This window comes from Perognathus longimembris, chromosome 22, assembly GCF_023159225.1.
Source record: "Perognathus longimembris pacificus isolate PPM17 chromosome 22, ASM2315922v1, whole genome shotgun sequence".
In the NCBI taxonomy this organism is placed as follows: Eukaryota; Metazoa; Chordata; class Mammalia; order Rodentia; family Heteromyidae; genus Perognathus; species Perognathus longimembris.
The window spans coordinates 25,803,136-25,875,224 of record NC_063182.1 but is presented as its reverse complement, the minus strand read 5'-3'; the positions used below and the strand labels follow the sequence as shown (position 1 = coordinate 25,875,224).

The 72,089-nt window shown below is 38.5% G+C and overlaps 1 protein-coding gene across 1 annotated transcript; it reads left to right on the top strand.

Moving 5' to 3' along the window:
- The first annotated feature begins 28,743 nt into the window (after positions 1-28,743).
- Positions 28,744-69,462, top strand: Pcsk1 (proprotein convertase subtilisin/kexin type 1). The gene is made up of 14 exons (XM_048331470.1): positions 28,744-28,923; positions 32,067-32,171; positions 36,101-36,211; positions 39,133-39,279; positions 40,550-40,626; positions 46,222-46,310; positions 49,389-49,561; positions 51,452-51,664; positions 53,967-54,067; positions 60,409-60,642; positions 61,548-61,705; positions 63,041-63,174; positions 64,532-64,693; positions 66,548-69,462. Exons 1-14 carry the CDS (start codon positions 28,744-28,746, stop codon positions 66,920-66,922), a joined length of 2,259 nt encoding a protein of 752 aa, XP_048187427.1. The 3' UTR covers positions 66,923-69,462.
- The last annotated feature ends 2,627 nt before the right edge of the window (positions 69,463-72,089 follow it).

Sequence of the window (72,089 nt, the reverse complement as noted above, 5' to 3'; positions counted from 1 at the left end):
TGTAAAGGGAATACTTTCATGAGAGCATGGATCACAAAATGGTCCTGGTGGCAGGCATTCTTAAGTCACTCAGTGTTGGGCCCCTAAAAACTGTAAAAGTTTTGATTTGATGCTTCAGAATTCACATAAAAATTAGATTTCTAGCCCCCTACTCCTTCAAGGGGAATGTTGGATGAAGCTAAATATCATTCACTGCTTTCAGGAGCCTTCCGCTGCCCACATTGCATTCACGCGGCCCCCGGCTAGCCTGCAAATGCCAGAAATGAGGGTCATGCTCTTGTGTCATTCTGTACTCAGCCCTTTCCCTCATGCATATTTTCTGTTTGGGAACATGGGGACTTTTGTCCTTGACTATATCTGGAGAAGTGAGCCCTTCGTCCTCCCCTTCCATTCTCTCCCTCTACCACCTGACCTTGCTTCCTAGTCTGGAAACCCAGGGCCATGTTTCTTTTAACTGGCATGTGTTGACCACCCACTATGCCAGAAACTGGAGATGGCTGGTCTCCACGTAGACACAGGGTTTGCCACCAGAGACCTTAAAGTACGAAAGGAGAGAGAGGAGAAAAGCAAGCAAGCAAACACAAATGACTTGAAGTTATTGCAGAAACCATGGGGAATACAATACATAACAAGAGAGACTAATATGGAGGGCAGATGAAATTTAAATAATTTGTTCAGGGAAGACATCTGTGAAGAGATGAATGTTAAACTATGTAGGTTAAAAGTCAAACCCTGTAGGACACTGACGGCTAGGAAAAGAGGTTTTCATTTATTGCTCATACTATGCGACATGTACAAACTAACTGTCATGTAATAATCACCAAAACACCACAACAGCAATGAAAATAATTAAAACTTACCAAGAAACCAGGCAACAGTGGCTTAGGTCTATAATCTTAGCTACTCAAGAGGTTGAGATCTGAGGATTGCCATTCAAAGCTAGCCTGTGCAGGCAAGTGCAAGAGATTGTTGTTTGTAATTATCCAGCAAAAAGCCAAAATTGGAGAGCAGTCCAAGTGGTAGAATGCCAGCGGTGAGCAAAAACACTGAGCAAGATTGTAAAGTCCTGAGTTGCAGCCCTTGTATTGGCCCACGTAGGCATAAAATCTTACGAAGGACTGGAAACACTTCCATGCTAAACTAAACTCACTGGTGAATTAATATGTTACCTTTCTTGGTGGAGGTAGATTTTTCTTTTAAGAGAAGTCAAAGCTTTACGAGATTAAACTTCCTATGCCAAAACGAAATTTGTCAGCAGAATATGTGGAAATTGGAACTTGAAGGCACCAATTATCTTTGAAATAAAATATTTAGTCAGAAGGATCCTACCTTAGAAAATAATTTGGCACAGAATTGAATTCAAACTGAAAAATGAATGGGCTTTAGAAAAGGTTTAGTCTGTATGTATTACTTATCAACACCTGACTGACTCAGAAGTCATTTATCTACAAACCAAGACAATCTGGGTCTTATTTCCAAATGTTATTTATGATTTGCCTGGGATAAAAACCACTTACTGGCTACTTTGTTTATTTGTAATAGCATCTAATTACTGACAACAAGGCTTCGGTGGGGAATTTTTTAGTTCACAATTTCTTTTCTATAGAAAGGAATTTTTCACTTCTGATTCTTCTTCATGGAAGTCAGAGCATTTTTTTTTCTACAATTGAGATAGGGCTGGCTTTTAGTCCAGGAAAGTCTGAGATAGGCTGCCTAACACCTTGCCTGTTCCTTGGTGGTGGTATTCAAGTCATTCATCTCTCTTGGTTAAATTTCTTGCCATGTCCTTATAATATTTTTAATATTATTGGCATATGCCTATATTATTCTCTTAAAAATGTCTATTTTAACTGACTGTTTTGTGCTACATTCATTTAGAAAGGAAAGTATGTATCACATTTACAAATGAAAATGTAGCATCAATTGTTGTAACTAGAGAATACCAATAAAATAAATGTTCTGTGGCTCATTGAAGACTGAGCCAAAGACCTTCTTTCATTTTATTGGCAACAGAGATTAGAAGTTTTTAAAGCATACCGGCTCCAAACAGCCATTATTCTTGATGGTTTTTAGAGGGGCAAAAAAGTCCCTGCCAGTCAATGAACTGCCTAGACTTATTTTAATAGCTACTGCTGAAACACTTAGGAAATATAGTAATCTTAAAATGAAACAATCTCCACTCAATTTAACTTGTCAAGGAAGAATAATGGATCTTCTATGGTTTTTGAGGTCAAATTAGACAGAGTAGCCAGAGGTCAGTGGCTCCTACCTGTCATCTGAGCTACTCAGGAAGTCAAGACCATGGGTTGAAGCCAGCCCAGGCAGGAAAGTCTGTGAGACTCTCATCTCCAATCAACCACCAAAAAGCCAGAAGTACATCTGTGGCTCAAGTGTTAGAGCAACAAACAGCCTTGAACAGAAAAAGCTCGGGGATAGTGTTAAGGCTCTGAGTTCAAATTCCAGGACTGGTACACACACACACACACACACACACACACACACACACACACACACACACACACACACACGCTCAGCAAAAGTCTGGGTGCAGGATTAAATACTCAGTAACTGCCAAAGTCTGTGATCATGACTGTAACCCATCTCTAGAAGACAGTCACAAAATTGCTTCTTTTGGCTTTTAGTATTAGGGTACTATGACAAGTCTGAACTGCTAAAAGATCAAATAATACTTCAAAGACTACTGACAGTCAGGCCAACACTTCTGTTGTGTAACAATTAGGTACAAGCAGTCTTGTAACATTATCTTAAAGGTGCATTAATACTAGATCTTGGTTCAAATCCACACTAAAGAATTTACGCATTTCAGACCTCAAAATATGTAATCTCTCTGCTTTTGGCTTTCTGTGTGAAATATGAATCTGATAATACATTTCCCTTAGGATTACTATCAGTATTAATGAAGTGACATAAATTATATGGCTGTCGTATACTTGGGTCTCAGTTACCTGGGGCTATCTTTGAGGAGAATATGCAAATAAGCTATTAGTTCTAAGGCCTTGTTTTAGAGTTGACATATATGAATATATATATATACATATATTTGATTTTTCATTCATACATATGAATGAGAGAGAAATAAGAAAAAGTTAAAATATCTTTTTTATGCATATATTCTGGAAAGAGCTCTTGAGAAAATTATTTAAATGCTTTTGATAAAATTATTGTTGGTTAGGCTAACCCAAGGCTGATTTCTATGGGGCCTTTTGTTTGTTTGATTGTTTTGTCTGGTTTTGTCTTGAATCATCCTAATGATTTCCTAAATTCTTTTTTAGTGCAATGTGACAATAACTGTAGTAAGAAGGAAAAGGCATGCTACTGTCGTGTAGGTTTCAAAGATGTTCTTCATAATTGCAAGATTATTTTTAGATTTAAGTTTTATACTTGCTGCAAAAGCATATCTTCCCACAGATGAACATATGAACATGTTTCATTAAGTCTACTTTACCTGAAAAAGTCAGTGCATCATATTCCATGCAGACCTTGGAGACAATTATCACATGTAAACTCAACTAAAACTTCCCACTAAGAGGAGCCTGATCGCTGTGGTCTATACGGACACCACTGGCTCTCCTCTGACTGCACTTTATGGTAACAGTGTTTCATGGTGAAGCCCAGTGTATCTCTTGTGACTAGAGTGACAAATGATTGTGATACGCTTAGAACTGCTGTTTTTCTTTTCCAATGTTGTACTTTTGACTTCATGAAAAATGTTTCCCTTAAAATGTATAGTTTTCTTTAATCAAAGTCATCCAAAGTTCTATATTAAATGTTAACACATAGGTAACATAAGTATGTAGACAAAATAACATTAATCTGGAAAATAATTCATACACTAATTATAGATCTTATTTCTTATATGGGTCTTTAAGTAAAAGTAACCGCTTTGACCAAATCAGTGCCAGTAGGATTTAAAACTGGATTTTTGTACCTAGAGCAGTGTGTATTAACTGGAGATAAGTATTCCACTGGATTTTCTTTAGTGCTGGAACTCATATCGAGAGCCATCCGTATGCTAAGCAAGCCCTCTACCACAGGGTTACTCTGAAAGCCTGCAAGTAGCATTTTTGCTTAGTTATTTTTACTCTGCTTTATTTTGTGCTATGAGGTTGAGACGTGTACTGTTGAAGACGGCTTTAATCAAAATCTCAGGTCAAGTTTTTGTTTTTTTATAGAGTCTCTGTAAATGAAATAAGCATGTTTTGGTGTTTGGGTTGGTTGGTTTTTTGCCTCATGAAATGACATCATTAGCTGAAATGAATCATTAGCTGAAATTAGATGTCATGAAATGACATCATTAGTCATTCCTTACCTGGAATTTCTATATCATGGCCCCTTTAAAAAAACACACATAAACGTCCTCACTTATTTCAGTTATTCATTTATTCAAAACTAGATAGATTAGGCATTGAGTTAGACTTTGGAGGCATAATGGAAGTGACAAATGCTATAAAATGTATATGACCAGGTGTCTAGCTTCCATGGGATTCCTTCCTTCCCTCCTTTCCTCCTTTTCTTCTTTTTCTTCTTATTTCCCTCTCTGTCTCTCTGTCTTCTAGGAGATTGAACCTAGCACCCTATGAATTGCTAAGCAAATGCTGTATCACTCAGCCCAACCCAAGAGAATATTCTTAATATAAACTATCATTCAATTTGACCTCATTCATCACTTAATGAGCAGCTATTAAAATTAGATACATGGGAAATATGGATAGGAAATACAAAAATATTTATTTCAATGCAACTCATTTTTTATTTCAATTACTTTCCAATAGAAGAGAGACAAAATAGGAGTATGAAATAATTCCTTTCTGAAAACAAACAGTAACCAAACTTTTCAGATGATGAGGTCCAGCATCCAAAGCACATAGTCTGAGGAGGAGAAAAACAGGAATATGAAGGGTAAATGTTTACCTTTTTTTCTGTTACTATGACAAAATGCCTGTAGCTATGTAATCTAGAAACAAAAAAAGTCTATGTAGCTCATGGTTTTAGAGGGTAAAGAGCAAAAAACTAGCTAACTGGTGAGAACCTCATGGTAGACTGTCATGGCAGGGGTGTATATGAGAGGGAAATCTATGAGAAATAGGAAGCCAGAGAACACGCAGGGTCTAATCTTACTCTTTTCTTTCAGTCTTTGTCAGTTGTGGGGCTTACGCTCAGGATAGTCCTACCAGAAGATTATAATAGACCAATAGCTATGTCTATATGAACACATAAGATAATGCTAAGTGAAATGAACTCCAAGTTATGGAAACAAGTGGTTTATCATTGTTATTTTCAACATAACATGAAATTATGCCCTTTTTCTTTTGTCTTTCTTTCCTACGGTTTTACCCCTGATATCACTGTAACTGATTTTAGTTCCCTGGATATTGTATATTGTGTAATGGAACTAGGGAAGGGAAAGGGAATACCAAAATCGAGACACAAAGGATAAAAAGACAAACCAATGCAACAGCAATACTTATAAAACTATATGGTGTAAAACCATCTGTACAACTCATGGGGGGAGGAGGAAAATGGGGAGGGGGAGGCGGGGGAATTGGGGAGAGGAAAGGCAGGGGAAAATGAGGGAGGAAGTAACAAGTTGGATAAGAAATGCACTCACTGCCTTACATATGAAACTGTAACCACTCTGTCCATCACTTTAACAATAACGAAATGAAAAAAATAACCTAAAAAGAAGAGACAAATGGGTGGGCATTTAGAGATAAACTGTGATGAAGTATATAGAAAACTTGGAAATTAACTGTACAACTTGGGTGGGGGGGTGAGAGGGAGGAAGAATGGGAGAGTGGAAGAAAAATGAGGGAGGGGTAAGAGTATTGGAAAAGGAATGTACTCATTGCCTTATGTATGTAACTATAATCACTCTGTACATCACCTTGATAATAAAATTAAATAAAAAGAAAACTAATAGCAAGAACATCAAAGATTCAATGTAGTAAAGAATATACTAAGAGAAAAGCAATTAGATTATGTAATGTGCCTTAGGGGTCAAGAGGTTTGGTGCAGCCTACACATACAATCACTGATATATGTCTGAAACCAATAGTGATGTAACCATCAAAGGACTGAGTTATTGAGTATGATGAAGAAACAGTAGTGGTGAAGAAGTCAGTTCATTTAGGTTATAGAGTGCCTTGACTACATTGGAGAGGGTAGAAGCACTACTGATTTTCATAATAAGCTACCAGAATTAATTTATCTACCTATGCACATAAACTTTAATTTTTCTGGTCCAGGATCTTGACCCTCAGGGCCTGGGTGCTGTCCTAAGATCCATTTTTCCCCCCTCAAGGCTAGAGCTCTACCACTTGAACCACAGCACCACTTCAGGTTTTTGTTTTTCTGTGATTAATTGGAGATAGGAATTTCACTGATTTTCTTTTTTTTTTAATCCTTATTGTAAAGGTAATGAACAGGGAAGGTTACAGTTACACACGTAAGATAATGAGTACAGTTTTTTTCTTAAACACTGTTATCCCCTCTTTCATTTTCTTCCACTTACCCCTCCCCACTTTCCTATCCCACAAGTTGTGAAGTTCGTTTCCAGCATAGTATCTAGTGAGTATCATTGTCGCATTAGTTCATCCATCGTCCTGCTGTTTCAGATTCCTTTTCTCTTTCACGGATCAGATAAACTCATATATAAGACAAGGGGTATAGAAAACTAAAACAGAAAAAAAAAGAAATAACTGCATGCAGGACATAATAAGAACCTCTTATTTCTAGTTCTTGGAGTTCATTTTGCTATGCTTCATTGTATATGGTCCTATGCATTTAGCAATTGAGCTATTGTCTCCTGAATTTTCCTGCCCAGGTTGGTTTTGAACCACAGTCCTCAGATCTCAACCTCTTGAGTAGCTATGATGACAGGCATGAGCCACCAGTGCCTGGCTAACACCAAACCTTTTTAAGGAATCATTCTCCTTCACAATTTATCTAGAGAGTAAGTTTAGAGAATGGTCATCTTTTAAAATGACATATGATCCAATTAAATGCCAGATAGAAATGTCTTTATGATTTCTGCTTCACACTGCATTTTCTGATCAGCGATATGATTTTTGCAGCTCCATCTGTCAGTCTAGACTCTTCCTCTTGTGAATTTGAACATCCTAGGCAGGATCCAGATATTTAGACTTTCTGCATTGAACTTACTGAAATGAATCAAACCCAGCAAGATCTCCAAGAGTTTAAGCACTGACATAAACACATCTAGACATTCAGTTCTGATCTGAAAGCACACAACTGTAACACCGATTTAGGCTTCTACATAGAGAGCAGTCAACGGAGGTCAGGCAAACTGTTTTCACAGCAACCAACATGATACTCAATATTTGGTAAAAAATAATAATAATAACAAAAATGTATGTAATGACTGAGCAAATGAATGAATGAATGAATGAATAAAGCATAGCAAGTTACTTTTTTGCTAATAATTTGGATAGTTTTCATATGCCAGGGCAAAACATTTATTTACTTGTTTTCCTTTCTCCTTTAAGTGTAGCATTGAAAAAATTAGCATCAGAAGTTCACGGGATGTAAGTAGAGACATTTATGCACAAATTCCCCACTCCATTTGGAGTCACTGTTAAGATTCTACAATTTTTAGTTCCCATACACTGGCGAATACACTTTTCTGTAACATACTCTTCTGCTCACTATTGCAATGGTGGTGCAGCAGCTTCCAAATGCCTTTCTTTGTAAACACTCTTCAATTCCATAAAAATACTCCACATAGATGCCATGAAATTGTTCTAATCACTCATCATTGCTTAGCCAGAATAGTCTTGGTTTGTATCTTTTTAATTTCTTCACGTATGGAAGCTCTATTCAAAATGAAATCCCAACCACTTAAAATTGATGTTGGAAAGAGCTGTTATGGCACAGAAGGTTTTTTTTTTATTTCTTTCTAATATTTTCCAGAGAGAGCAGAAAGGATGTGGATAGCATTTGAAAACAATTAATTAGAATTACAAAGATGGAGCATCTTAGTATGTATACATATATGTACACAGATACACACACACCTGAATATATATGAATAAGTAATATATGTGTATATATATTCTATACTATTTTCTATGATAATTTCTCATTTCCTTATGAATGTAGAAAACCTGAGTAAGTTGTTCCTAATAAGCTCAAATTATTGCTGCTATTTTAGATTCAAGCTTACAGAGTTTTAGGGTTTTTCCTTTCGCTATTTTTTCATCAGGTGACATGCAAATTCTAGAGATAGTTTGTTTGCCTCAGTAAACATTGGTGGGGTGAATAAAGAAATAGAATTTACACACTTATATTCCTTAGCTGCTTTACTTCAAGGTAACTCTGGTCCCTCTAGCCTATGTAACCTTTATCTAATCTAAGATACAGCAGTGTGTGGATTGTCTATAAGTGAATGAATGAATGAATGAATGTGCATGTGTTTGTGTGTGTGTATCCCTTTAGCAGGCATTCTCATTTGTGTACCAGCTTCAGCTGCTATTTAAATTGTCTTGACTATCCTTTGGAAATTAACTCTTATGCCCTGCATTTCTACTGCTGTCTGAAGTCCTACAATTGAATTCAATTCTTTTGGTGACTTATTTTTGAGTTGCAAGTCCTTCAGGATTTCACATTGCCAGCTGTCCCCCTATTACTTGGAAGTCAAAGAGATGCAAAGGGGTGTTTCACACTGTCTCCTACATGCCTAGGCTTATTGGATGGTGCTCTTTTCTTTTCTCTATACCACAAAGCACATGTGAAGGCTGTTATTGTACTGCATCGCCAAATGGGAACCAGGCATTAGGCCCCTCCCCTCCAGATCTGTTACTTTGCTAGCATGCACCACAATGAATTGACTGGGAAGCTCTTCTAATTGGTCAATGCTTGTGATTTTTCTTGTTGTTACATATTTAGAATCTTTCCTCTCTTCCCAAATCTCCTAAAAGACAGGAATCTCAGTTTCCACGATTTCTAGTAGACATTGGTACAATAAGGAAAGAAATGGAAATTACGTACTTATATTCCTTAGCTGTTCTCTTCAAGATAACTCTGGTCCCTCTAGCCTGCATAACCTTTATCTAGTATCTAGGATACAGCAGTCTCGTTCTTCATGTATTCTCTTTCCATTCTTTTGTTTGTGACTCAAACTTTATGCCTGATCTCCTTTGGGGGTTGGCCTCTTGTAGCACAAAAGAAACCGGATCTTGAATACCAATATCATTGACTTTATAGACTACGTGTCTGCAATGAACTTTGAATTTTATTTTTAGAGATTCAAAAGCTGAGCACTGACGTTTGTTTGTTTTTATGTTCCTGGCACAAAACTCTGTATCGGCAGTGAGACAATGCCTGCTGCTGACTGAACCGAAGAAGGGCTTGGGGAGCACTGGCTAATACCTCAAAATTCCATCCCTTCCCATGCATACGAGAGAGGGGTCTATGTAGTTATTCACTTTTTATAAACACAGAAGAAAGGCCAGAAATTACAAAAACACAATTAGCTAAGATAGCCTTCAAAGGTATTTCAACAGTAGAGCATTTTGTAATTAACACAGTTCTGAAGTGACATATTTTGAATCAGAGAATATGGGCTTTTATTTTTTATATATAACTGATGAAAGATTTTGTAGTAAAGGGAAACCTTATAGTTCATTGGCATTCCCTTGGAGATGTAGAAATTCTCCCCAATATATACAAACTTCAACTACCTTCCTCAAGGTCTGCAAATAGCAACAGTACCTAGAGCCTACCTTTGTTCACAACCAACATCAAATAAGGATGTTCAGATCTGGAAATGAAATCCATAATGCAAAGGAATCTTAGAAGGCTAGATCCATTTTGGAACTTAAGGATACCTGTCTGCAATGATATGTTCCCAAAATAGAAGGACAAACGGGACTTGTGAGGGAAGACAGAGGCTAAAAGAAGGATAGGCTATAAGAAAAGAGGGAAAGCAATCGAACTAGAAAAAATTAAAACATCAAAATGGAAAAATGTTAGAAGATCCAAAGGGAACCATTAAATCTCTGGTAATGAGGCCATTTCTCTTCTTTAGACCAAGAAGATAAGTTAGCTACATAAACCCGATATTTTCAATCATCCACCCATCTCATTCTGCATGTTTTCAATTTGCCATCAAAACTCTGTACAGATGCCCAGTCTGGGTACAAGTGACTAATTTGGTTCTGGAAAGGAAAGGAAGGCTGGACACTGGTGGCTTATGCTTGTAATCCTAGCCACACAGGGGCCTGAAATCTGAGAACGGCAGTTCAAAACTAGCCCAGGCAGGAAAATCTATGAGATTCTTATCTCCAGTTGACTATCAGAAAACCAGAAGTGGAGCTGTGGCTCAATGTGATAGTGCCCTAGCTTGAGCAAAATAGCTCAGGGACAGCACCCAGGCCCTGAATTCAAGTCCCACAACCAACACACACACACACACACACACACACACACACACACACAGAGAGAGAGAGACAGAGAGACAGAGAGAGATAAAGCAAAAAGAAGAAAAGTTCATGAGAGATATGTGAAATGTTAAGCTTTTCTATTGTAAATAATGATTTTCTAGGAAACCTCAAAAGAAAATAGTATACTTTGAATCCTAGGAACCCATAGATTTTATAATGAGATAAAATCAAGAGACTTGATTTTTTTTTAGTCTTTAAACATTAAAGATATAATTGTAGCAGTTTATTCCACTGACTCTGGAAAATGTTTTTATCATAGAAATTAGGTATGGAAATATATAATACAGAAAAAGAGAAACTGATAGTAATGTCTAATGCTCTATCACACATATATCTAGGTAGGTAGGGACATATTCCTTAAATGTGCTACAAACTAAGATCCTTTTATTACACAGAAATCAAACTATATACTACAAACTTCAGTTATTAACTGTTAAAATGGACTCTGGCAGGTATTTATGAGGAGGAATTGAATCCACATAGGGGACACTTACAGTCCAAACACAGAAATAAGTGATATGTGTGTCCCTATGAAAATATTCTGGAGAGAACCCAGATGTCAGGATGGCAAGTTCCAGAATCCTCCATTGTGATGGTAAGATAAGTTGTGTCTTTGCAGTGAAACAACCTGAAAATCAGGAGTGAAATAAAGCCTGCCAACTTTTTGTCCTAGGGCTCTCATCCCTTTCAGATATCTCATCTGTTGAAGCTGCTGGCCAGCATCCCATCCAGAGGGACAACCAGAGGCTGAGCTTGGTCAGATGTATTCTTGTCAGTAGTATTGTTATTCATCTTAATGTAAGTTGTGAATAGAATTCCTTGATTCCTATGAATTCTTCTCTTGTCATTTCAAATCCATTGATAGTCTTCCTAAATCTGAGCCAAAGACACCATGTTCAAGCCAAAGACACCATGTCCTTAGGTGAACTGCTTTATCTCTCTAAACCTGTTCTCTCATCAAAACTGTAATAGTAGAAGCTCCCTTGTAGAATACTTTGTGAGATCAATGCTAAGATCTTTAGCAGATTTATGATGGAGTAATTGCTTAGTGTGCAACTCTCACTAATGCCATATACCTGTCACTTTCTACATAATATGTGAATATATTTCTATGTCAATAAATGTTCATTGATATAAGTTTTAATGCCTATATAGTTTTTTATTTTATGGGTTCTATATACATTATTTAGCTGATCAATATCAGAGGTCATTTAGACGTTGTCAATTTCTTTGGATATTAACCCTCCAGATATTTTATTGACTAAGTATATGGAGACTAATTTCACTTACTACTGAAACACTTCAAAAACTACAGTGAAGGAATTTTAACATATAAATTCATGGAATAGGTATAACAGGAATAGAGAAATATCAAAAAAACAATGTATAGAAGCAGAAAGCAAGTAATTTAGCAAAGCTGAAAAAACTAAGTACTAAGCCAGCAGCAGGAAAAGCCAAGAACAGTCCTGTACCTGAGAATTCCCCAAGGTCTGGGAATTGGCAAGCAACAAATAACTGTAAACATTGAGATGCAAAAGAGATGCTGAAACAGAAAGATTACTTGAATGCCTATTTCAAAAGCAATACTGCATCCATGTTTCTTTGGGTCTGGCTCACTTCACTTAGTATGATTTTTTCTGAGTCCTTCCACTTGCTTAGGATTGGGGCAGTATCATTTTTTCTGATAGAGGCATAGAATTCCGTTGTGTATATGTACCACATTTTCTTGATCCACTTGTCTACTGAGGGACATCTGGGTTGGTTCCATATTTTAGCAATGACAAATTGTGCTGCGATGAACTTAGTTGCGCTGGTGGCTTTGGTGAGATCTTGCTTGCAATCTTTTGGGTAGATGCCCCAAAGTGGGGCAGCTGGGTCATAGGGGAGCTCTATGTTTAGCCTTCTGAGGAACATCCATACCGCTTTCCAGAGTGGTTGAACATGTTTACATTCCCAGCAACAATGTAGTAGGGTTCCCTTTTGGCCACAACCCCTCCAGCATTTGCTGTCAGTTTTCCTGATAATGGACATTCTTACTGGGGTGAGGTGGAATCTCAGTGTTGTTTTATTTGCATTTCTTTTATGGCCAGTGATATAGAGCACTTGTTCATGTGTCTGTTGGCCATTCTCATTTCCTCTTCAGAGAAGTCTCTTTTTAGGACTTTAGCCTATATGTTGAGGGGGCAGTTGGTTCTTTGAGGATTTGTTTTAAAGGAATTTAATTCTTTAAGTTCTACACATATTTTAGATATGAGGCCTTTGTCCATTGTATGGCCAGTAAAGATCTTCTCCCAATCTGTGGGCTTTCTGTTTATCTTGCAAGCTATGCCCTTTGCCATGCTGAAGCTCTGCAGTTTGATGAGTCCCATTTGTCCAACCTCTCTTTGATTTGTTGCATTTCTGGGGCTTTTGACACTATGGTTTCCCTCATAGGGAATAATTAGTACATCTCTAGGATAGACATAGCAGAAGATCACAATAACGCAATAGCTATGCCCATAACACATAAGATAATGCTAAGCGAAATGACTCCATGTTATGGAAATTAGTGGTATATCATTGTTGTAGTTAATCTCATCATGCCCTTTGAAACCATACCTTTTTATTCTCTTATATTTCCTTCCTGTGGTTTTACTCCTGCTATTACTATAACTGATCTCAGTACCCTGGATACTGTATAGATGTATTTTGGAACTAGGGAAGGGAAAGGGAATACCAGAATCAAGAGACAAAAGATAAAAAGACAAACCATTCCAAAAGCAATACTAACAAAACTATTTGGTGTAAACCAGCTGTACAACTCATGGGGGAAGAGGCACAGGGGGAGGGGGGAGATAGGGAAATGAGGGAGGAGGTAATAAGTTGGATAAGAAATATACTCAACTGCATTATGGATAAGACTGTAATCCCTCTGTACTTCACTTTGACAATAAAGAAAAAAAAAGGCAATGCTGCTTGGGCCTCCTCATACTCTTCTTTGCTAAAAAAAAAAAAAAAAAAAAAAGCAAAAACACCACTTCCCTTGGCTAAAAAAAGCAAAAACAAAAACAACAAAAAATAACCAAAACAAAAACTCCAACAAAACCAGCCTGTTCTCAGCCCTAGTGGAAGGTGAAAGGTGTCTTCCTTAAAAAAGAAAGGCAGGAATTCTCCAGAAATAGCAGGAGAAGGAGGCTTCCAACTAAGTGGAATTAAATGAGGCATACTGAATGACGAGTTACTCGAGGTTCTCCTCTTTCCCTCTGGCAGCCACTTATTCTCCTTTCAAACAGTAAATTAGGAATCTTCTCTCTAGAATCTGACTGAGCAAAGAGAGAAGCATTAAAAACTATGGTACTGTTGTTAGTATGGATCCTATGAGATTCAGTTCTGGTATTCCGAGCTCATTCACATGGCAAACCCTCTTGACAAAGTTCATACTTGTCAGTACTCATTTAGATGGTCACATCCTTCCTTACCTCATGCTTAAACATGGTTCAACAACTAAGGATCATATGAGGATCAAAGAATGCCTTTACTGTGAGAGATGGAGCCAACCCCAAACAGACCAAAAGTCCATAGACTACATACCGAAGAAAAACTTCAAGATAAACACCAAAAAGCAATCCCCACAAATCTGGCTTTGACAATCTCAACCATAAGAGAAGAAAATGGACAATGGAACAGTCATAAAAAATAATCTCTAGGAAATTAACAGGATAGTAATGAAAATAAAAGGGCTAGAATATAATTTGATAAGCATTTCTCATAAACTATGGCCAAAAAAAAAAAAAAAAGCTAGTGCCAGTGACTCATCCTGTTATCTGAGAATCACAGTTCAAAGCCAGCATTGGCCGGAAAGTCTATGAAACTCCTATTTTCAATTAACCACCAGGAAAAACAAAGCCAGAAATGGAGCTGTGATTCAAGTGGTAGAACACTATCTTTGAACACAAAAGCTCAGGAAAGGTACCTAGCCCCTCCCAGCCCCAGGATGATTGCACGTATGAGCTTGTGCACGTGTGTGCACAGGTGCACGCACACACATGCAATTATAGCAAAAAGAAGAAAAGCACGTTAGAGAAATGCAAAATGTCAAACTTTTCCATAGTAGATAATGATTTGCTAAAAACCTCAAAAGAAAATAGTACATTTTAAATTGTAGGAACCAGTAGATTTTATAATGAAATAAAATCAGAAGACTTGAATTTCTTTAGTCTTTAAACACTAAGCATGAACAATAGCAGCAGTTTATCCCCTGTTCCAGAAACTAAAGGCAGAGAGAATGTTCTAGAACATCATTAGTGATCTTAATAAATTAAACATGTTTTATGCCTAACACCAAATAATGAAAAGTATGCTACACTAAGTTCATCAACAAGTCATGATCCCAACCACCATTTCTCAATAAAAATGGAAAAGGCATAAGTTAGAAACACCAGTAAGATTAATTTTCTCTTAATTTTTGTCTCTCCAGTTAATCTTTATAAGATCTACAAAGGGTAAGGTGTGGTGAATTTCAACTCTTGTGGCTATGTCTATAACAATTCTGATTCAACAAGGGAAATGGCTAAGCAACAACCTTAATTCTTCATTTCACTTAGCTTTCATTTCACATTTATTGAATTCAGACTGATACTTTGATTTCTTATATCATTAAAATTAACTTTGAATAGCTTTGAGTTTTCTATATGTTGTAAGGTACTGAGAATTCTTTGACATGACCACCTACCGTGAAACAGAATTGAGATAATCAAGAGAAAATCACAGATGGATATTTCACTTTCCCTAAAATATGAAAGTCATTGAAGTGTAAGAGTTTTTAAGTTATCTGTTTTATTTTACATCTAGGCTTAGTCTGTGCCTACAGAAGGACATAACAAGCATGTGATGGTTAAATAATTTTGGTTCATGTGTAACAATAAGGTACCCCATGATAACCAGTATGTTCTATATTACCAATAAAATAAAAATTTCAGGGTTTAGGGACATTACATCATTATTTGAATGCTGCTAAATGATTGTCATGAACAACAAGAGCTACTAGCCATTGATACAAGGTAACCAATTATATGTCAGGTTAAAAATACTTTGAAGGGGCTGGGAATGTGGCCTACTGGCAAGAGTGCTTGCCTCCTATACAAGAAGCCCTGGGTTCGATTCCCCAGCACCACATATACAGAAAATGGCCAGAAGTAGCGCTGTGACTCAAGTGGCAGAGTGCTAGCCTTGAGCAAAAAGAAGCCAGGGATAGTGCTCCAGCCCAGAGCCCAAGGTCCAGGACTGGCCAAAAAAAAAAAATAAAATAAAATACTTTGAAGCCTATGGCTTTTGTTGGCTATTTTTACTTTTTTAAGAACTGGTAATTACTTTCTTTGAGACTTTCTAGATAAAGTGTCCAAATTGATAATCACATTTCGTATAAATTATATCCTATATGGCACTTGGTATTTAGCTATAGTAGATTGGGAGAGTAGAAAATGGGATCTACTGACAACCCTTCTGGAAGCTTGCAGTGAAATGTCAATATACATAAGATTTCCATTGGATTATGAGAATCATTATTCTATGTCTGACAAAATAAAAATACACAAGATACACTGATTCTTACTGCACTTGCCCATTAAAAAATTAAAATAGTGTGCTTTAGACTGGTTATACCTTAGTACTTTTCTTTTCCCTTTTCAGTTTTGGGTGGTCACATGATCCAGGGAGGGCCGAACAGATGACAAGTGTCTGAGATGTAGGGTGTGCTTACATTTCCTAGCAGCGGCTGTATGACTGGTCAGCTCGGGCTTTCCTACTAGCAGGCATTTATCCACAGAGGGATAAATAATTAATGATACTTAGTTTTACCTTTGTTTCTCACCTCTATCAAATGAATTCTGAAAATAATTTACTTATTGTTTAAGTGAGAGATTACATTAAAACAGCTGTGAGAAAGCTGGGAAAATAAGCATTCATTGTGGTTAAAAGTGATCTAATATTGATTTCAGGTATAACCAGCAAGAAATCAACCCATGAGACTGAAAAAGTAATCTTTTGACACACAGGATACTATACAGTGAGTGTCATAAACGCAAACATTCATGTAAATGATATTGCTACATTATGGACTTGAATTAACATTTTGAAAATAAGCTTATAATTCAAATATTCTTTTTTGAAGGAACCATTAGAGGAGAGCTGGCCAGAAGGGAGAGTGCAATAAAAGATTATCAAAAGGAGACGAGACAATGGAATTCTATGCTTCTGTCAGAAAGAATGACACTGCCCCATTCGTATGAAAATGGAAAGACTTGGAAAAAAATCATATTAAGTGAAGTGAGCCAGACCCAAAGAAACATAAACTCTATGGCCTCCCTTACTAGTAGTAATTAGTATATGTCTAGGATAGTCCTAGCAGATGATCACAATAGCTCAGTGGCTAGGGACTTATGATCACATAAGATAATGTTAAGAGAAATGATCTTTAAAATATGGAAACAGCTGGCTTATCATTGATGTTGTTATTTTCAGTATACTATGTGAAATTATTTTTTTCTTCTGTTCATATTCACTATGATTTAGCCCCAGTTGTTGATTCTGGTACCCTGGGTAGTTTATATGTCTGTCTGAATTAGGGAGGGGAAGGGGAACATTAAAATGATGAGACAAAGGGTAAAAGGCAAAGCAATGCAACAGCAATACTTGCAAGACAACATGTTGTAAACTGTCAAACTCGGAGGGGATGGAATTGGAGAGGTGGGAAGGTGGGAGAAAAATGAGGGAGGGGTAACAAGCTGGGCAAACTATTTACTCATTACTAATGTATGTAACTGTAACCACTCTGTAGTTCACCTTGAAAATAAAAATAAGAAAAAAATGTAAAAAGGAGGTGAGAAGACATCATCATGAAATCCATTTGTGAAATAAATTTTTTTAAAAATCTGTGTGTGTGTGTGTGTGTGTGTGTGCGTGCGCGCACACGCGCGCATGAGCGCATTGGTCCTGGGGCTCTAGTTCAGTGCCTGGTGCTGTCCCTGAGCTTTTGTGCTCAAGGCTGGTTAATTGGAGATAAGAGTCTCATAGTCTTTCGTGCCCAAGCTAGCTTTGAATTGTGATCCTCAGATATCAGTCTTCTAAGCAGGGAGGATTATAAGCGTGAGCCACCAGTGCCTGGCAAAAATGAGGGATTTTATATGAAATGATTGGGTAGTACACTTCACAAGTTTCAAGGTCAACAACAAGCAAATAAAGATAAAGGAAACATACCAGATTAGAGGAAACATACACCAATGCAATGAGAAGTTCCAGTTGAATAGTGGACTGCACAACACTTGTAAGACTTTGATAAAGATCTGAAGACCTTAAGCTTAGTAAATAGTATTGCAACTATTTTAATGGTCTAGTTCAGAAAATTGTATGTTGTCACATAAATGCACATCTCTAGTAGACCTGAGTGAAAGGTGTAAAAGGGTTTTGTACATTATTTTTGTGACTATTTTAAAATCTGAAAACTATTTCAAACTAAAAAGTTAGGGGCTCATGTATGGAATCTAGACCAAAAACTAATAATAAAACTATTGGAGAGGAGAGGACAGTTGGTAACGAAGTGAAAAAGAGAAAGGAACAAGAAGTGATTACTATAAAAAGTACTATATCAAAATATAAATATAGGGCTGGGGATATAGCCTAGTGGCAAGAGCGCCTGCCTCGGATACACGAGGCCCTAGGTTCGATTCCCCAGCACCACATATACAGAAAACGGCCAGAAGCGGCACTGTGGCTCAAGTGGCAGAGTGCTAGCCTTGAGCGGGAAGAAGCCAGGGACAGTGCTCAGGCCCTGAGTCCAAGGCCCAGGACTGGCCAAAAAAAAAAAAATATATATATATATATAAATATAAAGTGTATATGTATATACACATATATGTGAAATACATATACATATATCGTAATGAAACATTGTGAGAACTGTTAAAAATAGAAAGGAAGAATGGAAAGAGGTTAAGAAAGAATAACTTAGATAAGTGAATTTGATCAAAGTATATTATATACATCTTGTACATATCACAATGACCAAATAATTTAAGCTAATAAAATAAAAAAATAAAAAATTAGGAGAGTAAATTGTATATATTTTATAATCACATCCCAAGTCTACTTCAAATTATCTCAAATGATTTTAATTGATTACGTCTCATATTTATATTATTTTGTCTGAATTAAACCTACATTGATGTTAACTTTTAAGCTGAGATTGATGCCAAAATGCACAAACTGCAGGAGGGATTCACAATGGGAAATTATAGACTGTCAATGTCTACTTGATACTTGCTTTTTTTTCTTAGTGAAGAGAATGGTGATCACAGTTTATAAATCTAAGCACTTTTTGTTCTTTTATTATGGGACTGGCCCTCTACCCCACTCTTCCTTTAGGGAAACTACCCTGCCAGTGTGGTGGGTATGAGTGAGGGTAAAGAATATCTTCCAACTTTCAAACACAAAATTGGTCACGTGGTTTATGCCTCACCAACCAAATGGTAAAATGCCCTAGCTCCAGTGACTGGTCCGAGATGCACATATTGGTCATGACTACTACATACGTTTCTCACCTTTGAAACCATAATATTGAGTGTATCATGAATTGGAAAGCCATGCTTAACAAAATGCCAGTAGTCATGTGCTCCATTCTGTCAAAGTGTCTAAACAATTTGAGAGGAACAAAAGTGTAGACATTGTGAAGGAGAAAAAAGAAAGATAGGGGGAGGAAGGGAGGAGCAAAGAGGGAAAAGAACTTATTAATGTTATTGACATCTGGAACTTCAGCCTCCTTGGTTAGCTCTATATTTCTTTGATCATAACATAATTACCACAGCATAATTACATGAGCAAATACATTCTCCTTCTCCTGCTTAAGTAGTTTTCATTAGGGTTTAGACTTATGCCTTTGGCAATCAAAGCTGTTTTGCCAAGATGATTTTGTTTTGATAAATGAAAATGTTGCATATCAGACAATACTATCTATACTGGTACTTGTACCTCATTCCAAGGGAGGAGGCAAGCAATATGGGTAAATTTTAATGTAAGCATAAATTTATCTAAAAGCCAGAGCAATAAATACTATTAAAAGAAAAAGGATCAGTGCTCAAAGCTAGAGATGGTAAAAGATTTTTATTTCCAAGAACAGAAGGAAGGTAAGTTCCATGAACTAGATCAGTGGATTAACACCAACTTTAGAACAAATTACTTAAAATTTTGGATTGTGCTACTCACAGAGGAAATATTGATGTCTGGTACCTAGTAGAGAGCAAGCCAACTTAACGTCAGCCACAGTCAGTCCTGTTGCCAGTATATATCCAAAGTCTTTATATCATGTGCAGAAATATTTCTGTGATCTGTTAAAGGTAAGTTAGTAACTATTTCAAAAGACTGCTGATTATTAGATCATTTTAACTTGTAGAAGGTGTCCTGGTGGCTCTTTTTTTCTTGTTTATATTATAAATTTTTATTAGTAGCCTGAAAGAAAACACCAATAGATAATTGACATTTATATATAACAACAAAAAAATTACCAGATAACAAAATAAAAAAATCCCTAACATCTGGAGAGGCTGAACTTCAGCAGGGAAAAAAAAGTAACTTCACACAAGTACCTTCTTCTCATATATATGTATCAAAACCACAAAATCTATGCAAGTCAGGATGGAAGTGTGACTTCGTAGCAGCATATGTGAATGCAAATGGAGATTCTAGTGGAGTATTCATTTAAGAAAAAAATTAAAATTGATCCTATTTTAGATATTTGTCACAGAAGAAAAGTTTCTAAGAGAGATAAAATTCCTATTTTCATCAGTATAGGTTTGATAAACTATAAAACTATATTTTTAAAGGTGCTATGCTAAAGAAAGTACATTGAAAATTCCTATTTAGGCATGAGTAACCAGGATACAAAAGAATTAAAAAGATGAATGTTTAACCTAGAATTGAAAGAGTAAGAAATAATAAGAGTCTGTAAAGTATGGAGAGCTACAGTTGTCATGTAGAAAAGAGACTAAGACTTTTACTGTAGAACTATAGGCAAAATTAGCACACTTGATAGGGAGTAGGTAATGAAGGTTTATGCCATTACAGGGTACTTGTGTCAATCTAAACCAAGTAATAGGTTTAGGAGAGCATGAATTACTTAATCATCTGATTAAAAATCACACAGGAGTGCCATATATGTGTGTGTATACACACATACATACACACAGGTGTTAACTAGATCAGTGCTTCTCAAACTTCAATTGCATATGACTCACGAAGGACCCATTAAAATGCAGGGTCTAATTCAGTATTCTTGGGTGGGGAGCGAGAGCCTTCATTTCTTTTTTTTTTTTCCTGTTCTTTATTATCAAAGTGAAGTACAGAGGGGTTACAGTTTCATATGTAAGGCAAGTACATTTCTTATCCAACTTGTTACCTCCTCCCTCATTTTGCTCCGTCTCACCCCTCCTTTGTGTCCTCCCCCCGATGAGTTGTACAATTGGTTTACACCAATTGGTTTTGTAAGGATCATTATTGCAATGGTTTGTCTTTTTGTTCTTTGTCTCTCAGTTTTGGTGTTCCCTTTCCCTTCCTTCCCTAGTTCCAGTGCATGTCTATATAGTATCCAGGGTACTAAGATCAGTTACAGTAATCGCAGGAGTAAAACCACAGGAAGAGAATACCAGAGGGGAGAAAAGGTACGGTTTCACATGGTATGTTGGAATTAATTACAGCAATGATATACTACTCACTTCCATAACATGGAGTTCATTTCGCTTAGCATTATCTTATGTGTTCATACAGGCATAGCTATTGAGCTACTGTGATCTTTTAATATGTCTATCGTGGAGATGTACTAATTATTCTCTATAAGGGAAACCATAGAGTCCATGTTTCTTTGGGTCTGGCTCACTTCACTTAGTATGATTTTTTCCAAGTCCTTCCATTTCCTTACTAATGGGGCAATATCATTCTTTCTGAAAGAGGCATAGAATTCCGTTGTGTATATGTACCACATTTTCTTGATCCACTCATCTACTGAGGGACATCTGGGTTGGTTCCATATTTTAGCAATGACAAATTGTGCTGCGATGAACTTAGTTGCGCTGGTGGCTTTAGGGTAGTCTTGCTACCCCAAAGTGGGGCTGCTGGGCCATAGGAGAGCTCTATGTTTAGCCTTCTGAGGAGCCTCCATACCACTTTCCAGAGTGGCTGAACAAATTTACATTCCCAGCAACAATGTAGTAGGGTTCCCTTTTGGCCACAACCCCTGTAGCATTTGTTATTGTTAGTTTTCCTCATAATGGACATTTTTACTGGGGTGAGGTGGAGTCTCAGTTTTGTTTTGATTTGCATTTCTTTTATGGCCAGTGATGTACAGCACTTGTTGATGTGTCTGTTGGCCATTCTCATTTCCTCTTCAGAGAAGTCTCTTTTTAGGTGTTTGGCCCATTTGTTGAGGGGGCCATTGGTTCTTTGAGGATTTGTTTTGGAGGAATTTAATTTTTTGAGTTCTGCAAATATTCTAGATATGAGGCCTTTGTTTGTTGTATGGCTGGTAAAGATCTACCAATATGTGGGCTTTCTGTTTATCTTGCAAGCTATGTCCTTTGCCGTGCAGAAGCTCTGCAGTTTGATGCAGTCCCATTTGTCCAAAATTTCTTTGATTTGCTGCATTTCTGGGCCCAAGTGTTAGGAGCCTTCATTTCTTTTTTTATTTTTACATTTTTTTATTAATTAAATTTTGTTGACAAGGCGTTGTGCAAAAGGGGTACAGTTACATAATAAGGCAGTGAGAACATAATTTGTGATATCTTACACCCTCATTTTTCTTTCCCTTCCCTAGATCAGGTAGGCATATGTACAATACCCAGTGTACCAAAATCATATACAGTAACCACGTGGTGTATGCCAAAGTAAATTCACCTAGAACTTTAAATGTAATGTCAACAATGAAGTCCTCGTGTGTCTTTCTCTTGGAGTTGTTTTTCCTTATCCTTGTCTTATATAATCATGTGTATATAGCTGTTGAGCTATTGTGATCCACTGATAGGTCTATTCTAGACCTTTTATGTTGAGTAGTTGTTTGGTTTTAGATACATAATGTAAGATCACTGACCCAAACTTGTGGAAATACCATTTGACAAGAAGTTTTTTGTTTCACAGACCTGGTCTCTACTGTTTCCCCCTCCCCCAATCCTAACAGTCATGTATCAAGGAGACCATGCCCCTTTGTTCTCTGTGTTATAGGCTTGTCTCACTCAACATTATTTGCTCAAGTTCTGACCATTTCCCTGTCAATACCAATATTTTATCATTTCTAGTCACTATGTAGTATTCCCTTGTGTATAGGCACCACAATTTTTGGATCCATTCATCTGTAGCGGGGCATCTGGGTTGTTTCCATGTTTTGGCTATTGTGAATTGTGCAGCGATAATCATGGATGTGCAGATGTCCTTTTAAAATCCTGAGACCTGTTGTTCAGGATACATGCCTAGGAGTGGTGTGGCTGGGTCATAGGGTATGTCTATGCTGAGCTTTTTGAGGAACATCCATACTGTTCTCCAAAGTGGTTGTACTAATTTGCACTTCCACCAACAGTGGAGAAGGGTTCCTCTTTCCCCACATCCCCTCCAGCATTTGTTGTTGCCTGAGTTCAGAGTATAGGCCATTCTAACTGGAGTGAGGTGGTATCTCAGGGTTATTTTTATTTGTATTTCCTTTACTGCCAGGAATGTTGAACATTTCCTCATATGTTTCTTTGCCATTTTTATTTCTTCTCCTGTGAAGTCTCTCTTTTTTTTTTCAAATTTTTATTATCAAACTGATGTACAGGGCTGGGGATATGGCCTAGTGGCAAGAGTGCCTGCCTCATATACATGAGGCCCTGGGTTCGATTACCCAGCACCACATATACAGAAAATGGCCAGGAGTGGCGCTATGGCTCAAGTGGCAGAGTGCTAGCCTTGAGCAAGAAGAAGCCAGGGACAGTGCTCAGGCCCTGAGTCCAAGGCCCAGGACTGGCAAAAAAAAAAAAACAAAAAAAAACAAACAAACTGATGTACAGAGAGGTTACAGTTTCATACGTTAGGCATTGAATACATTACTTGTACTGTTTGTTACCTCGTCCCTCATACCCCCCTCTCTCCTCCCCCTTTCCCTTTCCCCCTATGAGGTGTTCAGTTCACTTACACCAAACAGTTTTGCAAGTATTGCTTTTGTAGTTGTTTTTCCTTTTTTACCCTGTGTCTCTCAATTTTGGTATTCCCTTTCAATTTCCTAGTTCTAATACCAGTATACATGGTTTCCAATATACTCAGATAAGATTACAGAGATAGTAAAGTCTCTCTTTAGCTCCTTTGCCCATTTAATAATTGGTTTACTGGGTTTGGAGGGGGTTAGTTTCTTCAGTTCTCTGTAGATGATGTATATTGGGCCTTTATCTGTTGCTGCGCTGGTAAAGATCCTTTCCCATATGTTTGGCTGTTTTTCCAGTTTAGCTATGTCTTTAGCTGTGCAGAAACATTTTATTTTATAGTAGTCCCATTTATCTAGACTCTCCCTATCTGTTGTGCCCCTGGGACTATGTTCAGGAAGTTCCTTCCTGTGCCTATAAGTTTTAGTGTCTCTCCTACTCTGTCCTGTGGATGAACATCATATTTTAAATGCCTAATACTAGGATTCACTTCAACTTTGGTCATGGGAAGAGATACCAGGAGAAGGCAGGTCAGGCTCTCCTGCCAGGATGTGTGTGGGGGGGGGTGTGGGGCTTGAACACTGGGCTTGGGCACTGTCTGTCCCTGAGCTCTTCAGCTCAAGGCTAACACTTGAGCCACAGCATCACTTCCTGTTTTCTGGTGGTTAAGTGGAGAGAGTAGTCTCATGGATTTTGTTGCCCAGGCTGGCTTTGAACAGTGACCCTCAGATCTCAGGCACCTGAGTAGCTAGGATTTTAGAAGTGAGCCACCAACACCTGGATGTGTGGTGTTCTTAATATCAGTCTTTCTAAATGCTGAAGACTTTCATCCATTAATGGTGAAGTTGGTGTGTTACCCTCTCTAAAAAAGAGAAAGAATGTGGGAGCTATGGCTCAATTGGTAAGAGCACTAGTCTTGAGTGGAAAAGCTAAGGGAGAGCATCCAGGCCTTGAGTTAAATCGCCCCAGTACAGGCATAAAGTATCTCTAAAAGAAATGAGTATTTCCCAGTTGAGAGTTTTAATATTATTTTGTAATACTTGACATAAAAATCTTAGAGATGGACTCTAAATCTATATGTACCTTCACAGAATATTATTTTTTTTGGTAAATTTGGTAATAAAATAAAAGGGAGTATATACCTTAATTGGCATAATGAACTGGTGCAAACTTTTGAGTCATTATAGGGTGTATGTGTGTGTGCATGTGTTTATGTCTCGCTGGGGTACTGAATTCAGTGCCATGCACTTAAACACTCCCACATTTTGTGATTTGCCTCAGATATTTTAGGTAAGTTCTTGTGCTTTTTGCCTATGGCTTGCTCAAACTGCTTCCCCCATCTCTACCTTCCATGTAGTTGGAATTACAAGCACTATTTCTTTTCAGTATTGGAGCAGAAAGAATTCATTTATGGTAGACACCAAATATCTGAAAAGATCATTGTTTATTAAAATGTTTTGGCTAGAATCAGAAATTGTGTAAAACCCGAGACAAAAATTTGAGCTATATTGATAGAATATTATTCTTATTTCTTAATTTAGAGTTACCTATAATTACTTTTAATGAATTACCCCAAATATGTTGTTTGCTTTTGTATAATTATCATATAAAGAAAAATGTAGCACATGAAAACAAGGTCAAGCACTGGCCAAACAAAATACAACACCCAGAGTTCAAGCCCAGGCACAAAAAGAAAGAAAAGGAGACAGAGACAGAGACTGAGACGGAGACAGAGACCAAAAGACAGAGAGAGGAGGGATGTGGAAGAGGAGACAGAGAGGGAAATGGAGTGGGAATAGAAGAGGGAGAGGAAAAGGAAGATAGGGGAGGGGGAGAGGGAGAAAGAAAGAGAGGAAATAGGAGGGGGAAACTAAGTGTAGGGAGGGAAGAGGTGAGGGAAGGGGAAGGGGAGAGAAGGAAAATGTATTCAACAAGTCCCAAACACTAAGTTCCAAGTTCCCTAATTTCTTCCAATTTATGTCAGTGTGCAGTACATTTTTAAATTTTAACAGTACTGTTTACCAAATTATTGTTAAAGGTAATTTTTGTTTCTGTAATATGTTATAAAATATCTTCTAGTTAATTACAGGCTAACTGAGTACACAATTAGCTTGTGCATTGTAGCTATTACTCGTAGCAAGTAGGTAAGTCTACCTGACAAGTAGGAAATGACAAACCTATTTGCTAACCCTTTCTTTTCATTTTGATATGGAACCACATTATGTTGTTCAGGCTAAGCTCACAGGGCCTTCAAACTTCAGCCTACCTAGCAGCTGGCACTAAAAGAGTATATTACCACTTCTACTTTTTGCCTCTTCTTTAAAATCTTAAACCATAATTATGCATGTCAAGAAATATTCTTTTCTCTAACCTAAATGTTTACATATTTATTTTGCAAAACACCATTAGGAATATTGTTTAGTGTATATGGAGGTTCATATTATATTTTACAATAACAAAAAGCTTACACACTTGCTAAGCCTAAAGGAAATGGGATCTACAAGAACACATTCTTGCTTTGTTCTCATAGTAGCCTTGCTCTTGCTACTTTCCAAGTAAATGATTAACCACCTCTCTGGGGTTCTGGAACTAATCATAAAAGGCCTACCGCTCTCTTGATAAGTCATAATAGATACAAGTTCCTTTTAGTTTCTTAATTATATTATTTACTATATAAATTAATAAGATCAAAGAAATCCTGTGAAAATCAACTTAAAATTCATCATTGATTCTTCTAATTCAAGGTGTAAAATATGACCGGGAAGGGCCTCAAATCTATAAATCCGGAAAAAATTAGCCATTGCTGTGAATAAGTTAACGTGCATCCTAAATACATTTATACCCCAAGCCTTGGAAAAATCCATTTCTTCTATCTCATAAAAATGAGATTGTATGCAAGATCCACTGGCAGAAATTCAAACAATTTCAGAATAAACTATAAATAATATTGTATATAGGTATATTACCTTTTTCTCTGACAATAAATATATCAACTAAATATCCAGTAAATATATCAACTATTCATTCTAGGCTTGTACGGTACTTCATTTAAGACAAATATCTTATTAATGAGACACTAACCTTATGGCCAACACTGCTAGTCTGATTTCCTTGAACAACAACAAGAAAGGAATAAATATTCCTGTTCTGAAGATATTTTACCATCATTGAATATTTGCCACTGGTTTCTCTTGCTTTTTCAGTGCACGGTTAGCATCTATCTGCTGTCAGAATGAAAAACCCTCGAGAGCCCGAGGCTACAACTCAGGTAGGACATGAAGAAAAATGGAGACAGCTCACTGGACCATTAACTCTCACATGTGTAGATTTACAGAGCAGAGGGAGCAGCTCTCCATCCGTGCCCATTCCACAGCATGGCATCCGAGGATCGCATTATTGTAAAACACTCACACAGGTGTCTTACAAATGTTGGCATTTGCTTTCATAAAGATGTGTTTAAAGAAACTGTCAGAACATTTCGCATTCTTTCTTCTTCTGTCCTCCTTTCCAGTTTGCTTCTCCCCCCCCCCTCAAATTAGAGATTAGACTACCACCCAGGCACTATAAAAACAAGAAATGTCCCCCTGTCAGAGGAAATACACTGGCAGGCTCGCTTTCTCCTCCCTGCAATTTTACTTTTGAGCAGAGTCCAAGTCATTCCAGAGAACAAGATGCAAATAGTCACAATCATGAACCTAACAACACACCCCCTTCCGGCCAGTTTCCCATTTTGCTGTTCAAAGGAGAGGAGCCACGCAGGTCACAAGCCAAACAGCTTGGAGCTGGCCAGCTGCAGAACGGCCCAGCTCAGCTACGTGGTGCTTGGAAGACAGAGCCAGCAAACAGCAGCTTGGGCGCGCGTGGCGCTGTCCACATCCCGGTGCTGAATATTGCACACTGAGGGTGTCTGCCTCCTGCATTGGGGAAGTAGGAAGGGCAGATAATTCATTAAAGCTTTCCCTTCTCTTCTTTTCATCAGGACAGTCCTGCACCAAGGCACACTGTGCATCTCATGGGATAAGAGTTTCAATTAAACACCCAAATGAAAAGCTCTACAGGGGTAAACAACGGAAAGTTTAGGGTTAATGAAACCTGATGTATGTTTCCTCTCTGATTCAATACAACAGCCTTTAGGGCCCTAGATAGCCTTCTCAATTAAAAATAATTTCCTGTTTTGTACAATCATGGGATTAATCATGGTTCTGATGAAGCGCCGTCATGGTGGTGGTACTGGGTTCTTCGCTCTCTGGAACAGACTTTTAAATAATGTTCTATTAAGGTTTAGAAACAGGAGGGAAGGAAATAAACTTGTGAACTAAGGTGGCTTGAGTGGTTAAAGATGTATCCTAAAAAGTGTTGTATTAGCATTGTCTTGGGGAAAATGCCCATCTTCGGCGTGATTTAAAGCCGGTTTGGGCTAGTAACTTCTCTTAGCCCTTCCAGACGCCGTCCGATCTGAAAGCTCTCACAGCCTTTTTTTTCTTTAAATGGCAGTTGCTGATCCCTTCCTACCAATCCTGCACCCATGCCCCGCCCCCATACACTCGAGATAATATAAAGAAAATGGATGGGCGAGACAGAAAGTGCTTTACTTTTCGCCTTCCTGCCGCTCTCGGCAGTTCCAGTCCAATACAGGCACTTGTCTTTGAGAAGTGAAGATGTTCCTTTCTCCTAGCGACAGTGTTCATGGGCAGACAACAAGATCCCACTGATCCCAGCCAACAGCTCCTTCGCTTTTTCTTAATCTCTCCCTGCTTATTTTAGCCGCTCCTCCGCCCCGCTGGGAATACCACCCAGATCTTCGTCCAGGTAGATCTGACGTCAAGCGATGGCTTTCGTCGATTTGACGTGTAAACACTCATTTCCATTCTGGCTGGGCAGGGCTGGGGCTCCGCCGCGCTCCAGTGAGCGCTCGCCGCCGCCCATGCTCTCCTCGCGCGCCTCCTAGCTCTTCCCGGAGCCATCGGGAGCTGCGAGAGGTCCGGAGCCCGAGGCGGAGGAGCTGCATCCGCCTGGCTTGCCCCCTGCGATCGCTTCTCTCCCTTTTCCCTTTCCCACTTGGCGCGAGTGGCTGAGCCATGGAGGGGAGAGCCTGGCCCGTGCAGTGCGCGGCGCTCGCCGTCCTCTGCGCTTGCAGTGCCCTGAGCGCGGCCACTGCCAAGAGGCAGTTTGTGAATGAATGGGCGGCGGAGATCCCCGGGGGACCCGAGGCCGCCGCCGCCATCGCCCAGGACCTGGGCTATGACCTTTTGGGTCAGGTAAGAGTTGACACTTTGAAGAAACTTTCTGGGGCCCCGAGGGAACGGGTGGGGCGCTCCACGGCGCGTGGCGCCCGGGGCACTGCCCTGCCCGGGGAGGGGGGGCACGGTGGCCGTCCGCCCCGGCGCGCTTTCAAGGGGGGCGCGCTGCCTGCTTCCCCGCTGGGCTTGGGCTGAGCCAGGCAGAGGGAAGCGGCTGCCGCCGGCGAGGGCTTGGGCTCACTATTGTCCGCTCCGGAATGGCAATTCCTTCTCGTGCGGCTTGGAAGAAGAAGCAGCGGAGCCCTCCACGCCGGTTCCGGGAACTTGAGCTGCGCCCGGCTCTGGGCGCCTCAGTTTCCCCCGGACTCGGGCGGGCTGCGTTAGGAGCCGGCCAGTTCCATTCGTTTCAATATGGCAGCAGCAGATGCAAGTCCTGGTGTGAGGGGCCGGGCAGGCTTGGGGATGCCCGCCCGCGGCGTTGTGGGGGGACCGGGAGGCGGGGGGTCCCCAGAGCGTTGGGAGAGCGCCAGCTGCTGGGACTAGAGGAGTGTCCGAGGAAGCTGGCGGGAAGCGCGGGCTGCAAGACGCGGGGAGCCTCTCTTTCGCCTCTTGGGGAGCCCAGCTCGTTCGCGGGGAACTTGCGAAGTCGCAGCTTTGGGATGAAGTCGCACTTTGGCCAGTGCCCCTGCAAGGTTGAGCTGGGGACTGACCACGGGGGGTGGAGGGGGGGGGGGATCTGTGTTTCTTGTTCCTAGGCTTGTGCGTAATCGTTCCCCTAGAGGTTGCAGATCGAGAACTGTTGCCTGTCTAAGTAGGGGGCTGGCTTCATAGCTGCCGAGGGGAGCCCGAGGGCCTTTGAAGAACAAACCAGCTTGGTTGAATCCTAGGGGGTCCCAGCGAGGGGGAATTCGAATCCGATCTTTCCTTTTCCTTAGTGCTCAATCGACAGTTCCCCCCCCGCCCCCCGCCCCCCGCCCGCCCCTAAAAGTTGGTCTGCCTTGAAGCGGGGGAGGAGGGAGTTGTAAAACATTTTGGCGCGTTTTCTTTTCTGGAGGTGGCGATTGAGCTGCTGAAGTCATGGATGAGTAATCGGCGTGGGCGTGGGCGATTCCACAGATCCCGGCCTCCGGGGAATACGCCTGCTCTCGCGGGCGGCTTCGCGCTCCGACTCAGTGAGCCCAGCTGTCTTTGAAAAGCCAGGCAGCAAAGTCAATACCCCCCATTGATTTCCCAGCGCCCCGGTAGCCCAGCAGAGCTCGCCTTTCGCTTTTGCACAGCCCTTGCTCGGTGCAGGGCCCTGAGTTAGGAGGAAAAGAAACTCTCTCAAGGAATTCCAAATCTTGAAGAGACTGGCTCAGAAACCAATGATTGTAACCAAACGTTAATTGGTGTAGTAAGAGAAGCTGTGCTTGCAACCTCAGTACGGTGTTTTTGATGGAAGGAAAGAGGGTGCAAAGGGATTTGAGGGGAGTGACAGGAGGTTGTCCAAAGACATGTGCACAGGGGTTAGGAAAAACAAGAAGCAGAGGTTGCCAGGAGAGACCGGTGAGATTGGAGAAGGCACTCCAGGCATAGAAAACAGAACGGGGGAGGGGGAAGAACAGAGAAACGCAAGGTACCCTAGTCCTAAGTCTGGCAGCTATGTAATTAATTATTGGGAGTTTGGGGTCCAAAAGAGAAAGTGAGTAGCACACAGAAAGCTACTAGTGAGTACTACAAGCGTCATGAATAATCTGTATATCTTATATGGGTAGAAATGTAAAATTCAGCCCGTGGGTAAACTTATAGAAGGGCCACTGGGCGAGAAAGATAAAATAAATCTCCCTTTGTCACCTATTAGCTGAAGACACAGATTGACACCCGGACCATTCAATATGAGAGTTCCGTTTCAAAATGAATAAGCATAAATCTAGAAATAAAATGTAATGTCACCTTTGTTGATATAACCTTTGGGATAGATTGGCATAGTCAAGACAGTAGTTTAAAATTTTTGACCATCTATGCTTAATATATGATTTGCAATGCTGTCTTCCTTATAGTCATTTCGAGTTAAAAGAACATTATCAATGAAGATTTTAAAATACAATTATGTGCAAAAGACTGATTTCATGTTTCTGCTTTCCCTTTTGGCTTATCACTGTTAAAATGATACTAATTTAGTCTTACTACCCTACAATATTATGATCTCAAGATAAAACTAAGGTTAAGGTAGTGGCAAGAAGCAAAAGCAGCTGGCAACCAAAACAGAGCTAAGCTATCTTTATCTTCCACTAAGGCTTTTGGTCTATCTCACCAACTCCATTTACAACTCATATCAGATTCATTGCCTACAGTAAGTCTTACAGCTGGGCCTAATCATCCTTATAAAAAATTCTCGAGGTGATGAGAACCATGAATCTAAAGAGCATGCTTCTTCAGAAATGAGGTGTTGTGTTTTTGTCTCTTAATTTAAAATATTCAGGGCATTTGTAGGACATGGTAGCTTCAAATTTGGTAGTGTTTTGTGTAAAAAGACATTAGTTTGAAAGAATAATTAACATATTTATAAATGAATCCTAGGTGTTAATGGTGACCCAGAGAAATATGTACAATCTATGGTAGAACACCTGTCCTAAACATAGTGTACTCTTTCTTTCTTTTTTTTTTTTTTTAGTGTACTCTTTCTTGAAAACCTTGAACTACTGGAGAAAGCAAAAGAACACCAATGATGGCTGATAATGTTTTTTATTATGGATTCAATGACTATAATTTATAAAAATAGTGATTGTTTTAGCTAACTATTGGGCCAACTACAGATAGTATCAAAGGAGTTTACTTGCTTTTCACAAATGTATGGACAAAATACATTTGATTACATAGATATTTTTGGGGAAAGATCTTCAAATAGAATAACTTCACAGACACATACACATTTACCAGTTAGATCTAAAATGTATGAATCAGATGCATCACCAATTCCCATATATATTGTGAGCCCAAATAATTTCCTTAAGATGCCATCAAAACTTATAACACTGCCTTCTTCATGAAGAAAAAAGGTTGCATTCAAGGAACTGGCAATCGACTGAGTAAAGGGTCCCTGTCTCTCACTTACTTGGTTTTGAAATTTTCTGCATAGACTTGTTTGGGAAAACAGACTTTAATTTTGATTTTTTTTATAGATTGGATCACTTGAAAACCACTACTTATTCAAACATAAAAACCATCCCCAAAGGTCTCGAAGAAGCGCTATTCATATCACTAAGAGATTAGCTGATGACGATCGTGTAAGTGTGCATTTGTCCTAAACTCAATGACTTAACCTGCTTTCTTTATGATTTCTAGGAAGACAAAAAACCATGTTGCAAGCAAATGTGATTCTTTTTATTGTAATCATAATTCTTTATCAGTAGTGTTTCTAGTCACTTTCCATAAGGTTATAATTGCATGCTAGCAATAAGTTTAGATTGAGCCAACCATAGTTATATGCATGCACTTTAATTACATGTAATCTGTTATGCATTTCTATAAACTTTTGACTCTTGAGTATTGAAAATCAAGTAGTAGCATTAATGAAAAATTTTGAAAAAAACAACCAAATCAACAAACTTTATTGTATATATGGTAAGTATAAGGAACTTTAAATCAACACAATGATGGTGAAGAAACAAATGAACTTTGTTTTCAACATTTCAGTGTAACTAAAATTTTTTCATCATTTCCACCTACTAGTGCTTATGAGAGAAAAATACATTTCTTTATAAGATATAATTTCCCTAAGTATTGTCTTTTTTATCCAAACCTTATCTTCTTTCTTTATCCTGTTTTGTATACCAATTCATGAGTAGAAAATAGCTGGAAATGGTTTAGCTCCTGCTCTCATTATATTTGATTTTGGTAGGGAGGGGAAGGGAAACATCAAAACGGTGAGACAAAGGACAAAGGGCAAACCAATGCAACAACAATCCTTACAAGACAATTTGTTGTAAACTAACTGTACAACTTGGGGAGGGGGAGACTGGAGAGGAAGGAAGGTGAGAGAAAACTGAGGGAGGAGATAAGTTTGAAAAGAAATGTACTCACTACCTTTTTATGTAAATGTAACCACTCTATACACAACCTTGACAATAAAATTACATTAAAAAGAAAAAAGTAAATAAATAAATGGGGTGGGGAAAATTTGCATTCATATTTGATACACCTATTGATTTTGGAAGTCTATTTTTAAAGCCAGCAAATACATGATCAGAAAATGTTGACTATATTAGGAATGTTGGAATTTGCATATACGAAGTGGTCCTTTCTCAAGATTGTTCTATACTGGGAGAAATTTTTCCTGGTTGTCTTGATATCTATATACATGATTTCTGTCACGTAGGATACACTACAGAATTATAGCAAGAGAAACAATATATTCTCTCAACTTCCTGCTTGGGAAAAAAGAAGTCTAAATGATAGAAAGGTGATAGAATAGTTGATAGCACATATAATTCATGAAGCCTGTAAAATAAACTTTCTGCTTTATTTTTTCAAAACCAATTGATTTTAAATAGTAAAAAGATCAACTATGAGGGTAGAAATTATTGGACTGTGGTCACCATAATTCAAATTTACAAGAATGAAACCCCATGCTCATTAGGAGATCAGGACGATGGACAGCAAACATGTCCCATTGCTGGATTTCCTGTTTGATTTTGTAAGATTGTATTGTAAAGGTGATATAGAGAGGGGTTACAGTTACATAATGACTGAATTTATTTTTGAACAGTGTCACCTCTTCCCACATTTTCTTTTAAGTTTTCCCTCCTTTACTCCCTCACAAGTTGTATGGTTCATTTTCAGCAGTGTCTAGTGAATACACTGCTGCACTTGTTCACCTTTTGCCCCACCATTTTTGTGCTTCTCCTTACTCTCCCCCAGATAAACTTACATACAAGACAGAAAGATCAGAAAACAAAAATAGAAAGGATAAAACTAAAAGCAAATTTACCAAAAAAAAACCCTCTTTTTCCATTTCTTGAAGTTCATTTTGATAAACTTTATTTTATATGATCATATACACATAGCTATTGAGCCTTTGTGATCCTCTCAATTCCACTCCTGGGCATTTATCCATTAGAACACAAACAATGCCACACTAAAGCTACTCGCACAACCATGTACACTGAGGTATTGTCAATAGTCAGGATATGGAATCAACCCAGGTGCCTCTCAGCAGATGAATGGATCAAGAATGTGTTTCACATATACACAATGGAGTTTCCATAGTGTAGTGGTGTCATGCTCGCCTCACACAATGGAATTCTATAGTCCCATTAGGTAGAATGCTATTGTACCCTTTGAAAGGGAAGACTTGGCAAAAATTACATTAAGCAAAGTAAGCCAAACCCAAATAAACATAGGTTGCATGATTTCCCTCCTTTGCTGTAACTAGAATGTGCCTATAAATCTTCAAGTGAACATAGTGGGTGGTTAAAGACAAAATATACCCTTGGACATGATCAATTATATAGGACTGTAGACATCCATGCAGTGAGACTACAGGAGGATATAATTAGGGAAGCAGCATAAAGGTTCTGTTTGAGTTTTTAGCCAAATTATGACTAAATTTTGGAGACCAATTAGGCCCTGGACTTTAAAAGTTTTCCTGTCTAGTGACCTCATATCTTACCCACCCTACATCCGATGGCTCATTATGAACTCTAAAGAGCTTTCCAAAAGCATGACTGGGGCAAGTATTATTTACAGTTAAGTGTGCAATACCTATTATACTCCTAATAGGAAAGCACTGGTTTTTTTTTTAATATTCCATTTAGTCTTCTCTTCTTTTGATTAATATGCAATTCTGACTTAATTACATTAATCAAAATACTGTTTCTTACAATTGAATGTTTACCTGATCCGATGGCAGAGTACCTCTGCTTATATTCCATTTTTTTAAAATTGCTCTCAATTTTCATTTTATTGCTCTTTTTAATGAGGCAGTAATATTCTTTTAGATCAGCCCTGTGAAATTCTGTCTTTACAGACTAATGAGATCTCCAACATTAAATGATCTTCACCCACAAAGATTAGTACTTGTTCCCTAGCAGCCAGCTTCCAAAGACCAACTTAGATAGCAGGCAGTGTATTCCAAGTACTGTGGTATTTTAAGCCAAAACAATTAAGCCTGAAAACACAGGCACTTTAAAAATAAATTATAGTGACTAATTTCTAGCTCTCAAGTCCCTGTGTTTATAATATGCATGCAGTATGTTTTCTAAATAAAAATTCAGGACAGGCTTACTGGATGGTCTTATCCTTCAGATGCATTGTTTTTCATTTTTACTTATAGATATGACTCATTTACTTGTGGAAGACTCCAAGATTAACAATATCCCACCTCACATTGAACTGTCACCCCATCTACAACAAAAAAAGCCATGTTCAGGGAAGGGAATAGTAATGTTGCTCAGCAGAATAAGAGTATAGCATTAGTATAATGATTATAACTACAAAGCAGCCCCACATTCTCTCACAGCCTTGAATATAACAGGATTATGTTGTAAGTGTGGGCCAGGTAATTTTTATAATGTCATATCTCTCTGCATAATACATGAGACTAAATTAATAGTGAGTGTGCCTGGTCAGTAATGTTCATTCATCACCTTAAATATGTTTCTCTCAAATACATCCAATACTTTAAGGCAAGAGGTTGAAGCACAGGGGAGCTAGTTTCAAATTTTCAAAGACAAAGTGCCAGTCTTGTGTAACATTTGCAATTTCTACCTTTTACATGTAAGGGAGAATTAAGATGCAAGAGCACTGAAATAGCAGTTTCTTTGGGCTCTTAGCTTGTTGACTCATTCCATGAAAATGGTCAAATTTTCAGCTTCCCTGGAACTTAGTATAAAGATGGCTATTATGTCCCATTTTCTGATAAAAGCAGGCAGAACTTTTACTTCCACTACAATTGTAGTGTAAATAATTTGTGGGAATCATCTCTTCACTGACTACTTCTCCTTCCTTAGAGATACACTTTACTGTAATAGAGAAAATGTTTGTCTCCTCAGTGGGCCATCTCTTCTTCTCACTAGGCTGCCCATTTGATCTGTGGTCAAGCAAAACCATTGTGGAATTGCCTGAATCTTGACTGGAAGGGTTCTAGAGACAGAGAGACAATTATACAGAAGTGGTTGGTTGACCTTTGATTTTCTCAGTATAAAAATCCTTGTAGGTGATATGGGCTGAACAACAGTATGAAAAAGAGAGAAGCAAACGTTCTGCTTTAAGAGACTCCGCTATAAATCTCTTCAATGATCCAATGTGGAATCAGCAGTGGTACTTGGTAAGTATTTACAGAAAGAATGTGTGTGACCTGTGTTCTTTACATTGTTATATCATCTACACAATCATCTTTCTCATCCATCTACCTATGCATTTGTGTATATGTATCCTATCTACCCTTACATTTATGCATGTACCCTATATATCTATCCATCAATATACCCTCTGCCTAATCTACCTGCCTATCTAATTATCTCTTTGAATTCAGTAGTGGGCTTCCTTATATAGATATATTATCTGAGTCTTTTGTTTTGTGTGGTAAGATATCTAAAACAGGTCTTAAATTTATCTGAGACTTGTGTAGAAGAGTCATGTATTGCTTGGTTAGAGGTTTCAAAAGCTATATTCATCTTAAAATCACTTTTGCCTAAATGTATTCTTTTTTTTTTGGCCAGTCCTGGGCCTTGGACTCAGGGCCTGAGCACTGTCCCTGGCTTCCTTTTTGCTCAAGGCTAGCACTCTGCCACTTGAGCCACAGTGCCACTTCTGGCCGTTTTCTGTACATGTGGTGCTGGGGAATCGAACCCAGGGCCTCATGTATACGAGGCAGGCACTCTTGCCACTAGGCCATATCCCCAGCCCCCTAAATTTATTCTTAAACACCCTCCAAGTCACTCACAGAATACAGTTAACATGAAGATAGAGCTATCTATCTATATACATACATACATACAAACATACATACATATAGTGAAATAGTAATTTTTATTTTTTTATTTATTATCAAAGTGATGTACAGAGAGGTTACAGTTTCATACGTTAGGCCTTGGGTACATTTCTTGTACTGTTTGTTACCTCCTCCCTCATTCTCCCAATAGTAACTTTTAGACAGTTCAAGTAAAAGTCTCTGAGTAAGGCTAAAGGAAGAAACCACTAGAAAAATTTATCTTCAAAATGCAAGAAGCACTATGAAAGTGTATTTGCTAATGTCTGGGCTTGCAAACCATTGTAACTTTAAGATATTTACCAAAATCTTTCTTAGTGTGTGGGCCTGAGTAAAAACTGTAACTATTGCTGCTCGACTAAAAGGTGTTTCTCTTATGTTTTAATGCTATGTCTTTATGCACGTTAATAAAAGGATTTGTTGCCAGGAGTATTACAAAAGATAATTTTTCTTGACAAAGGCTTAGATACCATTGTTGAATAATGGAAACTTAAGCTTAAGCTAAGCTGTCCTCTTAGCAAACTCCTGTTTACTATGTACCAACTTGTATACTAAGTGTACAGTATGAACTAATATGAACAATATGAACTGATATACTAAGGGTTCAATATGAGCTAATATTGTAATTATGCTCATTTAACACATAAAGAAAACACATTGGCAGGTTGAATAATTCATTTAAATCACATTACTAGTTGTGGTGCGGACTGTACAGAGGCCATTTCTTAGCAACTACAGTCTACATTTTTTTTTTTTTGGCATAGAAGCTTTCTTCTCTTGTTTTAGCCAACAGAAAGTATATGGCTCTAATCTCCTGTGATTCATCTTCACATCAACCTGGTAAATTCTTGCCCTGACTGTGTCCACTTTGTTATGAAAAACATAAATAAGGAAATAGTCCATTTTGATGATTTTGTGTGTGTGTGTGTGTGTGTGTGTGTGTGTGTGTGTGTGTGTGTGTGGTTCTGGCACTTGAACTCAGGGCCTGGAAACTGTCCTTGAGCTTTAATTGATCAAGGTTAGCACTCTACCACTTGAGTCACAGCTCCACTTCCAGCTTTTTTGTTTCTTTGGTGGTTAATTGGAGATAAGTGTCTCACAGACTTTCTTGCTTGGAATCGGCTTTGAACATAACCCTCAGATCTCAGCCTCTTGAAAAGCTAAGATTAAGAGCATGAACCACCAAATGATTTTTATTTCTTAGCAGCGAGAGAGAGAGAGAGAGAGAGAGAAAGTGTGTGTGTGTGTTTGTTACTTGGGTTTGAACTCAGGAAGATATGCTTGCTAGCAGGCACCCTACCACTTGAGCCACTCCTTTAGCCATTTTTGTTTTAGTTGTTGTTGTTGTTTTTAATAAAGCTTTAGGATTTTGCTCATGACTGTCCCAGACAGTGAACCTCCTACCTATGCTCACACATAGCTGGGATAATAGGCACATGCCATCACACCCCCTTACTGGTTGAGGTAAGAGTCCTGCTAACTTTTTGCTTAGGCAGGCCTCAAACTGTGATCCTTCCTAACTCTACCTCTTGTGTCACTGGGATGCAATATGTACTACTGCACTTGCCTCAACAATTTTTCAAATTGACTCCCTCACTGGGTACCTGGTACTTTTCAACCCCATCTCTCACGTGCTTGGAAATGTTCTTAAATGTTGTTGTCCAGCCTCTCTCCCATAGACTCATACATTATGCGCACCAGAAAAATTAACTGTAAAGGAAATACTAATTACAAAGGCAAACTTACTCCTTAGGGTACTCACACTTGGAAACCGACAATTCAATTGCCATTCCTAACAAAATCTCTTGAGAATTCCAGGTTCTGATATTCCTTTAAAAGTAAAGTGCTATATCATGCACGAATAATGTGCATCAGGTAATATAATGAGAGTTCACTGTGGCAGTGAAGGCTCAGGACTTTGAGGAAGGTGGAAATCTTAAATAAAACCTCAGTAGATGAAAAACTGAGGGTGCTCTTACAAATGAAAGCAACTTCTTTAAATCCTGGTGGTTCAAAGAGAAGGGGCCTAAGATGATTCATCCACTCATGTGATTTTCCATTGGGGCAACTAGGAGAAGGACCACATTTTGATGATTCATTTGGCCCTACTGTCAGTTTTGTTTCTTCATTCTACCTAGTCATTCCCAAATGGTAGACTACTTAAGAAAATGGAAAGATAAGTTTCCAGATCAGAGCATATGCTCCTATTGTGTGACAAGTAAATTATTGTTTTACCAGTGCTTTTTTCCTATTATCAGCAAGATACCAGGATGACTGCAGCTCTGCCCAAGCTGGATCTTCATGTGATACCTGTTTGGCAAAAGGGTATCACAGGCAAAGGAGTTGTTATCACTGTACTGGATGATGGCTTGGAGTGGAACCACACAGACATCTATCCAAATTACGTGAGTCTGGGACAGCCTATAACTATGATTTAGGTGTTATCTATGCAGGTATGCAGGGCTCCCCTTCCTTTCAGAGGGGTGCTGCTCCCAGGCCAGCTCCTGGTGTGATGAACCAAGGCTTTACTCCTTCCTCATCCTTCTATCCGACCATAGGAGCTCTAGAACTTTATGTTAGTACCAGTAGACATTGAAAGAATTCAGTGGGGTGAGGGACATGGACATGTATGTTGGGAAAAATTAAATTACACCCATTAAATTAGTAAGAGCTATTCAGACTGCGAACCACTCAAACTTTAGAGCAATAAAGCAGTTAACTCAAGCCTCATGTCTGAAATCATTTTCACAATCTTCCTCTCACATCTCTTATGGCTCAATATGCCTGACAGTGAAGTTATGCGAGTGTGAGTCCTTCCGTGCAAATTGAAAGTAGATAATATATATAATTGAAAATGGTGTGTTTGTTATGAAGTTCATAACATAACATGAACTCTTAATATGTCATCAGTCCTTATAGCAGGGTGGTATGCATTTCATCGATTAGAGTCCTCCCCTCATTCCTTTGGCCACCTAGCATTCCCCCAGCTATAACTCAAAGCTAAAGAGCAAAGACAAAGGCAAAGAAATAAAGACCTGAAAAAGATTAGCACATGGGAGCACTTGTTAGAAATTAAGGATTATTAGATATATGGAAACTACTGAGAAGTAGTCATAGTGGTGATACATTTTAAGTGAAAGATGATTAAGCGTAGAAATTTGATTGAAAAGAAGAGTCAGACATGGAAACTGGTGTCCATTTGAAGCAATTAAATTGAGTGATTTTTAAACTGTACTAAAGACTGAAGAAAACAACCACAGACCTGAATCCCACCCCACAGCCATTTCTGTATCATAGTGGAGATTAGTGCAAAACATGACTTATTAATTCTAAAGTCTTAGTAAAGTTATTCAATGTCCCTAGGCCTCCCTAATTTCAGCAGAAATGTGAAACTATTGAAATTATTCAACTCTGATTTTTTTCCCAGCTTTGTCAGCATCTATGAGTGGTGCGTTTGGCAAAACTCACTTATAATTGGACGCAGGCTCACCCTCACTACCCTGTGTGTCATTGCTGCCTGATTTATAGCTATAATAAATGTTCAGAGTTTAGGCTACAAACTGGAATGTAAGTTCTTGAGAGATCCTCTAGGATACAAAGAGGCAGTGGTAGAATGCTCAGGAAGTGATGCTTTAAAAAATGATACTACAGTATTATTTTTTGTTGTCTCTTTAGGATCCAGAGGCAAGTTATGATTTTAATGATAATGATCATGATCCATTTCCTCGATATGATCCCACAAATGAGAACAAGTGAGTACACGTGCCCTTGGGGGGAGGGAATTAAAGTACTTCAAAAATGCTTTTGCCAGTTGCTCGCATCTGTAATCCTAACTACTACTCGGCAGGCTGAGATCTAAGGATCACAACTTGAAGCCAGCCCAGAGAAGAAAGTCAATGAGACTCGTATCTCCAATTAACCACGGAAAAGCCAAAAGTAGAGTTGTGGCTCCAGTGGTAGAGCACTAGCCTTGAGCAAAAGAACTCAGGGACCAGGGACAGCGTTCAGTCCCTGAGTTCAAGCCCCAGGACCCCCCCCCCCCCCCAACACGGTTATATCTTGTTAGAGAAAGATAAATTTTTTCCAAGCTTCAGCTTTCAAAAAAATATTAATGTGAAACACCCATAATATGCTGTTGCTTTTAATGCAGAGAATGGACGTTCTGTTGTTTTAAAGAACCATATTTTATATAGAAATCTTACTGTTAGATTCTCCTTATATTACAAAATTATCCCCTGGAATGTTATTGAGTACACATAGTTTCAAAACATGTTTAGAGCATTGTGGTTATAAACTTTGAGCTCTAGCCTATCCTCTTCTCCCCCCTCCCCCCACCAAATTCTCCATGAATCATTGACTATAGCAAAACAGTTAATGTTAATAATTAAAAGAAATGTGAAGAAATAGCCACGAAAATATTCCCACAACTTCCTGTGGTGGTTATAATCACTAGCCAGTTCCTTTAGCAGAACAAGCCAGACAACAATCAAGGTATGGCAGCTGGTGCTAGTCTCTAAATCCAAACCAATCTATATGATGCTGAAGCAGTTAGTAACCTTTTCCAGTTGCTACTGGGTGCAAAGCCAAGGCAAGGAAAAGAGGGCAACATCTTACTATCAGATTAACATGCTTCTGTTGTAGTATTAGGGAGGCCAAAAGACATGGTTTTCGTGCTGACATTTCACACAGACCTCAACAGTACATTTGCACTTTCCTCTTCATTTTCTTTCCACTTAGAAGATATTTGCATACTAAAATAGATTAAATGCAAGGTCAAAATTAGGGCTGTTTGCTTGTGGGTCTGGAAAGAATAAAACAGTGAAACAAACTCTTGGTACATGAAACATGAAATACTCTTACACTATTAACCAAATTGAGTCAGTCACTTTTCTCTTCCCATCCTCCAATCTCGGCACTCTCTTGGTATAGTATTACTAACAAAGACATTTCTTTCCTTGGAGTTTTCCCTTTCCAGAAATCCAACACAAAGAAGAGAGGCTAGGGTACATGGACTAGGCCTCATCTGGGCACGTGTTTATTTGGAGAGAATGTTCGGGGCTTGTGGATGGATTCAACAATATTGCTCCTCTCTGTACCATTTAACTCTTTAAGGTTTGGAGTAAAATTCCAACCACAATATAAGACCTGCTGATAAAGCACCTGGAATGAAAGTAGAGTGTCTTAGGAATGGGAACAGGGCTCTTAGATACACTTTAAGACATATTTCTGGTTACACTTTTCAGGAACACCTGCTCTGCTCATTTGAAGCCCAGCATTATAATGTTAGTTTAGGCAGTAGCTGTCTGCTTGTAGAGAGAGATCTCAGCAAAACCACATCTCTGTGTCTCTGCTGTTTTGTTTTTTTTTGTCCCCTATACTGGGTGATAAGGTATGTGCTGCCAACATTTCTCAAAGAAACTTCCTGAAGAAATAGTCAATAATAGTACTTAGAATATAGGACCCACTTTCTTAGAATTGTTACATTGTAAATTTTCTTAGAATTTTTATTTTACCCCTCTTGTTAAGACACTAGGTCTGGAGGATCTGCTTTGAGTTACATGGTACAACCAATTTAGAGGTGATGTCCTCTAAAGAAGGAGGCAGTATACCTCCATAGGCAGACAGGACCCTATATAGATGCAAAGCAGATGTGGGGGGGGGGTTAGCCTCCCGCCCTCTCCTGTCCTGCAGGAGAGACGGGATAGCACACCCCACGCGGACTGGTCCAGGAAGAGGATATAGGGGGCTGACAGAGGACAGACAGGCAGCCTGGGTGGGAGCAGGTCGAGCCCACTCGTTTATTCAGGAAAAGATCTGTTCTTTTACACAGGTTGGAGGGCAGCGGAAGGGGAGGGATACGTGCACCTACGTAGGGGCTGTGATTTGATGCCTGAGCTGTCAGTCAGGGTGGAGCTCCGAGGGACCTCCCTAAGGGGCGGCCTACATCTATGTCATGGCCCTCAGGACCGCCTGTTGGTTCCTCCCCCGCTGCCATCTTGGCTCGCATGCGGTCTGAGGAGGGAGGCGGGGCTACCAGCCACAAGGCCCCAGGGCTGGGAAAAGAGTCGGTGCCAGCTAGAACCACCTCATGATGATGCAAGGCGCCCAGGCGGGTGTGCCCCACACAGATGAATACTCCATGGGAAGCTACTCTGGAATTTCTCTGATTATGAGAAGGAAGACTAAGACCTGTGTTAGCCAGCTTCACATTGCTGGCAAATATCAAAAACAAATTACCCTTAAAAAGCTAATTCATGGTTTGGGAAATTTTTGTCTATAGCCAGTGAGCTGTGTTGCTTTTTGACTTGTGATAGTACAGCATGATAGGAAGTATATACTCACGGTGGCAAAGACAGAAGAGACCCATGTCCTACAATCACTCTTAGAAGGGATTGGCATGCCACCAATCACCTAAAAGCTCCCAGAAAGTTCCGCCTCTTCAAGGTTTCACCACCTTCCAGTAGTGCCAAGCTGGGGTCACGGCCTTTAGAGGATATGCTAGATAACATACTATAGCAGAACTTCTTCCCTTCCCACCTCCAATTAGGGAGGAAACCCATAGAACTTTTACCAGGTACATTTTCTATAGCTTAGAGAGTTCCCCAAACCTCAGATAAAATTTATTTTATGTCTGAAAAGTCTGAGGTTTCAGAGCATTGCCTGCTATAGACCTGCCACATGACATAGAGGATATAAGAACAGACTTTGGGGACAAATTTAGATCAAATCTTAGATCTTCTGCTTATACTTAAGTGACTTTGAACAATTTATTTAACAAATTGGTACATTAGTTTTTAACATTTTCGTAAAGGGAAGTCAACTAAATGGGGTTATTATGGGGATTGCACGTGTCTTCGCACACATCTTTTGTAATGGACTCTGCTTGGTTCATTAAAAAGTTAAATGTTTGCTGAAAGGATGATTATGATATTGACAATAACAGGTGATAATGGTGATGAACTGAGTAGCACTGAGTAGCAAATGAGAGACCTTATTTCAGTGAGAAATCAGCATAACAAGAACAGTATCCTTTGAGAGGAGAAGAAGCATCAAGGAACAAGTCAATTTTCTCAGCTAATTCAGTGTCCTCTTGACTGTCAGCCATAAAGATAGCATCCCTATCATTTATCAAAAGATACAATAACAAAGGGTTGCTCTACTACTGTGTTGTCAGACACCAATCCCCAAAGTCTGGCAAAAGAATCGCCCCATTTTGTTAGCCTTTCTAGCAATTTGAGAACTATTACCTCCCAATTCCAAGGACATTATCTCCTCAAATTATCTCCATTTCCAATGAAACTAATAGAAGCCATATTTGAATGTTTCTCTGCAAATCAAAAGAAGAATCACTAAATAATAAGATAATAAAACTTTCTATTAAACTAGCATGAGTCTTTGTTGAAAATTTTAACACCAATTACAGATTATTTTATGCTAAATAACATGTGTGATAAGGATATTTAAACCAGAACAATAATAATAATCTTTAAACTGTATTATGCACTAGGATTTTACAAAGTTGATTTAAATGCCAGTTGCCACCTTGGTACTAAGTTAATAGAGGGCTGTTTTATCTCAGTGCCTGATATAGGGAAGAAAAAAGACCTGCAGGTCTGTGACAGATGACATGGAAACTCTTTGATAAGCTCTCCCCTTTTGTCAGTGCATGACTGTGGGAAGTGAGGATAACAGGGGAGGGAAATCAAGCTGTGTTTGTAGTATGATCTGACTACGGTTTTCTCTAGAAAAGTCAATCCCAAGTGTTTAAACACAGATATGTAATAGATGGTGTCACATTATATCTTTTTTTGTTGACAGAGGCAGTGTTGATGTTTATCAAGTCTGCTTGTTTAAGCTGGAGACTTGAACTGGATTCCTTTGCTATACCAGGCTCTGTCCGTATACAAAAAGAAGTACAGGCAGTGATAGATACTTCTGGAAGTACAGTTCAGGGAGAGCTTGAGACAGAATTATTTGGAATAGTCCAGACAATATTATATTCTGAGCCAGAATGAATTAATAGGTGATTCTATCTGTTAAAAGTAGCTGGCTAATGTTGTTGCTGAGAGGTAATCCTTCCTTTCTTTTTGTCTATGTCTGAATATTAAATCAATGGATCCTTTAAGTCACAAATGGCCTTCATACCAGCCCCAGGTGCTTCTATGTTAAAATGAGTTCATGAAATGGATTCATATTAATATACCCTCAATTTATTCATATTGTATTCATATTAATATGCCCTTAGTCTTTCTCTAAGTCAGACTGGTATTGGAAAAGACAATTATTATCCCTAGAATTTCAGAACTGATACATTAGTGATGGGATCTTGTATATCATAGCGTTCCCAAATACTCTAAGTAATCACTGAGGCTCTTTGCCTAGTTGCAAAACTAATCTTGTTCAGGCTTCCATGACTCAGCCAGAGTTTGAGAGTGCTCTGTTTTCCAATTAGTCTGCAATGTCCTGAGAAAATACTATACTCCTCTTGTGATCAGAAAATTCTGATAAATTTAGTGTGATGTCTTGTTAGAATAGATGACAGGGGCTTACAAGGGATTCTGTTCTACCATATTCCAATAGGGGTGGTCCAATGATTGTTAAAGGCAATCTAGGGAGGAACCACTTCATATCCATGGAGTAAGAAGCAGAAGACATGTCTGTGACATTGTTCATGAGATTCAAAGTCCTCACTATTGTGTCAATAGCTAACACTTACTGGATTCCTAATATAGTCCATCAACTGTACTAAATGCTCTATACAAGTGCCTCATGTGATTTGCACAACTACTGAAGTTTACACCAGTAATTAGTGGGAGAAGCCAGAATTTGAACTCACCTATTTTTGGCCTCAATTTATGTTCCCTTTGTCTAAACAAATGTGAACCAGGTATGGTGCTTCAAAGTTGTAATCCTAGCAACTGTAAGGTGGACATAAAGAGACTATGGTTTGAGGTGATCCTGGACATAGAATTTCTCAAGACTCCATCTCATTCAATGGCTGTGGGAGGCAACATGTATCAGGTATTGCAGGCACAGGAGAAGGACAATGGCTGGCTTGGGGGTTAAAACTATCATCAGCACAAATAGGAGTATGTCTGCCCAGGAGACGTGGGCATAAATTGAGAAGCTACCTTGAAAATGACCAAGTCAAAAAAGGGCTGGAAGTATGGACTGCCTGCTTTCCAAGTGTGAAGCCTTGACTTTAATCACCAGTACTGTCAAAAATAAACATAAATCTTATTTAATTCTAGAGGTAATCCATTTGCTTTTTATCAGCCTTATGCTGAATGGATTCACATGCAAATATTTATCCTCATTTATGTTTTATAATTCTTTTTAATTCTCAGACATGGGACCAGATGTGCGGGAGAAATTGCCATGCAAGCAAATAATCACAAATGTGGAGTTGGCATTGCATACAATTCCAAAGTTGGAGGTAAAGCAAGGGGCTGTTGCTGTAGTTTACTAATTAACTAGACACTGGAATCCCTTACTATATGTGGAAGAGGGAAAGAGAAGACTTTTCTACAACCAAAGGAATGAAAGATTTCCATGTGAAATTTGCTACAAGATATAAATGTGATTTTCAAGCAAATCAGTGGCTCAATTCCTAGAAAATGGATAGCTGAATATAGGCTATACATCTTTACAGGGAAAATAATGGACATGTTGAATAGCATTTGAATGGAATCTAATTTTCTCTATGTTCTGCTTTGGGAAGGAAAGTTTTTGAATGCTTGCTAAGAGACCAGAAGGAGGAGGTAAATTTAGGCAGAGTTCCCTAAGCTCTCAATTTGGTAACAGCTCTTCATTTTTTCGCAAAGAACAGCTTCACTAAGAAATTTTATATACATTCTTTTTATACTAAGTAGCCAAAGGTTACCTTTAATGTCAAGGATATAAAATTTCTAGCTATATTTGCCAGTATTCTTATGGGGAAAGTCCCAATAGGGTAATTGAGAATATTTAATAAAGAAACTATTTGCATGACTTAGAGGAAACCAACAAGGGACTAATGAATATTGGAAAATGTTATCACTGTTTAGGTTCAAAAAATTGAAGAGAGAGGTGCATGGAAAGTAGAGAGAGAAAACTGTTGCCATAGATAGAGCCAATGGACAGGAGTTATGGTCTTGAACAAAACAGCAGCAGAGCTGCTTCCAAACAGGAGAAGTAGACCTAATCTGCTTCTCATCCCTTCCTAATCTGCTTCTCATCCCTTCCATCCTTGTGGGGTCTGGAGCTTGATGAATCCAGTGGGAAGGCAGGAGAGCCCATTGATGCAGTTCGTGTTCCGATGTTGAAGGGTAGAGGGTGGGGAAGAGTGGAGAGTGGTTTGAAGCATGAGCAGAGATGATGAAAATTGTCTCCATTCTTTCTCTCCTCTACTTCAAGCTTTCAAATTATGCATTTCAAACTTTGTTTGATTTTCAAAATCTATAACCATTAAAAGATCATTTGTACAGCATGTTATTATAGTAAACCTCATTAAATTCTATGTAGAACTAACCTGAATTTGGTTATTTCCTTTTCAGAAACCAAATAAATATATATCTTAGTCTATAGTTAGATGGTCAGGCAGAGATGATAGGTAGGAAGGTACATAGGTTGATAGATAGATAGATATAATATACTAGATAATATAATATACTCATACTAGGCTCTTAGATTTTAGGGATCATTCCTAGTTTCTTTCACATTGCCATCTTCAAAGCACTATGATAATTTAAAGAAAGCAAAAGCATGCCTGGGAATATGGCGTAGTGGTGCTTGCCTCATATACATGAAGTCCTAGGCTCTATTCCTCAGCACCACATATATAGAAAAGACCAGAAGTGGCACTGTGGCTCAAGTTGGAAGAGTGCTAGCCTTGAGCAAAAAGAAGCCAGGGACAGTGCTCAGGCCCTGAGTTCAAACCGCCGTACTAGCAAAAAAAAAAAAAAAAGAAAGAAAAAAAAGAAAGCAGAAGTAAAAATTATGTAATTGATTGGGTAAAGAATTCACTTCTTAAGTTTTAAGGGAATCAATCATCTGGTCCTTCATTTTGACTTTTGATGGAGCAAAATATTTTAAAGTAATAGAATCTACTGAGTATGGAACTGAAGCAAAGACCTTTGATTCTAAGCCTCCTAAGTTTTTCATTGATGATCTGGCACCAATATAAACAAAAATTTTGGTCTAGATTACAAAGTTATAAAAAAGGAAAGCTAATTTTTCTTCAATTAAATGCAGTTCTCTTTTTAAAATACTTTCACTAATCATGTCAATTACATGTTCTTTTACCTTTGCTCCATAGTAAATAACAGCATGAAAACCTAAGGCTGTACACTAATTGCTCTAATAGCCTGAAGCTAGAATAACCAGGTACCTGCCCATACTGTCCAAATTGTTTTTCCCTTCCTGGCTCTTGAATTCACAAGTCTGATGATGGATGACAGCATGTTGGAAAGTACAAAGAGCTACCACATCTACCTGATAAAACATGATTCCCCCTCCGGAGTGAAATCCGTGGCAATCATTTCATCCTTGAGCTTATTTAGAAGAAAAGGAAGCATGTTCCTTGAAAATGCTTCTTAGCAAACACATGAAAGAATGGCCTCTGGGTTATTTTTAATCAGTGCTTAGAAACAAGAGTTCTTTCCGTATTTGTTAGTTTCCTATTATGGATCTTTTCAAGCAGCCCCGTTTCCTGTCAGGGTCCTTTGTATGGCACAGACTGGGCCATAGCCATTTACACAGTCATGAGCAGGTGCATTGAGGGAAAGCTGTTTGATTTCTTTTTTTTTTTTCTTCATCTCTGAAAGCATTTCTATCATTATGTTGGGTGGGGGAGGAAGGGAAGCTATTTATAATTGATTGGCGACCATAGCTACTTCCTTTCCCTCAAGGAGACTACTCCCTTTCAACCTCAGGGGTTTTACTGGGAACAGAGCCTTGACAAATAAACAAACAAGGGAACAAAGACAGCACAGCTGCTCTACCATGCATGGTACCATCTCTAAAAGACAGGTAGAGAAGTTCACAGGTGCACTGACTTCCCTTCTCTTCTGGGCTGGCTAGCTGGGTCACAAGCATTGGAAACATTGGGAGGCTATCTTGATTTTAATTTTCTTTTAGTTGTCAGCATGTACTTTATTGTAAACATGCTTATCCATATCAGTTCATTGTACAACAATATTTCATCTTGACAGGTCCATAAATGTATGTACTACATCTTGATCAGACTCAACTTCTCCATCATTCCCTCTCCTTCCCTTCGTTCCCCTTCCCCAAATCACTATCCACAAGCTTTACTGTTTCATTTTCACAAAGTACTAAAAGCATTTCTACAGTACTCACCCTCCTTTACCTTCTCCATTCACCTTCCTCCTTCCCATTATTACCCTCATTCTGGACAGGAACTGATTTTGGCTTTTTAGAGAGTTCTGTAAAAATAAGAAGAGTCAAAGCTAGCTGCTTTTCTGTAAATCCACACTGATATCACCCTTTGTGTTTGCTTCTTTGTTTTGCTCAGGCATAAGAATGCTGGATGGCATTGTGACTGATGCTATTGAGGCCAGTTCAATTGGATTCAACCCTGGACATGTGGATATTTACAGTGCAAGCTGGGGCCCTAATGATGATGGAAAAACTGTGGAGGGGCCTGGGAGACTAGCCCAAAAGGCTTTTGAATATGGTGTCAAACAGGTGAAATGCTTAACACAGACTAACATGACAAGAAGGGCAAAGAAAAACTTAGGCTATGTGGGAAAGAAATGGAAGTGAAATCCTTTGCTTCTCTTTTTGAAAGACTGTCTTAGACTTTTATTTCATTGACATAAATACACTATCCTCCCCACCATTAGGGAAGACTCTGCATATCTTTTCATAGTAACTTATATGTAGTCCACAGTGTTTAGTAAGTACACAAAGGCTGGAGTGTAGTTTCATAATAGAACTATGAGCTATGGTTTGCCTAGTGTGTTTGAGGCTCTGGATTCAACACTGAACAATACACACACACACACACACACACACACACACACACAGACATGGTGGGGGGGGTAGAGAGAATATGAAACTGGCATGAGTGGCTTATGCCTGTAATTCTAGGCTGAGAGCTAAGGATCATGGTTCAAACCCAGCCCAGGCTTTGAGAACTCTTATCTTCAATTAATTATCAAAAAGCTGAAAGTACAGATATTGTTATTCAAATGGTAGAACTTCAGCTTTGGTCAAAAAAGACAAGTGAGAGCATAAAGTCCTGAGTTCAAGCACCAGTATCAGGACCAGAGAGAGAGGAGCGGGAGAGGGGGAAGGAGAGAGAATACTTAGAGAAAAGTTTATCATGTATATATTTATTTGCATTTATATTTTATGCACACGGATACATACATACAGGGTTAGGCCTGGGGCTTCCCATATGCTAAGCAACCTTGTATGACTGAGCAAGCTGGTGAATTTCTTGGCAAAATCTTCCCAATTTTAAACACAACTGGAAAGCTAAATCATTCTTCAGAAGGAAGGAAGCTCAGGGTTAGAGATCTTCCTTGTCTGAGTTTAATATGGAACAGAGATTCATGATTTTAAGATAATTTAAAAATACCTCTGTTTATATCTTTCACTGTTCTCATTTTTTGCTGCTTTAGGGTGTTTTGTTTTTGTCAGTCCTGGGGCTTAAACTCAGAGCCTGAGTATTGTCCCTAAGCTCCTTTTGCTCAAGCCTAGTGCTCTGCTACTTGAGCCACAGTGCCATTTCCAGCTTTTTTGGTAATTCATTGGACATAAGAGTCTCACAAACTTTCTTGCCTGGGCTAACTTTGAACGTCAGTCTTCAGATCTCAGTCTCGTGAGTAGCTAGGATTATAGGCATGAACCACTGGTACCCAATTTGTTTGAGGGTTTTTATAGTAAGGTAGCTACTAACCAGACTTTTCCCCACTGTTCTGAAAAGACATTCTTCAATACAGCAACATGTCGCCTTCCTCTATGTGTGACTGTGGAGGCCTTGGGCCTCATTTGTCATTCTGTCCCTTTGCACAGATTCTAAGTCCTCACACTGTGCAAATGAAGACAAAAGTACGAACTTTGGAGGACACACATTGAAAAATCATAGAAAGAGTGGCCTTGACGAGTTCCATTCAGTTGAAGAGTTCCTTTCACGCAGCTGTGAAGCAATTCTGAATAATGCCTGATTTTGTCATTCTATCAGTCAGGCAGAAGTCTGGAGCAAAAAGAAAAGAGAGGGAGTTCAAACATTCAAGTAGGGTAGCAGAAGCCAAGGAAAGAGTGGCAAAATTGTGAACAAGAGCTAAAGGCTAGATTTTGAATATGCATAATGAAGGAAAGAGACAAAAGTGCTCGCTCTTCCTCACCCCAGAGAGGGCCTGGATTGTCCTTGGCTAGCACAGCCAGAATATCTTAGTTTATAATATTCAGCCTAGTGAGATTTCTGACATGGATGCTGGATGACCTGGGGTAAAAGATAAAGCCCTAATAATTGCAAGCTTCATGCATGTATTTATGGGACACTTCCTTGGGTTTGACAGTGACCCCAACAGATGGTAATAGATGTCACACATTCTGGCTTTTCCTTAGGGGAGACAAGGAAAGGGTTCTATCTTTGTCTGGGCTTCTGGAAATGGAGGGCGCCAGGGAGATAATTGTGACTGTGATGGCTATACGGACAGCATCTACACCATCTCCATCAGCAGCGCCTCCCAGCAAGGCCTGTCGCCCTGGTATGCCGAGAAGTGCTCCTCCACACTGGCCACCTCCTACAGCAGCGGGGATTACACCGACCAGAGAATTGTACGTGGCTTCTGTCTAAGTCTTTCTGCCTAGATAGGAAAGCATGGCTGGTGTTCAGAACAATCCTGCAAACTGACCTTTGGTAGAATTGGTTTGCTTAAACGTGATGTCTCATTCAGGGAGACTCATGCTTACTCACTGGAAAGGCTGGCATCTATTGGGACATTTTCTCTCCAGGGATAATGACATTTCTGCCAAGATGATCTTGCCTCTCTCATTTTTTAACTCAGCCCTGAAAAACCACCAAACCTGTCATTATACACGGCAGAGTCTCCAAATGGCTTCTCTGCGTGTCTCGTGCTTCTCGGGAAACAGGCTAAAAGGAGATTTCGGGGTTGCAGGGGATTTGTCACCCGTGTACTTACTGATCCTTTAATAGCAGGGTTAGAGTCTGACTTGCCCTTCAGCAAATGATAAAAATATAGTATTTGTACCAGTGATGTTTCCTAAGAACAGACGACCTGAAGGGAAATAACAGTGTCCATTTCCCCTGAGGTGCATACGCTCCACAGCATCTGGGCAAGCAGCTCAGGGAGCTTGTATGCTCAGCTCAGAGGGCACCTGCAAGCCCCGGTTTGCACTGGCCTGCCCCTGGGCCTTACTTCTGAGAGTCAGAATGTCGAGGGCGATGATTAGATTTCCCTTCAAGGATATGATGATGAAAGGCCATTCAGAGGCTTGAAGCACTTCTAATTTAAAAATTCCAAAGCCTCAAAATTAACCTTGGATACAGAAAGCACCAAGTAACTAAAGTATATGGATTCTAATCTCAATAAAATAGCAGGTTACAACCCAATTCAATGTGCAGAAACCCCACAATAATGACCTTGGAATGTTTACACAATTCCCATTAAGGACATCTCAACATAATAATGAGCACTAATACCATCTTCACACAGGATCACTGTTTTGTGACTCTTCATGTTTCTGTAACTAGTTAAGACTGCAAGGCTGTGTCTCCACATAGAGGTGCCAGGCTCATCACAAACATACTCTATGTTCATTTGCTTCTTGAATAATAGGCAGTGACATTCTACCCAAGGCTTCTTTATAGCAGGCATTAGCCTTTGAAAGAGGCATATCAGACATCTGCCCCACTTGTGTTATGAGCCACTGGCTCTCTCCATTTCCCTGGGTGACCACAGTTGCCTTTAGAAAATGGCCTGTTATGCCTCTAGAATCATCGTTCCACAGCCTGCCCTTTACCTGCACCAACTGGCACCAAAGCAGGAGGAAGAGTTTCCACCTTTGTAAAGATCCCTTCCTAGGTAAAGCAGCTCTGAAAGAGACAGCTGGTGGATTCTATTTGAGATGGTTGCAGTCACATAGCATTTTTCTTACGCAAACAGCTTCCTCAGTACAGTCATCTCTGGGGGTTTATTTGCGTCAACAGGTAAAAAGGACATCTTTGCTTCCACAGCTCTCTGAGGAACACAGGTACTATAGCCTGAGAAATCCAGCCAAAGCAGGTGTTAATAGAATAATTCTTTTTCACACCTTCGTCCTACACACTGAAACCCCTAGCTGAAAACCCTAGCGCTTGAGCCTGGGTGAGTAGTTTGTTAATAATTCTTCAGCCCAACTGCCTGGTCAGCCAGCAGCACTCAAGTCCTTCATGAAAACTAACTGGAAATCTTTTTGGTCTCTTTGCTTCATCTGAGCACCGTCTTCATTACCTCAGAGTTAGTTTACATAATTCTTTATATGCAGTAATACTGTGCAAAATTGCTTTCACACCATCTCCACGAAAGTGAAAATGTGGGCAACTACTAGTGGTCCAATCTAGTGAACAGGGAATGCAAACTCTACACTAAGCAATGTCTGTGTGAGTATTTCATGTGGAAATGATAAGTTTGTTTCACATCTCTGTGCCATAGATGGAGACAAGTATCCATCAGAAGGCCAATGGGAATTTTGTATGAGGCTGAATTTCTAAATTTGCCAGACCAAACACAATGGACCCGATGATTAATGGGCCAGTATGATTCACAGTGATTTTGAAATAGTTCCTTTTTTATAGGCAGCATTTCGTTTGGGAATCACAGAGGAGAAAATATTCATAGTGGGAGTATTTCATCCCCAGAAAAGGCATCTTGCTGCCAGAATTGCAGACAAGTTGCATATAAAGGAAAGTGAACTAAAATATCAGCAGATGGCAAACATCCGCTCATGGCTTAGAGGATTAGAGGAGGAAGTAGGGAATGGAATCAGCTGAGTTTCTTGTTTGCAGCAGATGCAGGTCTTGGTATGGTTACCCCGTCCCCCTCTTCATGTGCACCCACCTTTCTCTCCTTCCATGCAGACAAGTGCTGACCTGCACGATGACTGCACGGAGACCCACACAGGAACCTCGGCCTCTGCCCCCCTGGCTGCCGGCATCTTTGCTCTAGCGTTGGAAGCAAAGTGAGTCCCAGAAAACTTCTAATCACCTTTTTACTGACATTATATCTTCTTTCTAGTAGCATACATTACTTCCCAAATAGGTGGTTACTGGAGAACACTTGGAAAATAGCACAAAGCAAGACAAACTCTCTTTCTGCCTCTTAGATTCAATAGACAAAAAAAAAATGTAGGATTTGAATATATATATACATATATATAATTTTGTAATCTTCTGTTAATCCACCTTATACTATATTAAAAATACTTTCTCAGGTATAAGTCGATGTTCCTTAGGCTTTAAAATTTTAGTTTCTCCCCTGGTAGTCTTCCCACTCAGCTACAAGGCATTCTTCTTATGAGGCAGAGATTTGTCCAAAATAATTTCCTATGGGTGGTATTTGCAAACATTCAGGAGAACCTAGTGTAGTTCTGGTGACTCAGGAACTCCCTGTAGAGATGGGTCCGAGATCGAATGTATCAACATGAGATGCAAAGTTATAGTATTTATGATCCCAAACCATAGCCACAGACAGATGCTAAAGGAAAGCTATCTTTAAAATTAAAAGTCCAGAGCCTTCTTCTCTACCCAACACCTGTGAGGTGCATGAAAATATAATTAGCCAGGCCTTGACCACTTTTGACAAGGGACCAAGATCATGTAATATCTACCTGTCTAGCCCAATAATTGTAACGTTAATTTTACATAAGAACTGAAAATTTTCTGGTCACGATGCCTCAAGCCTATAATCCTAGTTATTTGAGAAGCAGTGTTGCAGCTGAGGACAGTCTCAGCATTCGAGTTTATGAGTCTCCATCTCATTCAATGGCGTGGTTCCATGCACCTGTTTCTCCCGCTGCCAGGGGAGCACTGTGGCTTAGTGCAGTGGTGTGCATCTGTCACCCCCAGTCACATGGGGGAATCTAAGTAGGTGGTTCACAGCCCAGGCTAACCCTGGGCATAAGTGAGATCCTACCTTGAAAGTAATCAGTACAGGGAGGGGGGCGGGGGTGTGGAATTATGGCTCAGATGGTAGAATGTCTTCCTGATCCAGTAATTCGAAAAGAATAAAAATTGCTCCCCTGTTTCTAAAGCTGTAAGCCTTTTTTCTATGTAAGGAGAAAGTTATTGAAGCATGATATAGCCTCATTAGTTTCATTACTCTCTGATGGACTCTTCCTAAAAACAGGAGCTGTACTGTTATAAAAGTTTATAGGTGTTATCAAAGGGTCAGTGAATCACTACTGTTAAATGTACATATAGCTGCTTAAGAATATGTGAATGGAGTAATTCTGGGGAATGGCTTGTCGGTTCTAAGAGATTCTAATACTCCACATAATTTAAAAGGCACTAAGAAGAGTCTGTGCTCTCCTATGTGTATATCGTAAGAATTTAATTTCCCTCATTTCAATTTCATTCATCAGTAAGGCGCACATCTTTCTTACCATTTATATCTCCCCTGACATTCTGCATAAGATTATTGAGATGTCTCTTCTCAATTGTATGCTTCTCTGAACTCTATTCAATTACCTGTTCTATGACTATTACGTCAGAAAACACAAATGACAGATTCAAGCCTCTGTCTTTAGATACTTGAGACTGTGACAATCACTCAAATCAAGTGTGCATGGTCACTCAAGGCACAAATATGGTGATGGACTAAACTTGTCAAGAATGATGACATTAAATACTTCCCGGTTCTTTCTGTAGACCAGACCCGCTGCTAACCTTTACAATGTACGTATATAATCTTTGCAAATTTTCTTATGGTATAGAAATTATTAGTTATATTTTACAAATAAAGTAGTTGAGCCTCAGAGAGAGTGAGAAATGTAACCCAGGTCTCACAGAAAGAGTTGGACTCAGGCTGTCTAACCCCAAAGCTATGCTACTAGCAACTATGCTATGCTCTCCCCAGAGTCCTGAGAGGGCCAGAAATGCTGAGGAGGCCTAAGAAGATTGAGACTGATATAAATGAACATGACCTTTACTGAACATTCCTTTGCTGTGCTTCATTGAATGTGATATGGGGGAGGGGTGGGGAGGGGAGAAGGGGAAGGAAAAAGAAAAGTTTCTAGCTGAAATATGTACAGAGGAACACTTTCTTTTTCTAGGACACCTTGAACTCCAGTGCATGCATGTAATTAATGCCAGGGAAGTTTATCATGCTGATTCCCAGTTTCTACTGTTAGCAACTCAGATCCTGAAGTTTCTGATAGGCTTTCCAGTATGTCCCATTTGTAGCAATTATCTCAGGTAGTTTAATGCTAGTACTTTTAATCAAAACTTTGAGAACTGCAATAAAAAAGTGTACTTACTACAATTTTATCCAGCTGTGATTGTGAAGATATCCATTAGGGCACTTAACAGGCAAATCCTGGAGAGAAATAAAACTAAGAGAAAGAAATTCTTTTCATAAATGCCTGTGGCACCATCATTAGTATGTAGTGAATACATCTAAGAAAGCTGGCAGACAATAGCTTCAATCTTCAGAGGCAAGATCAAAAAGAATAAGAATAATTTTTAATAAAGGAGAAGAACCCTGAAGTGAACCATAGAATCCCTTCATACCTTTAGAGCTGCTAGGCAAACAGATGACCCTATCTTAGATTTTTATTAAAGTCTGGAGAAAAAGAAATGAACTTTCAATGTTTCATGAAGCCTCTGGGGTGGGGGGAGAATTACAACAAAAATCCATATGGGTTATGAAATGTTGAAAAGTCAAAATTTAGTACACTTTCAACCTCTGGACTTACCTAGATGAAATTAGAAGCCAAACTAGAATTTTCCTAATAAATTTCACTGTAGAATTTTTCCTCCAGAAGACCTACATCACTTCTAATTATAAACAAAGCTTGACTTCCATGTTTAATTCCACTAAGCTTATTTTCTATTAACATATTTTTGATTAGCAGTGTGATGACGTTTAAAATTTTTTAATTAGTGTGGATACTGTTACACACCAATTAACAAGGGAAGGCTGTCAGAAATGAGTTGCACTATTGTTAGCAGCACCTTTACATCTATGGGACACAAGAATATAAATGAGAAATAACCCAGCTAGGAAAGTGGTTTAATTTTCCTCATTGCATGACAATGACGCTCCTTAAATATTTTCCCAAGACTAGATAAATAATTTGAGAACATTATAAGAACCACAACTAAATATGAAATAAATGCTCTACTGTAGGAATACAGAAAGCCAACGTGTTGTATACAGTTACTGTGATTATAAGCACCCAACCATCTGCCCTCTGTATACCTGTCCTCATCTCTATCCTTCTTATATATCTCTACCACACTGGTGATTCGAGTGGAAAACTTGATCATATTGAAAGGAAGTTTTTATTCAAAACTCCTCTTAGAAACCTAGAGAGAAACATACATTTCAATAAAATGCTTCATGGACAGAATTAGTATCTACCTTGAGAAAACTGCCATTTCTGCTCAACTAGCTAATTGTCCCTGAATATGGAATCTTTGACAAAGGAACAAAAACTACAACAAGGTATCTGTACTACTAGTCAGATAGAAGATCTGGATATTTAGGAATTCTGGGAATTGTCACATTCAACGCTATACATTATAGATGAATAACCTTAGGCTGTCAAACTCAACAGTTTCATAGTTCTTTAGTAGTAGAATACAGTTTGTTGTGTTTTCTATTGCTTCCTAAAAAGACAGGCTATGGAATCTGGTGCTAGTTGGCAGCTTTAACCAGGTGTCCTGCCAAGGAAAGTCTTCATAATTATCTTTGATCAGGCCTGAAAAATCCCACAGTAATTTTTAAGCAGAAGCCTAACTTCTCAATATGTATAAATGTATATTGTTTGTTTTTTTTTACTTTTTTTTCTTATTTATTGACAAAGTGATGTACAGAGAGGTTACAGTTTCATATGTTAGGCCTTGGGTGCATTTCTCGTACTGTTTGTTACCTCCTCCCTCATTCCCCCCTCCCCCCTCCCCCTTTCCCTCTCCCCCCCATAAGATGTTCAGTTGGTTTACACCAAATGGTTTTGCAAGTATTGCTTTTGTAGTCGTTTGTCTTTTTATCCTTTGTCTTTTGATATTCCCTTGGCTCTGAAGAGCAGCAAATTGATTCAGACTCCCCTGATAAGTGTTTTACTGTCTAGTAGTAAGATAGAAACCTTAAGGAGTAATCTCTAGGTCATTATGAGTTAAATAACTCTTGAGGGAAACAATGTAGGTCTCAAATGGAAGGAAAAGTTTCAGGTCTTGAACCATCTAATTGCTTGTAGAGATAACATTTGACTATATCAGGCTATTTAATGTAGACACATTTGTTTGGTCATTCAGAATAACCAAGTTTACCCAGGATACACTCTTGTACCAGGCATTCTTCTGGGTGTTTACACAAGAGATAAAGATCTCACCCCTTCTCATGCTAAATTCTAGCTTGAGCGATAGACAATACACAAAACAAGTGAGTTTGCACAGTGATGACTATACTTTCATAAAGAGAAAGTTTAGCAATAGAAGAGTCTGTGGGGGAGAAATTGAGGTTGGTCTATAATGAATCCAACAATCCTTTGCATCTCCAATTTATTCCTATTATTGCCAGACTAATCTTAGCAAAATTTCTGATTTTACCATTTACTTGCTCAGACATTGTCAAGGATCTTCACTACCCAAATGCTAAACTCCAGCGGGTGGCATTTCCTCTTGTGGTCCTCACTGCTCTGGCTCAGAATTGAGTTCTTGTTCCCTCACCTGGGCCAGCGGAGCAAGCTGTGATCTAGCCTCACTCTCTGCGCTTCCATTTTGGATTTTGCTGTTGTTGCCTCATCTCCTCCTCTTGATTTTCTACTAGCCTATTAAAGTTCAGTTCAACCATTTTTGTTCTCTCCCCAGAAAAACCTTCTTGGGCCTTTCCATTCTATGTATGCTATCTTTCTCTAAACTCGCATAATATATTCTTTTTTCTTTTTTTTTTCTTTTTTTTGCCAGTCCTGGGGCTTGGACTCAGTGCCTGAGCACTGTCCCTGGCTTCTTTTTGCTCAAGGCTAGCACTCTGCCACTTGAGCCACGGCGCCGCTTCTGGCCGTTTTCTGTATATGTGGTGCTGGGGAATCGAAGCTAGGGCCTCGTGTATCCGAGGCAGGCACTCTTGCCACTAGGCTATATCCCCAGCCCCTCACAATATATTCTTATGAATACAACATTCAACAAATGCAACTACTAAGAATGTTTTAGCTGGATTGGAATCACTGTTAGTAGAATGAACCAAGTTCTTAAATACACCCACAATATTTAGCACAGTGCCTTGTAAACATAAGTTCATATGGTTTCTCTGTGTGTTTGTGTGCACGCGCGCGTGCGCACACACACACGGGCTAATATTGGGCCTGTACTCAGGACCTAGGTGCTATCTTTTAGCTGTTTTGCCTAAGTCTGGTGCTGTACCACGGAGACACAGTGCCACTTCCACCATTTTGCTACTTAATTGGAGATAAGAGTTTCACAGACTTTACTCCTTGTTTTGACTTCAAACAGCAATCCTCCAATCTTAGTCCACTGAGTAACTAAGATTACAGGTGTGAACTACCAGCACCCAGCTTCTTATCTTTTTAATTTTTTTAAAAAATGTGATCAGCCTTCAGTATCTTCCAAGGCTCAGTTCCAGGACTTTCTGAATGTATAAAAGTCTGTGGATGATGAAATTTCTTATATAAAATGGGGTAGTATTTGTAAACAATTTCTGTGCATCCTCCAATATACTTTGAATTATTTCTAGATGACTTATAATAGCTAAGATATTGAGAATCCTATGTAGCACTGTATTGTTTAGGGAATCATGACATGAAAAATGTTCAGTACAGATGCAATATTTTCTTTTTTCCATAGTTGATTATATCCAAGGATGTAGGACATATATATGTAAAGAGTTGACTATACAAAGAAAGATGGCAAAATTTGCAGATTTCTAGCCTCTTTCTTTAAAATATGATTTAAGAAAAAGTCAAAGCATAACCTGTGAATTTACAGCATTGAATGTACTAAGCCATGGATAGCTAAGATTGTAAGACAGAATAATAAAGCAAGTGTTATCATTTATTTTTTCTAGTTAAATGTAAATAATTAAAAATCATGTGCAAAGATTTATAATTCTACAAGGCTAAAGACTGAATTGTACTCATAGTTTATTTACATATTATGAGTGGGAGTTTTTAATATTGTGTTTTGATTTCTAAATTAAAAATAGCAGTAGGCACTAGAATAAACACAGTTACAAAAGGTATTTCATACTCCCCGAATAGAAATGCTTATGTTCAGTACTTGCTTTTATAAAAAAAAGAAATTCCATTTTGTTCCTGAAAGATATTTTGGGTCTCTTTTCCTCCAGCCCAAACCTCACCTGGCGAGACATGCAGCACTTGGTGGTCTGGACCTCTGAGTATGACCCGCTGGCCAATAACCCTGGCTGGAAAAAGAATGGAGCAGGCTTGATGGTGAATAGTCGATTTGGATTTGGCTTGCTTAATGCCAAAGCTCTTGTGGATTTAGCTGACCCCAGGACCTGGAGCAGTGTTCCTGAGAAGAAAGAATGTGTTGTAAAAGACAATGACTTTGAGCCCAGGTAAATTCTTCCAAGAGATTTAGGTGAATTTGCATCCATGACACAATGTGATTAAGATTCTTGTTACTCTATAATTTTCTTTTTCACATCTACCCTTCCTTTAAGTAATTGGAGATCGAGTTTTCCAGTGTCCTCTGTGGTGTTCTGTGAAGACCATGGAAAGACCAAAGATCAGTAAACCCTGTTAGCATGTTTTCATGTTATTCTTATAGACTACCTACGATGGAATATTAAGAATGTACCATGTTTTATTTACTACTTAGACAAACCATTGCCCAACCATGAGTGTTAAGATTCATTCTCAGCTCAATGATGCTATAATATTTTTTAAAATACATCTTAGGATTGATGAAATATAGTTCCTGCTAACCAGTATTATAGAACATCTACTTTCAGAATATTCTTACTCATGCTATAGTTCTCTGTGATTCATGGATTTTCTCTCCTGTAAGTTCCTTTATCATACTCCTTTTATATAGACTACCTTTGGTTCATCATATCTGGCCATATAAACAGAATCTGCTACGAATATTTTGTTTCGGTTGAGGAAATCATATGATTCTGAAAATTTACTCACACCAACTGGCTAAACCTGGAAAGATTTGGGAGCAAGTCTTTATAGGTAAAATCAGATTTTCTTCAGAGAATCTTTTTGATATTGCAATGATGGACCACTTTCCTAGATCCAAGACCAATCCTCCTAAATTGGATTTTCTAGCAAGAAACATCACATTTAAATATTTGTGTTTCTTGCCATTTTATTATGTGTCGAACTGATGTATAGTTCATCTTACACCGGATTCTACTTGTAACAGGAAGTGACATCAAGCTGAGGAATTAGTGAGGGCTGATGTGGATGCCTTTGTGTACACTTTATTCAAAGTTGATTCTTTAATGGTATGTAGAGCCCTGAAAGCCAATGGAGAAGTTATCATTGAGATTCCAACAAGAGCTTGTGAAGGCCAAGAAAACAGTATCAAGTCCTTGGAGCATGTGCAATTTGAAGCAACAATTGAATATTCCCGCCGTGGAGACCTTCATGTCACGCTCACTTCAGCTGCTGGTAATGAATCCATCAAATAAAATTCTTCTAAAGTGTTTCAGTTTGTAAATCAATGATTTCAAGTCAATGATTATTCTTGTTTTTTTCATAGCACTAGATCTCCTAATAGGTATTCTCAAATATTAAAAACATTCTGATTTTTCTTGGTGTTAGATTTTCTCTTCCCTGCTCATCCTCATGGACTCTTAAATGAGCCAAGAATGTGGCCTATTCAAGTTAATTAATGTTTTAGAAGTCATGAAATTTCAAACTATACTTAATTACTTGTGTTACTGACATAATTTTTCATTTTATATCTCTTAGGTAATGTGTTAGTGAAAATTATTTTGATTATTAATGTACTAAATCCACATCTAAATTATGAAAAGAATCCATTAAAACACTCAGAATACTGTTCCATAAAAGAAGATTGAGAGACTAATAAAATCTCCATGATAATATGAATAAGGCTCTATAATATCATATAAGGATATTTGCCCTTTTACTCATAGGGTTTTAAGTAAGCAGACATTGTCCCACAGTTTCAAATTTTGATAGGATTCAACTGACTAAATTCATTTCTATAGGTTAGAGATGAGGAAATCTGAGCCTTGGCATTCACTTCTCAAATATGAATTCTTGGATTTTTGAAATAGGCTCTGTTAATTTTAGAGTTATGCTCTCTAGATATCTTAGAATTGGCCTGATATACAAGTGGGATGCTTTATTATTTTTTTCTGTGAATGGACCTGTAGTATGTTGAATCTGTTTTTGTAGAATATAATATAATTTACTGATATGTAGGGGGCTTAGACTTGAAAAAATAGTTTTTACTACTAGTTTTTGTATAAGCGATGAATAAATCGGTGTATTTTAATGAATGGATGAAATTATTAACAGTACTTAAGAAATAAATCATAAATTATTTAAATAAGTTCATTCTTAGGTCTTCATTAGTGTTTAGACTCAAGCACCTATCAAATTTTCAAGATTTTCTTTTACATTTAAAAATGATAGTTCTACCGAAATTCATTTCATATCTTTGACTCACCTTTTCAATCTCAGTCATAAATCTAGTTCTCAGTTCTTAGTTGAATACGTCTTAATGTGTTCACTTACTATTTTTTCCACAATATCCATGAAGAATTACTATTGGAAGGAAGAATGCTAAGTACTATAGACCAAAACACTTTCATTTCTCTTATTAATGCCTCTATAGTGGTCCTAATATTAAAAGGGGAAAATTGAAAGACCGATCTCTCCTAGATTTTCTTTCTGGTTATGGAATTCTAGAGTGCATCCTACTATCAGAGTAGTTAGGACACTGATTCATTTGTGTTTGTTGTATGAAAATAGGAACTAGCACTGTCCTACTGGCTGAAAGAGAGCGAGACACATCCCCTAATGGCTTTAAGAATTGGGACTTCATGTCTGTTCATACATGGGGAGAGAATCCTATAGGCACATGGACTTTGAGAATTACGGACATGGTAAGTATGAGAGTAAAAGGTCGAAGAAACACGAGCTTACCTTTACACTGTAAAGCACTTTTATGGTTGGTATTATCATTAATCAGAACCCTAGAGAATTTGACTACTTTTAGTAGAAATAAAAGTATAGTGTTTCAAGCCCTGCTCACTTAGTAGAGCTGTGGCTTAAGTGTTAGAGTATCAGTTTTGTGCAAAAAAGCTAAAGGACAATAGCCAGGCCCTGAGTTCAAGACCAGTAGCACTTTTTAAAAGTAGTTTAATATTATTTAAAGTATCTTTTAAAATATGACTTTTTTCCAGTTTCAGTCATGACAAAAACCTAAAACATTTTTGACTATTCCAGATTTAAAAAAAAATGGACTAGGAATGCTCAACAGGAACAGATATCCTAAACTAGGATCTATTTGGAATTTTGAAATGCTGTAGTCTCAAATGTTTATAGAAAAGAACCTCAAACTTCTATTAATACTCTTTAATATCGTTTTTATAATTTCATTACTTAGTCACACCAACAAAAGAACAGAGCCAGAATATCTGAAAAAAGATAAATATATCTGAATTATTTATTTTTGCTTAATTTCTTCAACATTTATATTCTCCATAGGTGAAAAGTGTAAATGAGTGTTTCACCTCTGAATTCTTTGAGATAAAATTGTAGTATCAGCAGAGTAGATTTCAGTGCATAGATAACGTTTAAAAACAAATCACTTTAAATTCTAAAAGGTATCAGAAAATTATTCATTGTTATCTGATGTTTTTCAATGAGATCAGCTTTTTTTTAATCAAAAGATTGCTAAAGTTGATAAGTCAAAATTATTCACAGAGAGCAAGAAAATGTTCCTAGTTGGTGATATTATTCTTGAACTTATCTTCAATTCTTTCCTTCAGTTTCACTGTCAGGAAACTAAATGAATCTATTTACCACAAAGGCCCTCCTTTAAATCAAATATATAAAGTCAAACTCTATGTGTTTAGATTTTTCTTTCTTACATATCTATTTTAGATTTCAGACACAGTCAACTTTCCAAGGATACAACCAATACAATAAAAAATAACAACAAAAAGATTGAGTCAGAGAGCTCAATGTTTTTGAGTAAATGATAGATTAGGAAAAACTTGAGTTTTTATTCATTTCTTTACTGTCAAAGTGATGTAGAGAGGGGTTACAGTTTCATATGTAAGGCAATGAGTACATTTCTTAACCAACTAATTTATAAAGTGATAACTTTTTTGAAAAAAAGAGCTTTGAACACAGAATACATCATACACTCTAAGATTAGATGTTAATTATGATATTCTGTTATTTTGGATGAATTTCTTAAAACAGACTGTAAAATATGTGTTGCTTATTCCCTAGTCTGGAAGAGTGCAAAATGAAGGCAGAATTGTGAACTGGAAGCTGATTTTGCACGGGACCTCGTCCCAGCCAGAGCACATGAAACAGCCTCGCGTGTACACATCCTACAACACGGTTCAGAATGACAGGCGAGGGGTGGAGAAGATGGTGGATGTAGGAGAGGTTTGTGTGGCTCTGCTCTTTGCATGCTCTGCTGAACTCTCCAGGTCAATGCGTGGGTGAGGGTGTAGCGAATGTTCTGGCAAGGAAGAACTGAGATACTCATACGGAGGATGTGGTAAGGGTAAACTCTTCATTGCCTCAGTGCATAAAACCTTCTTCCTTTTGTTCTTTAATCTAGAACTTAGTAATTATAGTTGCTAAATTGAATATTATTAATTCCCTAGTATGAATTTTAACCATTTATGACAGCAAATGATAAAGAAAGCTCTTTATTCATGATAACATATACCTAATATTCATATGGCATTTACATTTAAGCATTTTCCAAACTGTCTCAGTTTAACCTGTATCCTTGTAATATAGAAAGAACAGACATTAGTGTGACCATGTTACAGAAAGAATACCAAAGTTCAGGCAACCAAACCTTGTAGGCTTCTCTTTAGTGATTTTTGGTTAGCAATTGACACTTAAATGACACATTTTGACATCACTAAAGGGAGCTGTGGAATCACTAGTGGCTGCTCAAGAGATTGAGATCTGATCATCACCGCTCAAAGCCAGAATCACAGGTTCTCTTAGAGAGCTTTAAATGCTAGTGGTCACAAGCCACTCCTGCTGTTGAGTCTCAACAGCTGCTACTTTCTTTTCTATCAGTTAGTAGATAAAACTTACTGGGAATCTTTCTTTCTGCCTCCCCAGTTATCCGGCACCATGCCTCAAATGCGCCTCAAATCCACCATGCATCAAATGACAAGTTTTCAGAACTTTCAAAATGACCTGCCTTGAATGGGCTGAGCTCTGTGGTCCATGTTTAAGAAGGAACCAAACCATAGTATTTACTCAAGAAACATAGAGGCTATTCTTTTTGTAGAAGGAAACCAACCATGAGTTTTGACCAAAATTTTAATCTGACCAAATTTATGTTCTGCTAATTAGCTTCCCTCCTATCTGAATCTGAAAGGCCTCTGCTTCCCAGGGCCCTAAGTGGATTAATCTTTTGAGTATTTCTCCCTGATTGATTTCTTCAAAGGAATTAATAGGAGCTTTACATTATTAAAATACTGAAATACAGTCAGCTCTTCAAATTCATGGGCTCTCTATTTTTAATTCAACCTGGTGCAGATAAAAATATTTGGGAACAAATGTGTCTGTGCTGAACATGTGTTAGCTTTTTCTTCCTATTATTATGATACCGTACAACAACTATTTACATTATGATAGGTATTACAGGCAATCTAATGATGATTAAATTGTGCAAGAAAATGTGTGTAAAGTGAACATATAAGAGCAGCCATAGGTCTTGGTATCTGGGGCAGGTCATGGAGAACAACTGTATTTCCATGAGTTAATGAAGAGCCACTTCTCTGATCTGACCAGTTCCCTCCCACCTAGCCCAGCATCTCAGCCACCCCCCATCTTCTCCCAGAGCAACAGGCCTCTAGGAAGCTGCTATTGCACCCAGCCACTAGTTGCTGCATTACAAATGAGTTGTGAAATGAGCATCTTCCCCAAACAGATTCCGCCATAGCAGTGAAGAAAACCAATACACACTGAGCACTCACCAGCATGGTCTTATTCCACCCTCAAAACTACCCCAACTGGAGATACTCTTACTCCTATTTTACAGAAAATTTACAAGGAAATTAAAATGGTTGCCAAGGTACAACAACAAGTGGAAAAATGAGAATTGAAACAAGCCTGGGTGGCACCAAGCTTTGTGCTTTTGGGGTGCTTCTGATCTCCAGGTTGGCCCTCCAGGGACATTCAGTGGGCTTGTTCTAAGGGCTTACAGATGGCTTGCTTGACTGTAAATAATGACCTATATCCCTTTGTTGGCCACATCCTCTATTTTAGGAGAAACCGACAGAAAAGAACCTGGATGCGAACATTCTGGTTTCCAAAAGCCCCAGCAGCAGTATGGGGGACACAAGAGAGCAGCAGGCAGAGGCAGCCCCTTCTGCGGCCATGCTGCGACTCCTACAAAGTGCATTTAGCAAAACCTCACCACTGAAGCAATCACCAAAGAAGATTCCAAGTGCGAAGCTCAATATCCCTTATGAGAATTTTTATGAAGCTCTGGAAAAGCTAAACAAACCATCCCAGCTTAAAGACTCTGAGGACAGTCTGTACAATGACTATGTTGATGTTTTCTATAACACAAAACCTTACAAGCACAGAGATGACCGACTGCTGCAAGCGTTAGTAGACATTCTGAGCGAGGAAAATTAAAATAAGTCGAGGGTCCCAAGTTGGAAATATTCACACATCTTCCTTTTCCTTAGATTTTTTTGCCTGGACCTGGAGTGGTTATGTTCCATGCTTCTAAACATCTATTATGCTGCTTTTTCTTTTTCTCCACAAACTGTAATTTGGACAGGAATGAACTCAAATAGTAAATCCAACTTCCAAAATTGATCTCAGCTCTTTAAAAACATGTCTTCCCTGCCTGCACACATGAAGTGTTTTGTTCTTTCTGCAATCACCTTTGGCATATGATCTCTATGACCCATTAGAATGACTTCCCGAATCCACATTTCATTTCTCATAAGAAATGGTAAAACCCAGAACACCCATTAATTTGAAAACGTAATTTACAAAAGTGAAAGAGGAAGAAAACTCTCTATAGTTTGTTTCCTCTTTGCCATGATTTTTGATGCCAAAGAAATACTTGCAAAGTATCTAATGTGAAAGTTCACAAGTAGTCCCATTCCCTAGTCATTTCTACTCCAAAGTACTGATCATTGAAGAAGTGACAATCTGGCCATTCGAGAAAAAAAAAACTCTACTATTTAGCTCTACAAACAGTTCTTGAAATCTCTGTTATCTGGCCAGATCCTCTGAGGATCTAAAGGTATCTATGTTGTTTGCTCTGGTCTTCCTTTATTTTTCTCTTCTTCCTTGTTTGGCTTCTTAGCTACAACTCAATATTGAGATAACTAATTCATAGCTCTGACTCAGAATAAAACCTATACTTCAGCTCTGGAAATTCCTAGTCATAAATTTGTTTAGCTACCTTTATCATTGGAACCAATCTAACAAGAGAAAAATATTCCTAATGGCAAGAAATAAAGCCAGTTACTTTTTCTTAATGGTATTTATGAGAACAGATTGTTCTGGACTTTTGTAACTGAATATTCATCTTTGAGCACAACAGAATCTTCTCTAATCTTATAGCTGATAGCTTCCAAATTCTTATCAAATGGCTTCCGTGTTTCAAATTACAAAATAGACTGCAGCCTACTGATTTTATTTGTCACTCCAGTAGATGTTACTTTGTTTGAAGTATGCTTTTAAGATAGAGAGTTAGGGATTATTGAAAATACCAGATATCATATAAAACTCTATTCCCAGAAGTACCCTCCCTCAGTTGGCAACAGTTGGCTAGAGCTGAGTAGCAAGTGCCCAGCTAGATTTGGGCCCCGGGTCTTTTGGCCTGCTCCACACTATTTACAATGACCACAATATTCATCACTGGTCTGTATGAATAGGCATTTGGTTTTTTCCACTCCCGTACTAAATGAATATGTATAAAGTGTAAATAGATTAGGTAAAAGACTATCCTAAACTTCTTTCAGGCAGGCTCTGTCATTAATCATTTATGCTATGGTTAAATAATTTATCTTTTAATACAAAAAAACATATTTTAGATGCTGAAAATACCTTTGAGATCTATCTACTTAGAATTATGCACTTGATCTCATCTCACCTGAATATTCAGTTCTGGTATTTATTAATTGCCAGCCCCTTAGCTTGTCTTTCTCAATATGGTAATAAAGTCTCCAGTCACTTACAAAGATGACATCTCCAAGTGAGTTGCAGATTTCAAATCTTCTATGAAATCCAAACATGATAAGGCCACCCCAATATTGAACTAGTTCAGGAATACAGGCTTATTTGCTTTGATTTCAAGTGAAGCTCCACCCCTTGCATTCATGCAGAACCAGATTGTCTCCAGAGAAATGCCAGGAAGCCTAGAAGACTTGCAGTAATACTTTGTCCTGGTTTCACACATTATTTGATCTATAAAGTGTTAGATAATGTTTTCACTATCTCAATATTTCAGCATATTCAAAAGTAGTAAAGCTGAAAAGGACCGAAGAGTTATTAAATTTCAGTGAAAACCTTTTACCCAGAGAGGCCAATGAGTTGTGATAAATGACAGTCGGAGTTAAAAACTCATCCTTTTCCCTTTCCCTTTCCTAATCTGCTGACTATACGGAGCTTTCTTTTCATCCTTCCTGGCTTTTCCTGTTTAAACCCAAACCAGCTCATTGGACTATAGCCAAAGGTTCATTCTAGAGAAGCTTTAATACTTGGATAAAAATCATGTTTGAATGTTTCCAACCTGGAGTATATTGCTAAGTCCTAAAATACTTTTGTCGGTCTTTCTTAGTGTCTGTGTGGATGTTTTGTGAAAATGAGCAGAAGCTTATATCATAGTTCCCTTGGAATTTTAAGCTCTATTTTCTTTACAGGTATTTATAATGTACCAATGCTTTTATCAAACAGAATTTTGAAAGGCATAATAAATTATATTAAAGAACTAAATGTTTTTGTGAGAGTAAGAAAGTTTCAGGCAATAAAATATTTTTTGAAAGGCATGTTCCTCTGTTGATGAAAATACTATATATACATAGATATGTATGTGCTATGATATTAAAAGTGATGTTTGTCTAATATCCTAATACAATTAATAACTGAGCTTACCATGTGTGCTCCTAGCATTTATAAGGAAACTCTCCAAAACTTGATGGATTAATCAGCCTATGTAAAGTATGCTTATAAGTCAGAAGAATAAATGTTTTGTCACTAAAGCATAAAGAAAAAAATTCATGTCTCCAACAAAAATAGGATCTGCCTTCTTACTGTGTTCCCCAGATGGATAATTTTTTAAAAAGGAAAATAGAAGGTTTGCATTAAAATGCTAATTACATCTTCTTTAGGAAAATGGGCTTTCCAAGAGGCAAATTACGAAGCTACATGAATAAGGCATGTTTCATTTTTTCCTTCCTAGTCAGGCTTTCACTTTCTTAACAACACAAAAAGTTTCTGTGACTGAGACTTAACTGACATGTTACGGGGATGTGGTGTGTGGGAAGGGATCCAAATGAAAGGGCCTTACAGCTTGTAAGAGAAATCATTTGCCACAGTTCAGTAAACACTAGGTTTTCTAGGCCAAAATAAAGCAGCCAAGCATTAAATTCTTCCAGAGGTTCTTGCATCACAACCCTTGAGGCCTTGCTTTGATCTCCTGTCTTCATGCTGCTCTTCTCTCCTGCACTAAACCTCCATCCCTGAAATTCCTACCCACTACCAGCATCCCTACCAGACCCTTATTTTCTATGTGTGACCAACTGATTTTCCCCCAGAATCCATTCCTTTATCCCAAGTTAGAGTCATTCGGTAAATAGAATGATCTTCCAGAATTCCTGAAGGACTGTTCTAACTGGACATCCATGTCTAGACATCTCCCAAGTCTTTTTATCAGGATAAATTGGAGATATACCTATGTCCTAGCTATCTATCCATCTATCTATCGATCGATCGATCTATCTATCTTCACCACCTCCACCACCATCATCATCATCTATTATCTGTTATCTATCATCTGTATTTATCATGCACAGGTGTGATGTTTTGTCATTTATACATAACAATTATCATTACACTCAAGAAAATTAACTTATGTGTCTTTTCATTTAATTATCTTTTCATCCTTTGTCCTAAGAGCAAATTTATAGCATGTAATAAATAAATATTTTGGGACTGTTCTTGTGGTATATTTTAGTACTTTAAAGTTGCTTATATTACATAACCACAGATTTGAATCCTTTGGCCTACATCTCATCATTTGCTTTCCCTTTCCTTCTCTTGTAACTACTGTTCCAGTCTCTGACTTAAAAAAAAAGACAAATAAACAAGGTAATACAATATTTTTCTTTCTGTGTGAAGCTTCTGTCACTTATAATGTCCTCCAGCTTCATTATGTTGTTGCAAATGGCAGAATCTCCTTTTCTGTTTCCAAAACTGAGTAATATTTTGCTAATACAGGCATATATACACACAGATACCTAAATATACCACGTTATTGTACACATGCATACTACACCATGTCATGTTCTTTGTGTGTATGTGCATGTGTGTAACAGTACTGAGGCTTGACCTCAGGACATCATGCTCTCGGTAGGTGTTTTCTCTCACAGCTGGTATACTACCACTTGAGCTATAGCTCCACTTCTGTCTTTTTGCTGGCTAACTAGAGATAAGTTTTTCTGATGTCTCTTGCTGGGCTAGCTTCAAACTTCATTTCACAGATCTCAGTTATCTAATTACCTAGGATTATAGATGATCCAATATTTCACCTTCTTTAAGCCACTTATCCATTCATAGTCTTTGTTTTCTTTTCAATGTGCTTTTGATAACCATTGGATTGTGTATTGGCTGAGTATAAACAAAATATACACAAATCCCAAGCAAGGATAAATGTATACCTTTGAATGCAAAACTAAACCAATAATGAAAGAGGTGACTATTTCCCTGCTTCATAATTTTCAAGGCTATAGTAGCATTATTACATATAGGCTAGTGCTCTATCACTTGAGCCACAGTACCACTTCTGGTTTTCTGGTGGTTAATTGGATATGCGTCTCATGGACTTTCCTGCCATGATCCTCAGATCTCAGCCTCCTGGTTAGCTAGGATTACAGGCATGAGCCAGTAGGTGTCAGTAGGCTCTGGGCCATTCTGTTCCTTTTAAGTTATGGGAAGAATATATTTTCCCTAAACAACTGCCATAAAATATTAGTAGACATGAACCCACAGAGCCTTTAGATGTGCTGTTACCATTAGGTTTGCTTTTACCTTGAAGCAACCGAGTGTTGTGTCAAGTGTATGCCCCTGATAGCGACTGGTCCCTCAGCCTACCTTCCAGAACAAATGTGAATGGAGTAAACCTAAACCAACTTCACGTTCCAGAACCAAGCTCAGCCCAGCCAATGCATAGCATGAAAACATGAAGGAAAGATGTCCCCAGATGAATAAAAGCTAAGCTAATTGTTTTTCCTGGTCAATTTGTGGATGCATGAATAAATACCTGCTGTAAGCCCCTGAGTCATGGCGGTAGTTTGTGTAACAAAATATAATTGAATGTGTTTATTCCATCACCAATATAACTCCCTTCAAATTGTGTCTTCTTGACCAGAGGTGTTCTGGGACAACCTAGTTCTGGACTCGGAGTACCAGCTGCACTCCGCCCCCTCCCCACTCCCACAAGGTCCCAACACACCAAGGAATGAAAGGCAGATAGATGTAGGGTTGTGCAAATGGCAATTTATTGAGGGAGTTGTGTTCCTGGGTAGCAGCAAGTTTAGTTAAATCTCCACAATTTAGGTGTAGA

Coding starts and splice junctions, on each gene's coding strand:
- Pcsk1 (XM_048331470.1), top strand. CDS start 28,744: ATGGAGGGGAGAGCCTGGCCCGTGCAGTGCGCGGCGCTCGCCGTCCTC. Junction 61,706..63,040: donor CACGCTCACTTCAGCTGCTG/GTAATGAATCCA, acceptor GTATGAAAATAG/GAACTAGCACTGTCCTACTG. Junction 63,175..64,531: donor CTTTGAGAATTACGGACATG/GTAAGTATGAGA, acceptor CTTATTCCCTAG/TCTGGAAGAGTGCAAAATGA.